The 72,089-nt window shown below is 35.6% G+C and overlaps 1 protein-coding gene across 5 annotated transcripts; it reads left to right on the top strand.

Moving 5' to 3' along the window:
- Positions 1 to 15,244: 15,244 nt before the first annotated feature.
- LOC131148960 (protein CHROMATIN REMODELING 5) lies at positions 15,245 to 67,456 on the top strand. 5 transcript variants are annotated; one of them, XR_009135101.1, is made up of 33 exons: positions 15,245 to 15,668; positions 16,533 to 17,366; positions 17,473 to 17,540; positions 20,130 to 20,570; positions 25,078 to 25,302; positions 25,924 to 26,007; positions 35,788 to 35,847; positions 35,944 to 36,047; positions 36,317 to 36,368; positions 41,356 to 41,419; positions 42,593 to 42,686; positions 42,796 to 42,883; positions 42,968 to 43,102; positions 46,924 to 47,115; positions 47,220 to 47,287; positions 58,120 to 58,213; positions 58,390 to 58,514; positions 58,606 to 58,669; positions 58,925 to 59,128; positions 59,573 to 59,815; positions 59,938 to 60,048; positions 60,296 to 60,382; positions 60,650 to 60,832; positions 60,998 to 61,078; positions 61,220 to 61,456; positions 63,077 to 63,232; positions 63,361 to 63,538; positions 63,678 to 63,859; positions 65,005 to 65,355; positions 65,448 to 65,541; positions 65,709 to 66,406; positions 66,899 to 66,993; positions 67,108 to 67,456. XR_009135101.1 is itself a non-coding variant. In XM_058098949.1 (31 exons), the coding sequence occupies exons 2-31, from the start codon at positions 16,637 to 16,639 to the stop codon at positions 66,191 to 66,193; spliced, it is 5,280 nt and encodes a 1,759-aa protein (XP_057954932.1). In that variant the 5' UTR covers positions 15,245 to 15,668; positions 16,533 to 16,636; the 3' UTR covers positions 66,194 to 66,714. The 5 variants fall into 5 exon arrangements, 2 of the variants coding, with proteins under 2 accessions (XP_057954932.1, XP_057954933.1); XR_009135102.1 differs by having other exon boundaries at positions 66,881 to 66,993; XR_009135100.1 differs by lacking the exon at positions 66,899 to 66,993.
- The last annotated feature ends 4,633 nt before the right edge of the window (positions 67,457 to 72,089 follow it).

The raw sequence follows: 72,089 nt of genomic DNA, 5'->3' as shown, positions 1-72,089 counted from the left end.
CAGAATTAACTACCAAGGACGGTCAACCAAAAGTACACAATGTGTGCATTTCGGTCCTATTTCATCACACATTCACACTATTCAAGTGCTTATCAAATATGAGTGCAAAGGTGAGTGTCCTTGGGTCATTTATAGGTCTTTCTCTTTTTGAAGACACCGAAAAAATCCGGTATCGGTCGACCGAAGGGTAAACCCTAAGGTCATTTTCATTTCGAGCTTACCTATTAAATCATGCAAGTGATGCATGCAATTCTTACAAACCATAGAACCTATTTACTATTATAGACCAATTACACAGATGAATTATATATTACAACACTGAATATAAATTGGTCTTCAATCTTCATTTGCTCTATATGCATTGAGATCTATCAATTTGAGTTCCTGCGTATAATCTCAAACACCCATTAGATATAATGAGTATTTGTTATTATCAAAACCGAGTGTGACTTATAAGGTCAATAGGTTGGTTCTGGTTCTTTATCAAGTTATGATAATCTTTATATGATAAATACAATTGCTTCATTTAATGAATCTCTGCATTTAAGTACATGTGGTACCAAGAGAAAATCAACTGGGGAGAATTCAGCTATGTTGAAAACTAAGGTGTAGTCCCAAGAGGGGGTGAGTTGGGTTTTTAAAAATTTCTTTCAATTTTTTTTACAAATTCACAACCTTTTGTAAGTTTAGCAAACACACAAGAATGATTTTTTAAAGCTTAATTATACCAACTACAATCCACGCTCAATATTAACACAAGCCAATGATTTTTAAATGAGATGCTTTCAACAATATTTATCAATCAACCAATCAATCACAAGATACTTAACCATTATATGAACTGCAGTTCTTCCTTAATTCAGCATTTGTATAACTCAGCGTAGAGTTTGATAAGAGCCCTGTATTTATGGATTTTATGCACTTCCTTTTAACCAAGGTTTCGACAAACGATTAATCAACATACTCTCTTTAAGGTTTCCATAAAAGATTTATCAATGTACTTCCTTAAATTAAAAGTTTTCTCAATCTCAATATTTAACTTCTTCCACTTAGATAGACAACCACGCAATTTATACATGTATATGTAGAAATTTAAAGAGTAAGGGTAGAGAATGAGACCGAGCTTTTACAAGGTTCGGATATACCCGCCTATGTCCTTGCCTTAGGCAAGACCACCTAAGGATTCTACTATAACGCTTCTTTATGGGTGAAGCAAATCGTTACAATCCCTCCTTCAATTAGGGTGGAGCCCCCTTTCCAAGCGATACCCCACGCTCAGTACAACGATTCAACCAACCTTGAACCGTCAAAAACTACAAGAGAAACAAGAAACAATTTGGTGTACAATGACACTCTCAAAAGAGTAGATTAGTACAATTGAAATCGATATACTTCAATCAAAATCACAATATAGAAAGATGAAGCTCAAGAAGATATCACCGGAGTTCTTTCTTAGATTGTAAAACTTAGATAAGAACACAAGAACTATGCCCTTTAAATCAGCAAAATCTTAGCAAGAGTATGAGCAAGAGTATTCAATGAGAGAGCTTTGAAAATATGAGAATTGAGATTGATTTTCTTGTTAGGTTATTTTAATTCTTGAAATCAACATGTATTTATAGAGTTAAAAAGTGTATTTTTGTGTTGCCCAAGTTGCTTGGAGTGTTTCCCAAGTATTAAAAGAGTTTGGAGCCCAAGAAATCTATTTTGGAAACATTCCCTGTTTTAAATTTGAAAAATTGAAGGTCGGTCACCTGAGAGGTTGGGTTAGTCGCCTGAGCCTTTAATTTAGCGTATTTTTGCAACACAGTATAGGGTCAGTCACCTAAGCCTAAGAGGTCAATCGCCTGACCAAGTTATGTTTGCTTGTCAGTCGCTTAAACAAACAAGGGTCAACTGTTTGACAACTTCGACCACCCTTCAGTATGTTGATCATAACTTTTTTCTATACAAGTCCAAATTAGACATTCTTGGTATCAACAGAAAGTCAAAAGAAAATCCCACAACTTTCAAGTTGAACACTTTTTAAGATAAGGAGTGTTTAATAGAGAAAAATGCACATCAATGCGAATATATAAAAATTAACAGAATTTGGAAAATCCTGTTTTGGTGCTTTTCATTCCACAAATAATTTTAACCTTTTTGAAATAACTTTTGATCTTATAAAAATATTTTCCAAGTATTTTAAAAGGTATCTAGGTCCAAGTATTTCACTTAAGAGCTTCCTGCATCCATGCATATTGAAATCGCTTAAAGTACTTACATATAGACTTCTTAAAACTTTGACATTCTAAGTACTTAAGTCTTCATGTTTTTCCATCTCTTGAGTCTATCTTGACTTCCAACTTCAATTCACTTTAAGCTTAATCAAATTATTTGTGAATCCATGCTTTAATAGTATAAGCTTTATGAGATCTTCTTTCTTTGGAGTATAAGCTTTCAATAATCCTTGTGTGCACTTGACCTTATATTCACATACTTGAGTCCTGAAATATCATCACTTAACCAAATATGTCAAGTTTCAATATTCAACAATTCATATCAATTCATTGTAAGCCATATAAATGCTTTAGTATGCAGATTCATGCTCAATTTTTGCCCAAAAATTCCCTCCCTTTTGATATCAATAAAAAAGAGTAAGATATCAAAAAATATATATATATAAATACCAAGGCAATGAGCAACCATAAGCATAAGTATATATCTAGTGAAGACACAAAATAGAATTTTGCATTCATCATGCATAAAAAGATAGACAATAAGTCTCAAAGCAGCATGAGAAAAATACAAAAGATTGTATATCAGAGTTTTCAATAATTTTCAGTAATGAACATAAATCATGACAAGTATAACTCCCCCTGAATGAAATGTATTTCATATTCAATAGATTTATAATTTTATTCTTGAAGTACAAACTATGTTTCCATGTATATCATGAGAAGCTATCATCATTATCAGTTATCATTAGCAATCATCAATGTCAGTCATGCTTTTAAACTTATCATGTCATGCTCATGCTCAGTTTGCTCACATTCAGTTTTTCTAAATTTTCTCCCCCTTTTTATATCAACAAAAGGATAGACTGAAAGAAATATTACGTAAAAGTACTAAGGACCAAAAAAATTTTGTATTTAGATCACAATAAAAAGGTCCATAAGCCATCATATATTTCAATCAAAACATGATCATCCATCATTTAGCAAAAGAAAATTTAACATAATCCATTATTAATATCATATCATGCTCATGGATACAAATATGTTGTCATGCTCAAATATCAATTAACATGCTCATGGACACCAATATATTTCATAGATACCAATACTAATATCATATCATGGCTGCTCATGGATATCAATTTATTTCATACTCAATTTTTTAACTCAAATCTCTCTCCCCTTTTTGACATTAATAAAAGAAAGAAGGTTATCAATAAGCATATGCATTCTAATGCAAGAAGCAGCACAAGACAAATAAGCCTTGGACAATTCATCCATTGATTGTGGCCAACAATGCCTTGTTTTATATTCATGATTTTCACACTAATGTTATCAATATTAATCTTCAAGAAAGATATAGTCCATTTCAGCTTTGTTCAATTTCTATCTTACTAGATTCTTCTAACATGATCAAGGAGTTAAGGCTTTCATCTTGGTACCCATACATTCTTGGGTCTTAATGGTTTAACAGGTGATGGTTCTTTTATTCTCCAAACTTGTCTGATTTTTACACTCTTTCTTTTTAATGGACATTCAAACTTAATGTGTCCTTTCTCCTTACATACAAAACATGTGGTATGTGTGTAAGCATTTGAGGAGGTGCTAGCATAATTTTTGGAGGCTCTTACAAAGTACCCCATGTAGAGGTTCTTTTTCTTTGTGTTCTCAATTCCATTGAATCCTATGCCTTCTTTATTCAAGGACATTTTTTGTGCGCCAATTATTTTATCAAGATTTTATTTTCCTTTAGTGAAGTTGTAGATGATTTTTGGCTTGAACCCCAATTTTTCTCTTAAGATCATAGATTTCTGAATTTTGTATATTTTTACCCTTTTTCTTGATTTTGAGACATTTTGCTGATTTTGTTTTCTAGTTCAAAAATATTTAAATCTTTCTCATTTTCCATAGAGGATTGGGATCGTAGATCTTCTATTTATTTCATCACTTTTTCATTCTTACTTTCTAATCTCTTTATTTTTAAATCTTTTTCTCTTTCAGCAAGATTTTTTTATTATAATTCTTTCATTACAACTTCATTCTTATTTTTCAATGACATATACTGTTTGGTCACTTTAACTATAATCTTATGAACCTTGAATAATTCACTTTGTAATTTTTCATAAGATGACATACTCTCATCATTGGATTCATTAGATGAATCATTGCTGTAATCATTAAATGATTTGGATGAGGAGCTTTGTTCTTCATCATCGTCCCATGTCATAAAGCAAGCAACCTCTTGGTCACTTGATTCACTATCTGAACTGTTGACCCTATGGGTCACACCCGGTTTTGATAATGACAAATACTAGTAATTGATGGCTATCAAGTTTGTGTGCAAGTTTATATTCACAAATACTTTGATGGCACATGAAGTAGAGCATGAAGACCCTGAAGATCATATTTGTTGTAATTCGTTATTATTCATTTGGGTATGTAATAGTAATATAGGAAAGGTCTGTAATATTTAATGCATATCATGCATGTAGGAACTACAAGCTCAAAGGCCTTAGAACGACTTTAGGTCCCTACACATCACTTGAAAATCAAATGACCTTAAACAAGACCTCGGTCAACCAATGCCACATTTTTTGGGTTAATTCTCAAATGCCTTAGATTGACCATAAGACCCCCTATACTACATAAAAATATGTCATATCTTCTTAAATGTAATCATCATATGAATAGGGTTTATATAGAAAGGGATTAGGACTAAAATGCACCTAAAATGCATGTTTGGTTGACTAAACTGGAATGCATGAGGAGCATTCGGTCAACCGAACTGGTTCATGGTCAATAGTTTGACCACACTACGATCGATCGAACCTGGCCAAGATAATATTGCTTGGTCAACCGAACCTCCCTAGGTCAAAAGTTGATCCGAAGGTCGACTGACCCAAAATGAGCTTCAACACTCTAGTTGACTGAACATCCTCGGGAGAAGCCCTAACCGCCCGGTCGACCAAACTTCATAGTTCAAAATGACTTGATTGACCGAGCCGCATGGATTTGGAAAATCGCTCTTGAACCATGCAAGTCCGGTCGACCATCATTTCAGTTCAAATTTTTCTCGGTCGACCGAACCCAGCCACTCGGTTAACCAAACCTTAAGTTAGGTCGACCAATGCTCTCGAGTTTGCGAGAATTACCGAGGTTAAAATGCAGTTAAAGCTTATTAACCTTAGTTAAACTTTTTCCAAAATGACAAGTAGGTCCCTAATGGTTATAATTTTAGGGGATTCTATATATACCTCTTCATTTGTAAGGATTAGAATGAGATTAGAAAAAGTAGTTAGGAAAATTTCTCTCAAATAGTTTATACCCCTTTTGCTATATACTCAACATTCCAAGCAAATTTTTCACACTCTATTTAATTCTTCTTTGCAAAACCATCTTTGATAAAGAGAGTGTTTATTGTACTCTTTTCATTTGCATTATTGTTGCAATTTGAAGAATGAATATATTTATGTGTTTTTATACATTATTTTAAAACTAGTATACTCTCTCATTTATTATTGTTGAAATTATTTTTTAGAGAGTTAGCTTGAGTTGATCCCAGATTATTTCATTGGTAAATATTATCTTGGGACAACTTGTTTGAGCTTGTGAATCTTGCATTATTATTGCAAGTATTCAAAGGCTTGTTCTTGTGCTTTTTGTGAAATAATTTTTTCAAATAAGCTTGATTTCAAATATCTCTTGTGTTAGAATCTTAAAAAAATCATCTTAGAGATATTTTGATTACATTCTCTAAAAATATTTGAAACCCTATTCGTGGTTGATATATATTTATATATTGTTTCAAAGATAGATTGCAAACACACTCTCACACTTGAATTGCCTAGTGACATTACCTTAAGAGTTGTAGTATTATCTGCACTGAGCCTATAGTTCCTATATTATTGATGTGCATTGATTGATTGATTATACTGAGCTTAGTAGTACAAATCTGCTTGTGTAAGAAGCATTTCTGTGTACGCAAAAATTTACATTTGTTGTAATTCTAGGTGTGGCCTGACGAGGTTTGATCAAGCCCTAAAGGATCAGGTTGGGGTTAGCCCTATGAATTTGACCTAGGGCCTTCTCCGCCCGCAAGGAGAATTTGTAAATGTTAAGGTCAGTCCTGTTTTAATTTGACCTGATTGTAACCGGTGCCGCTCCACCCGTTAAGTGAGCATTAGTGGAATCCTCGAGCTTGCAAGCTAGAGGCGAGGACGTAAGCAGTATTGGCCGAATCCCAATAACATATCATGTGTGTATTTTATTTTTTCGTAATTTATTTATCACACGAGTATGTTATATTGTGAATGTTGTGCATGATTTAATTTCTGCACATTTTATTTATCTGCGCATTTGGAACTGTATAGACAGACCCTAGGTTGCGAATATACTGCTGTTTGATTAACTAAACCTAGGAATAAATTTTAAAATTCCAATTCACCCCCCTCCTCTTGGGAATACACCAAAGCTAACATGAACTACTTGTACTAATATTATCCTATGTAGTGGCTTTCATTGCCCTTTTCTTTTTCTTTTTGGAATCTTTCTTAAGTTGTGGACAATTCGGTTTTATGTGTCCAACTTTCTTACAATTATAACATGTTGGAAGTTCAGCCTTTGTTTTCTTCTTACTGATTTCCTTTTCTTCATCTTTCTCTGATTTTGAGTTCCGGATTTTTCTTGTAAATTTATTCTTCTTTCTAAGGATTTTTGCAAGTTTCTTGGTTATGAAAGTTATCTCATTTACATCCATCTCCTCTTCATCTTCATCACTAGAGCTTTCGTTTGAGGTTTTAAATGCAATGGATTTCCGGGCTTTAGATTTTCCACTTCTTTCGTTTATTGTCATCTCATACGTGAGAAGGGATCCAATTAGTTCATTGAGTGAGGTATTCTTAAGGTTTCTTCCTTTCGTAATAGCTGTGGCTTTGGGTTCCCAAATGGGTGGAAGCCCTCTAAGTATTTTTCGGATCATCTCATATATAGAGTAGTTTTTCCCTAGGGCATTAAGGGTGTGATACCCCGTGGAAGAAAGGCTTAAAAAGGATTTGATATTATTACCCATATCAACAAGGTGCACCTTTCTTTTCAGGAGCCTTCCCATAAGGACTCCACCATTAACCGTGTTTGGCTTGGAGTAATCTTGCGTGTTTGACTTGGAGTAATCTTGGGATGGGTGACCTTCTGGGAAGTTTTCTTAGGAAGTATGTGAGTGAAGAAAAAATACACTGAAAAGGACACATGTTGGTCTGTGAGGCCAATCATTAGTCCGATAAGGCCCGCCCCTTGATATCTGGTCCAGGTGGAGGAGGAAAGATGCAGTGCTCCCTGGCAGACCCAGGTTGGGGCGTTACAAAATGGTATCAGAGCAATTACCAAACCGGAAGTGTGATGAGATTCACATCGTCTAGGATTGGAAATATGAGTTCGCAACGAGGACGTTGCGTTCTGTAAATGGGGGAGAATGTGATACCCCGTGGAAGAAAGACTTAAAAATGATTTGATGTTACTACCAATATCAACAAGGTGCACCACTCTTTTCGGGAGCCTTCCCATAAAAACTCTATGATTAAGCGTGTTTGGCTTGGAGTAATCTTGGGATGGGTGACCTTCTAGGAAGTTTTCTCAAGAAGTGTGTGAGGACAAAACACACTGAAAATGACACGTGTTGGTCTGTGGGACATCATTAGTCCGATAAGGTCCAACCCCTGTTGTCTAGTCCAGGTGGAGGAGGAGAGACGTTGTGTTCCTTGGTAGACCTAGGTTGGGGCGTTATAAAGGGAGTTTATGATATGAGTGAACCTAGTGTACATACTTGTAATAGATTCATCTAGGCTCATTCTAAAAGCTTCATATTCGCTAGTAAGCATGTCAATTTTATTATCTCTCACGTCAACGGTACCTTTATAGGTTGCCTCTAGTTTGTCCCATATCTCTTTGGCTGTTTTGCATGCTATGACCCTATTGAATTCATTTATATCAAGGGCACAATATAGTGCATTTATAGCACTTGAGTTAACTTGTAACATCTTATAATCATGTTCAGTCTTATCTTTTTCTTCTTTGGGTACTAATTTGGTAGGGATAAGATCACTATGTGTAACAACCCTCCATGCTTTCTAGTCCATAGTTTGAAGGTAATTTCTCATTCTTTGTTTCCAAAAAGTATAGTTAAGACCACAAAAGATTGGAGGTCTAGTTGATGATTGACCTTCTCCAAAGGGTGCTATGCCTATGTTTGCCATTTAAATCTTTATATAGCTTCTAATTAAGATTTGCTATAACCCTTCTCTGATACCAATTGAAAACTAAGGTGTAGTCCCAAGAGGGGAGTGAATTGGGTTTTTAAAAATTTCTTTTAAATCTTTTTACAAATTCACAACCTTTTGTAAGTTTAGAAAACACACAAGAATGATTTTTTAATGCTTAATTATACCAACTACAATCCACACTTAATATTAACACAAGCCAATGATTCTTAATGAGATGCTTTCAACAATGTTTATCAATCAACCAATCAATCACAAGATACTTAACCAATATATGAGCTGCAATACTTCCTTGATTCAGCGTTTGTATAACTTAGTGTAGAGTTTGATAAGAGCCCAGTATTTATGGATTTTATGCACTTCCTTTTAACCAAGGTTTCTACAAATGATTAATCAACGTACTCCCTTTAAGGTTTCCACAAAAGATTAATCAACGTACTTCCTTAAATTAAAAGTTTTCTCAATCTTAATATTTTAGCATCCTGCACTTAGATACACAACCACACAATTTATATATGTATATGCAGAAATTTAAAGAGTAAGCGTAGAGAATGGGATCAAGCTTTTACGAGTTTGGCTATACCCGCCTACGTCCTCGCCTTAGGCAAGACCACCTGGATTCCACTATAACGCTTCTTTATGGGCGAAGCAAACCGTTACAACCCCTCCTTCAATTAGGGTGGAACCCCCTCTCCAGGCGATACCCCACGCTCGGTACAACGATTCAGAGTATGACCGAGGTTCTTTCCTAGAGGAATGCAGTATTGTCCCTCAGTACATTATGCCGGGTTTGCCCACTATGAATGGTGTTGCTGAGAGATGAAACAGGATGCTTAAGGATATGGTGAGGAGTATGATTAGTCATTCCACCTTGCCAGAAACACTCTGGGGAGAAGCACTTAAAGACTGCAGCATATATACTTAACGAAGTCCTAACCAAAGCGACTACCAAAACCCCTTATGAACTTTGGACAGGTAAAAAACCTAGTCTAAACCACTTTCATATTTGGGGATGTCTAGCTGAGGCAAGACCTTATAGGCCTAATGAAAAGAAACTGGATTCAAGGACAATGAGTTGTTATTTTATTGGGTACTCTAAAAGATCCAGGGGGTACAAATTTTATGATCTCAGAACTAAGTCATTTTTTAAGTCATGAAACGTCTAGTTCTTTGAGGATGTCGAGTTTGTGGGGGGAGATAAAATTAGGGACTTTGTTTTTGAAGAGGAATATGTAGATATTCCCACAGGTGTTGTTGGCATTGATCAGGATTTTATTCCTGACCCTGTTCAAGACACATTAATTCAAGACAATGTTGTAGAACCTCCCACCCAAGAAATTATTCTCGGAGAACAAACTCTTACACCTCAAGAACCCATGCCATTAAGAAGATCCACTAGAGAGAGAAGAAGTGCAATGCCAGATGATTACATTGTATTTCTTCAAGAACATGAGGTAGACATTGGAGTGATGGTAGATGATCCTATTAACTTTTGTCAGGCCATGGAAAGTTCTAATTCTCATAAGTGGATTGATGCTATGAATAAGGAGATTAAGTCCATGAAGGACAATGACATGTGAGATCTTGTCCCATTGCTAGAAGGTACGAAACCCATTGGTTGTAAATGGATATTTAAGATCAAGAGGGATTCAAAAGGCAATGTGAAAAGGTACAAGACTCGTCTTGTTGCAAAGGGCTTTACACAGAAATAAGGCATTGATTATAAAGAAACTTTTTCTCTAGTTTCTTCGAAAGACTCTTTTGAGATTATAATGGCATTAGTAGCGCATTTCAATCTTAAGTTACATCAGATGGATGTAAAGACAACATTTCTCAATGGTAACATTGATGAGACAATCTATATGGTGCAACCAGAAAACTTTGTGTTAGGAGACTCAAAGTATATGGTTTGCAAGCTAAAGAAATCCATCTATGGACTCAAACAAGCATCTCGACAATGGTATATTGAGTTTCATTAGGTAATTATCTCGTTTGGTTTTGAGATGAATTCAGTTGATGACTGTGTATGTCATAAGTTCAGTGGGAGCAAGTATATTTTTTTGGTTTTGCACATTGATGAGACCTTGCTTGCTAGCAATGATATAGACTTATTGCCCGAAACCAAGAGATTTCTAGTTAAGAATTTTGAGATGAAAGATCTTGGTGAAGCCTCTTTTGTGTTAGGGATACAAATACACCGGGACCATTCTCAAGGTACTTTAGGACTATCACAAAATAGCTATATCAAAAACGTTCTTAAAAGATATGGCATGCAAGATTGTAAACCAGGTGATACCCTTGTGGCTAAGGGAGACAAATTTAGTCTCAATCAATGCCCTAAGAATGATCTTAAGGTAAAGGAAATGCAGAAGATTCCCTATGCTTCGGCTATAGGTAGTCTAATGTATGCTTAGGTTTGTACTGGTTCAGATACTGTGTACATTACTGGGATATTGGGCAGATATTTAAGTAATCCAAGAGCAGACCATTGGAAAGCAGCTATGTAACGACCTGCTTAATTTACTTCATAATTAATCACATTAAATACTTTGATACCATTAACTGAAGATATAGCGAAGTCAACCCAAAGTCGTGGGTAATAGGGACACACCAGTCATACATAGTGGACACCTAAGCAGCGGTAAACATAAAATTCCATACATAATATATAGTACCAGAGCTACTCACAATCCATAATAATTCTGTAAATATATATACAATCCCGCAAAAAAAAAAAAAAAAAAAAAACACTAAAAGATAAAAACTAGGATCACACATCAAAAACCAACTGACCCTAGTTCAAAACTCACCCTCCTAGTAGGGTAGTATAAACTACCCCTAATGGCACGGAGCTCGGTCTGCTTATCTGTCTGGGTTTCCTGAAATTTTTTAAGCTTGGGTGAGACACCTCTCAGTAAGGGAAATAAACTAAATATAGTTATGTGACAACATGAATATTTTTACATTATAATAGATAAACAGTAAATGATACATTCCTGGTAAATTTTGGTAGTATAATAACTAAGTAATGGACACATGATCATAAGCATATTAAATCATACTGATTTTATGTAATTATAAAATCATATGCTATAATTAATAATACTAAAATATACCAGGATGGATAGCTAGTTGATGTCATGTATTGCCCCCCATGACGGGTTGTGCAGCCCGAAGGCGGGACCTGACAATGGCTAGCCGACCACTACCAAGTCAAATATATTTGTAAGTATGATGGGCCTGTCCCACCCTAGTTCGGACTGCCAAGGGGACGTCTACAACACTATACTAAAGCCACATCGACTATCCATCTCCCACCCCGTTTACTGGTAGGGGTAGTAGCATAAGTCTAAACTGAACTGAATAGTTACGATACCGTGCTCTGAATACTGATCTAAACTACCATCCGGGTTCTGATAACATATAACACATATACATATATTGGTTTAATATGAAATTAGATTGATAGCATTTCTCTGAATTCTGACATATCATAGTAAACATGGCCTTGCCCCGGATGATGTACATAATTACGACCTTGCACCAGCTATGAATCACGATCTTGTGTCGTACATATCATAACATACTGAGTTGATTATATGTACTGTTATCATGAAATACTGAGACCATACTTTCCTATAAAATTTATGGTTTTTCTGGAAATTGCTGTAAATATATATATTTACTGAAAATCTGACATAACATATTATCTGTAAAAATGATATTCATGCCACACAATTTAAATAATATCAAAATTGAATATCTGAACTGATCACATTTTTTATAAAATATTCTAAAATTGTATTTCTTGTTCAACAACAGTATTTCCTAAATGTAATCATATTATACACATATTTACTAAAATTACTTACTCACAAATACTGAATAATTTGTATGGAAAATACTGCTTTAGTTTCCCTTACCTGACTACTGGAAAGCCCAAAAAATAATTAACCCTGCACCCGTAGGGTTCTGAGTTCAACACCCTAAAAATAACATTTTCCCTAACAGAACTTCAGTATTTCTCCAAATACTACTTTTCTACAACTCCATAAATACCAAATATTCATTAAAAAGCTTAAGATAACCAACTTACCCTAAATATGGGATGGTGTCCAAGTTGGCCTTACCAACGATCTACTCCAGCAGAAATGAAGAGAAACTTCCCAAGAGTAGTGTGGCGACTTCGGATCGTCGAACCGGCGAAGAACTTGCCTAAATTTCTAGAGAGAAGGGGAAGGGAGCCGTATAAGAGAGAGAAAGAGAACTGAGAGAATAAATTTCTCTCGCAGAAACGGTGATCTTGGCCTTATATAGAATGCATAGCCATATGTCTTCGTCAACGAGACACGTCACTTTGTCGACGAGGCCATGAAAGAATTTCATCAACGAACACTTACTCTTCGTCGACAAATTTCAGGTCCGAAAATAGCCTTCTCGGTATCTTCTCGTTGATGAGACACGTGTCCCCGTTGACAAGCCGAAGAAGCCCGTTCTTCGACGAGACCTTGTTGAATTTCCTGTTTCAATTGCTTTTTCTCTTCTCCTCCTATTATTTAATAAGTATAATTTATCGGGTCTCTATAAGCTAAATGGGTCTTGCGGTACTTACAGAGAAAAAAAGAATGCATGCTTATCTATCAGAAGTCAAATTAGCTTGAGATCATTGGGTATACTGAATCTGATTTTGCAGGATGCCGAGATAGTATAAAATCTACATCGGGCTATATTTTTTTGCTTGCTGGAGGTGCCATCTCCTGGAAGAGTGTTAAACAGTCTCTTATAGCCTCTTCCACTATGGCAGCAGAGTATATAGCGTGTCATGAGGCGTCTAATCACGGAGTATGACTACGGAATTTCGTCACAGGGCTGTGCATAATGGATAGTATTGATAGACCACTTAAGTTATTTTGTGACAATAAATCTGTAGTTTTATATTCCAATAACAACAAGAGCTCGTCGAAGTCGAAGCACATAGACATCAAGTTCCTAGTTGTTAAAGAAAGAGTTCAGAGTGGTTAGTAGTCTATAGAGCACCTTGGTACAAACTCTATGGTTGCGGATCCGCTTACTAAGGGATTGCCACCTAGACAATTTCATGAGCACACTACTCAGATGAGTGTCATATTTCTAGATGATGTTCATTTTTAGTGGGAGTTTGTAATTTATGGATTTTTTTTTCGATATAGACATGTTTTTTAATTATTCCAGTTTATGAATTATTTTGAGGTTATTTTTTGTAGAAATAAAGTTTGGTTTTCACATTCTGATTTATGTTATGATTTGATCTCACTAAGGTTTAAGATGGACCAATTGGGAATAGACATGTTAAGATCTCATTACATGAAAATTCCTCGCTACACATCCACGTCATAATCCATGCATTCATTTGTATTGACATATGTGATTATTGATGGGTCAAGTTACGAATATTGTAACAAAGGCCGCTTTGATCCTACGTTAGTATAATTGATGGACCAGATTGGTTATGGATACATTTTGGTATTGCAACAAAGTTGAGCTCATTTGGTTATTTTTTGCAATACATAATTATGAGGTTACACATATAGCCCAAGTGGGAGATTGTTAGATCAAAATTCAATTATGGGCACATATGTGAAACAATTATGTGTTGTGGACTATCTAATAAGGAAATGCCCTATTTAAAAGTGATCGGTTATTTTGAATTATAATGGACTTTAATGTATTCGAAACGGTTGTGGACCTTTAATGTATAGATACTTTAATGGTTATTTCCGTTTATTATGATGGACGAAAATGGAAATACATATATATGACCAACGGTGATATATATAGTGGTTATGGTCCCCGGATCACATTGACGGTTATATAATTTCTCATTTGTTATTCCATCGCCAAAAGAGAATACATAGAATGCAGAAGGAATTCTCTTAACATTACGTGTTGATTTGGAAGGCCATCTGCACGGCTCGACACATCTTAAAACGCTATGGATTGAGGTATGCTTCCGCATTCAGTTTGATGTTCTTAATGATTTGACATAACTGATTCTGACATGATGATTGTTCTCATCAATTAAAGAAATACTTTTTAAGTTTTTACATTAATGTGTCTACATGAAAATATTAGAAACCAAATCGTAACATTAAAACCAAATAAACACAATTTTTTTTTGGAAAACTTTAAATTTCATATAAATCAAGCAGAGAACTATATACATACAAACCCAAAATTTTACAACACTACCACTGTACCCTTGTATCTTCTAATAAACTCAATTCTTACAATATATTATAGTGTAATTTTGTTATAGCTTAATATATAAAAATAAAATGAAATTGAATTAAATACATTACAATTCCTTCAATATTATGTTTATATATATATATATATATATTTTTAACTTCACTTTAAAAGCATAAGGTGCAACAAATGTGGGAACGCAAAGACAAACGCATTTTGAAGGGCATTTTAGTCATTGGGCAAATTTACAATAACCTTGGCAAAATGAACCCCACATTTCAACACCAAAGCCGCGTGATGGGCCAAATGCTCGAATAAGCATCCGCCGTTAGATTCACCGACGGTGACACCTCGGCGGTTTCGTTTCCACGTGGACAGATCGAGCAGCCCCGCTGCGTCGCCGGCGACATGCGGAACGTGCCAGCGGTGAGTGAAATTGTGGGGAAGAGGAAATTACCAAAAAATATTCTAGAGAGAGAAAGCAGAGAGGGAGCGTCACTATAAACACGTCTCTCCAATCAAATTGACTCCCCTGTTGCACCGTCTTATTTTTCCCCTCATAACCTTTCTCTCTCTTAAAAAAACCCTCTCGAGAGGAAATCTTTTTTCTCTCTCCACTCTCTCTCTCTCTCTCTCTCATCCCCTGGACATCGTCGGCCGGTGAATCCAATCCTCGGCCTCGTCCTTTGTTTCCGAAATCGTTTGTAGCCTCACCACCCGGCGCCGATTAGCCTTCGCTGCCGCATCTCCCTTCCTGAAATCGCCACCAAAGCCCCAAAGCTCGAAATTAAATATTAATTTTCCGCCGCCGGTGTGTCACTTCTCGGCGAGCGCAGCCCCCTGAGATTGCGCACGATTGTTAGCCTGCGCACACCTCCTCAATCATAACCTTTAAATCTCTCTCTCTCTCTTTATCCCTTGCCCTCTCAATCTCTCTAGATATATAGATTTCGAGGTAAGCCACTCTCTCTTTCTCTTTCGCGCTTTATTTTCAATAATCAGCTTCTCTTTAGGTCTTGATTGCATCGTTTCACTGAAGTTATCATCGATTTAGGGTTTTGATTGTAGATTAGGCAGTATCTGCTCTAGGCTTTGTTGATCGAAGCTTTTTTTGCGGTTTAAAAGTGACTGGTTTTGTAGAGTTTGTAAGAAAATTCGACGATCCGTTGTTTCCTCTTATTTGATTTGATTTGCTCGTTCGGCTTTGGCATTGACGAGTAATTCGATTATAAAATGAGAATTTACGTGCTATTTGATTGGTTAATGCTCAAATTTGAATGTTTAGGGGACAGTGAGTTTCAAAGTAGTATGATTGGTCTCTTGGTTTAACTTGAACTGTTTCCGTTACTCAATTCCTATGACGTTTTTTTGTCTCGTCTTAGATTTGATTAGTAAATTCCGTTATTGCTCTGATTTTTGGTGTTTGTGCATTGACTTGGAGTACAATTTGGTAGCTAAGAAAACAGTAGAAATTGGAATAATTTTTTTTTTGATTCTGTATTTTACTTTGTTTTGGACTAGAAAAGTGAGTCCAGAAAAGTAAGAAGACTCACCTCAACTGCACGAACTGGCTGTATTAGGCTTCACTGGTTGGGGATTTTTCTTTTTGGGTTTCAGTTATTGAATATTTGGCATTATAACTTCCTTTCTTTTCCATCATTTCTCTCAACTAAGTTGAACGCTTCTGTCACATTCTGCTGTAAATTGTACGCCTAGAATGGGCTTTGTTTACATTGTTTACCTGGTTTATCTTATCATTGACAAGCTTTCAACTAACTAACCTATCTTTTTTCTTTCTGACCTTGTGAGGAGATCTTAGCTTATAGTTGAAGTGGTCAGTGATTGCATATTGGTTTCTATTAGCAACACTTACTTTCTAAAGTGGGGATTTGAAGGAAATTTGTAGAAGTTCTATGAAAGAGAATGGCTTTTTTCAGAAATTATGCAAATGAAACGGTGTCACAGAGTGTCCTGGACGAAAAGGAACAAGGACCAAGTGCCACTGGAGGTCACGGCTCCATAGGAAATGAAGATATAGATAGGACTTCAAGTGAAAAAGAATCTGAATTGAGAATGGATGGACAATATCAAAGTGATGGTGAACAAAATGATACCAGTGGGTATCAAAATGCTGTGGGTGCTGGTGATGGTGTTACTACGAGAATATCAAATTTGCAAATTTCTGGAAGGAGAACAGCTCAAGCAGGGAAATGGGGTTCAACTTTTTGGAGAGACTGTCAACCCCTGTGCCCACGGGATGGGTCTGAATCTGGCCAAGATTTGAAAAGTGGTTCTGATGACAAGAATGAGGATCAATCTGAAGATAATTCATCTGATGGTGAGGAAGATCGACTAGACTCAGAGGATGGTGTTGGCCATAAAGAAGTGAGTAAAGTTCAAAGGGGCCAGACTGATGTCCCTGCAGATGAAATGTTGTCTGATGATTACTATGAGCAGGATGGTGAAGATCAGAGTGACTCTTTGCATTACAGAGGATTAAATAATACCAGTGGTTTGAATTCAAGGCCACAATCGAAGCCTGTTTCTGTGAACAACAATGTTTATAGGAAGTCAAAAAAAACTTCACATGACAATGACAATGACGAAAATGATGATGCAGATTATGAAGATGATGATGATGATGAGGATGATGGTAATTAATTGTTATATTGTTATTGTTTCTTCTATGGTCTCTTCATCTTTTAACAAAAGTGCTCTTTTTTGGTGCAATATTACAAGATCTATTTTGTTTCTTGCAGAAGATGACCCTGATGATGTGGACTTTGAGCCTGATTATGGAGTCACGAGTGGCCGTGCTGGAAACAAGGTTATCAGATTTGCACCATTTTAGTTAGTTTTATTTTTCAATTGGTTACTATTTTGCTATTCATTCTAAAGTATATGGTTGTTTGTCTTCAATGTTTGTGCCTTTGTGCGTGATTCTTTTACTTCACTGCAGACTCTCATGCAGTATTGTTCAATTTGGAAATGAACTTTCTTCCCCTCTCAATAAATAATTTCTTGATTCAGTCAGCTTCAACTTCCTTTTGATCCAAAGAAACTGTGAATGATTGGCTGGAATGCTGGATTTATATGGTGGAAGTGTATAAGCTTTGTGGTTTGAAAGTTTTTGTTATTCTGCTTGCTGATTTCCTTTCACTGGTGGATGAGGTTCAACAGAACTTTGAAATGCCTCTAAAACGCGGCTATTTCACCTCAATGTTCAACCTTGTACTTTTCATCACAACTCTTTGTCAACACTACATAACTATATTCTGTTAGAAGTATAGCCAATTAATTCCTTTTTAATCATTTAGAACCGGTCTCGACATATGATCCCGACCTCTGCATTATAATCTGAAGACTGGTGGGCAATGTAATGAAACCTTTGATGTGAGAAATAAAAACCTTATGCACCTGCATATTTAAAATTGTTTTCTCATCCTCATCGCATTCTGGGTTGGTTGGAAAGAGTTTCATCCTCACATGGCCAAAGAGAGCAACTATGCATTGGTTTTTCAAAGCTATCTATCTAGGTGGGGTTCTTTTCTCCATTTTTTTGTGGGATGTGGAAGTTAAAGAGTTCCCTGGTTCTTTTGTATTAATCTGAGGAGTCTAATAACTCATGGTTTGGTGAGCCAATGATCTACTCTCTCCAAATCGAAGAATTAGTGGACAACAAGGGGTGCGACGAGAAAGAGCTAGGAAAGAAGGCAACATAGGCCTTCATAATCATTTCTTGGATTCCATTTTATGTCATAGGATAATTCAATGAAACTGTTAAGTTTTTTTTTGGAAATGTTTATATAAATGCAGTGATTTCATTAAATTTCTAATGCAATTTTTATTGAATGACCAGACAAATTCTGGTGTTAATGGGAACTTCATTCACTAAAAAGGACTGAAAGTGTTTGCAAAAGATTATTGAACCCACAGTTACTAGAAAATGCTAACACTTAGCGAACTGCGAACTGGTATGAATGTTCCAAAACATGGTATATTTTCATTCCAAAATGCTAAATGTAATGATCCATAGTTTAGTTCAATATTTTTCACATAACATATATATTTTTAATTAGTTAAAGTGGGGAATTCTCACGTTATAGTTCTATTTTCAGCATTATTAATCTATTCCAAAAATTAGAATCTCTTCTAGATTTTGAAGCACCTCTTTATCCTCTCTAAAATATGAGTTCCATTTAATATTTTTCAACATTATATCTGTAGAAAGTATACCCTATGGTTACATTTGGTTCACAAAATGGGGGAAGGTGGGAGTGGGAATAAAATTGTATTGAGATACAACAGTTTACACCAAAAAAAAAAAAAAAAAAAAAAAAAAAAACGTTTTGTTCTATCCAAAGTAGAATGGGATAGAAATGGACATTCCATTTGTGAAATTTTTGTGTTCTCGTTTGCTTTATAATGCCATCTCATTTTCTTTCGTAACCTATTAAATCACTATACAGTAAGTATTTGTATTTGTAGGGATAGATATTTTGCGAACTAAACATTATGTAATATCCACATTTTAGAGCATGTGCAATATCATGATCTTGATCCTGTACTCATTCCATAAACCAGAACGTTCTGCGTTCATGGTAACACTGATTGAACCTCAAATAGTGTGAGCAGAAGGAGTTTTTTAAATATTTAAATATAATCACCAAAAGTGAGTGGTATTTCAGGTTGATAATAATGCGTTACTAATCAAAACAAGCATTGCCTTTCTGTTTATTTTGTAATTGCAAGCTCAAAGAGTTATCTAGTTATTGCTGAAACATCTCGCCTTCTGCATAAAAAGTGCTGTTTTTTTATTTTCTTTAGACTTCCTTTTACAAGGATTCAGGTTACAGTAACCTGAAAAGCTTTATACTGTCTGGCTGAGCTACGTCAGGCAATCCTCATTTTTGGGTTGAACCATGTTAAAGATTGAAGCATGTTCTGATGGGTGGAGTTTGCTGCATATGGAGTTTAATCAGTTCCATGTTTATTCCTTGGGAATTTGTTTAGACATAAAAACTTAAGAATCATTCATAAGTAGTGCTTTCTGTTTTTGGGTTTCTTAAGTACATGTATTTGGTCTTATGACTCTTACTGTAGGAGTGGAATGTTCTGTACCACTTTTTCTTCTCAATTATGTAATTGTATTTTTTTTTCATTTGTTTTAAAACACATGCTTGTGTGAAGGATTAGATTTGATGTATAGAGAGAGAGAGAGAAAGAGAGAGATTTGAAAGTCCTGCTTGTTGCAGACTCCATGACATATATATTCTAGGGAAAACATATTTATTTTCGATGATGTTTGCTTGTTAAATTGAATGCCTTCTTGCTAATTAAATTTATTCACTTCAAAATGAAGGGTGCAAATTGAGCTTTTCAGCTACTAAATTCTTGTGCTCTTTCAATATACCAGGATAAAGACTGGGATGGTGAAGAGTCTGATGAAGAGGATAACAGCGATGATGATCTAGAAATATCGGATGAAGATGATATGTATTATACAAAGAAATCAAATGGTAGACGGCGAGGTAATAGTGGACGTAGTGTGAAGTCAGGCAGAGAACATAAACCATTCCCTGCATTGGCTCGACGAAAAAGGGGGAGAGTATCTTTTGATGAGGAAGACTTTTCAGCAAAGGACTCTGAGAGTGATAGTGATGATGATTTTAAAAGCTTGACAAGAAGGGGTGCGCATCTGAGAAAAAGCAACGGTGTTCGATCCACTGCATTGGCAAGTACATCTGGACGGAACAATGAAGTCCGTACTTCAAGTAGGTCTGTGAGGAAGGTGTCTTATGTTGAAAGTGAAGAAAGTGAAGACTATGATGAAGGCAAGAAGAAAAAGTGCCAAAAGGTGTTTTTATTTTTTGGTTTTAATGACATATCCATATTTCATATTTCGAGGGAACTTTTTTTTATTTTCCTTTTTACAAGTTCGCGTATTTGATGAAGTTTGGTTGAGCATGTTTTGTTTGAGGCATTTGTTGACTTCTTTTTTTTTAAAAGCCATTTATTTAGTTCAGGAGAGTTCAAAGGATGCGATAAGATTTTGGAAATTATTTTTTTCTTTCTTGGAGGATTGCTGAACTCTGTTGACCTGAATATTTTACTGCATTACTCCAACAAACAAAAAATTATGTGAATGGCTTCGTGTAATTCCATTGTTTGATGTATATGACATGATTTATTTTATTTTATTTTTTCCATTTTCCTTTGCTTAAATTTAATACTTGCTCTATCTTGTCTTCAAGTCCTCATAAATGGACAACATTGCACGTACTCATTTCATTGTGATGGTTGCTTAATTGTGGACCAGTCTGATTTCTGTGTGATTAATTTGTGTAAAACTGTTCTGGTGATAGATGGTGCTTATGGCAGCCTTCTTTGGAATTTTAATCATTGTCATGATTTTAAGTCAAAACGGACTAGAGGATGCGAGAAAAAATACGTAGAAGATGGCCATAAATGTATGCGAGACTTTCAGCGGATTGGGTCTGTGGACTTAGGATGTCACCATTTTGATTCGAAAAGTATGGTTTCTGCAGAGGAATTTGGGTGTTCGGATTGGGTTAGGGTGAGGACTTAATTGGCTTCTATGAAGTATTTTGAAGAATTCATTGAAGAATTTTGTGCAATTTGGGACAGGTGTGGGGATCCTCTTGGTATGGTTAATAGTGCAGAAGGCTTTTGCAAGGATGCAATTCCATGGGTTTAATATACTTTGGAAACTTACGATGCTTTGGCAGGAAATGTTATTCATTTGGTTGTTGACGAGACGAACTGGGACTCCTTTTTTTTTTTTTCAAAAATAACTTCATGGAGGCAGTGACATCCTTTTTGAGGAACTTGTTTCAATCTAGATGGTGAATGAATGCATAAGTGGGACATTTTTGTGCATTTTTGTAGCTGTCTAACTGTATGGAAGTTGCTCATTTTCTTTTTATTTTTATTTTTGTGGTTTGTATGGGGAACATACCTTTCTAATGGTGAATGACCATGTGGAGTGAGTTTTTGATGCTTGATCCTTTATCAGCAGCATTTTATGCCCAGGAGATGCACAATAGGAGCTATTTATCTTTTAAGAAGGCTAATGGAAAAGTTTAGGGAAAAGAAGAGGGATTTACACATGGTTTTTATTGACCTAGGAAAGCCTATGATAGAGTACCGAGGGAAGTTTATTTTGTGGGTTTTTGAAAAAGGCAGCATCCGTAGATATACTGATTTCTTCAAAGGATATATATGACGGAGTATCAACTAGCATTAGGACTGCAAGAGCTTGTCTAGGGAATTCCAATCACAATAGGTGTACATCAATGATCTACTTTGAGCCCTTATCTTTTCGCTTTGGTGATTGATGAGCGGACTAGGAAGGGCCAAAACAAGATCCCATGGCATACATTTTTAGCAGATGATATTGTTTTAATTGATGAAAGTAGAAGTGGAGTAGAATCTAAGTTAGAACTTTAGGGAACAACTTTAGAGTCTAGAGGTTTTTGGATAAGTATGAATAAGATAAAATATAGGAAATGTAATTTCAATCATGTAAGGAGAATATTGGGGATAATATTATACTTGGTAATCAAGAAATTAATAGCACTAGTAGATTTTAATACCTTGGATCTATCATGCAGGTTGAAGGAGAAATTAAATAAGATGTAATACATAGAGTTAAAACAGGTTAGGTAAAATGAAAGAGTGTTTCGGGTGTGTTGTGTGACTGTTATAAGACCGGCCATGCGCAATGGGTAAACATCTTGGGCGACTAAGAAACAACATATCGAAAAAGTAAAATTTTTTGAAACATGAATGTTAAGGCGGGTGAGTGGCATGACACTAAAAGATAAATGAAGGAATAAACATATTCACAATAAGTTAGGCATAACACCTGCAGAAAATAAGATAAAGGAGGGGCAGCTTATATTGTTTGGGCATTTGAAATGCAGGCCAAGTAGTGGACTAGTGAGGAGGAGTGAGCTAGTTATTGTCAATGGAAGTAAAAGGAGTAGAGGTAGACCAAATAACTTGGAATGAGATAGTAAGGAAAGATTTAATGGCTCTTAAGCTAGCCAAGGAGAATTTCCTCGATCATCGGAATTAGCAGAAAAGGATTCATGTAGCTGACTCCACCTATTGGGTTTAAGACTTGTTGCTGTTATTGTTGTTGGTGAGTGTAATGTGTATGTATATTTAAAAATTTTTTTTTTTAGAAGTTGAATAAATGGTAGGAAGCTGTTCATTTTCTTGGTAAGACTTTTTTTTTTTTGGTTTTGGTGAGATTGTGATAGTTATATTTCATAGCTTATTTTCAAGGATGGCAAGTTCTTGTCTGGTAGGGAGTCTTCCATTTGTTAATGAGGATGGCCTCGCTTTTATTCATGTGGTGTAGTCTGAAAGAGGCCTTTGGGAGGATTCTCTATGATCTCCCTGCCTCCAGGGTTTTTAAAGATTTTATCTTTGTGGGCTGCAAGTGTGGAAGGTTTAGAGGAACAAAATTCCTTGATTATTTTCATAGTTTTATTTGTTTATTTATCTTTATTTTTTAGTTTACACATTAAGGAGGTGATCTAGTTTGTGGGATTTCTTTTTTTGTTGTTTGGGTAGGTTCCCTTTCTGGCATTCTGGATGATTCGCACATCTTCTTTGAATGTTTTTTATGTAATTTTTACCTTAAAAAATAGTAGTTGGTAGTGCTCAAACACAAGCCATACTGAGTTGTTATTGTTTTGATTAGGATACGGTGCCTGCATATGTTAGATTCAAGCTTTGAAATGGGATACTGATAGTGTTCTTTAAAAGAACTTTGGAGTAACCTTCATAGGTAAATCAAGGGGAATCAACTGAGTTTGGGGTTTCACAAGGGAGTGTGCATATAAATGAAAAGGTACATATCTTTTCTGCTTGTGCTAGTTTCTTGTGAAAATTTGGTTTACTTGTCTTGAGGGTTCTAGAAAGGAAATGTTCATATGGATGAAAAGATTTCTACTTGTTATGTGGTCCAAGTTTCTAAGATTAGGGGTTTTATTTGGTTAGTTGTTCTTAATAGAGTTAGCGTTAATAATCTGTTGCATAGGATAAGGCTTTGTATCTGGATGTATGTTCTTTGTGTTTTGACAGTTTAGAATTTCACTCTCATGTTCCTCAATTTCCCTTTCATGGAGGACGTAGAGTAATTCATTTGGTTTATTTGAAGAGAATTGGATGTGCCGGAGGTGGAGGATCCATTGTCTACCTCATTTTTGGGTTTTGGGAGGAGTAGAAATGGTTTGGTGTTGTGGAGGTTGTGGGATTTTTAGCTGTTTTGTGGTGTATTTGGTTGGAGTTGAACACATGTATATTCACCAGATAGAAGATGTCTTGGGCTATGCATTGGGATAGTATTGGCTGCGTTGTGGGTTTGCAGCATGATTGGCGGGCATTGCTGTTTTGATATTTTCCTCTTTTTTATTCTTATATGTTCCAAGGAGGATCTCTTATGCTCCTTTTTGTACTTCTTCTTCTCTTCAATAAAGTCTCTTCTTTTTTCTATATAAAAAAAAGAATAATAACTCGTGCAATTATGTAAAGTCTGAATTTTTGTTTTTATTTTTATTTTTTTGTAGTCTATCATTAAGCCTTTTCCTGTCAAAGACCTTGCTATTGAGGTGACTTGGACTAGGCAATTAACTGGTTTGAAAGTTAAATAGATGATATAGTGGAAAGATGATGCCCTACTATAGATCTCATGTTATTTTTTCTCATATCCTTTATTCTGCATGATGCATTTTTTTCCCCAGAAAATTTTGTGCCTTTTCTTGTTGTCTTCTTGTGATTCTTAAAAAAGTACGCACACACTATCAATATTTTGTGTAAGATGATCTACAGGATGGTGAAGCATGATTGCTTGACTGGGAACAACTAGGACTGGGCATTTGTACCATTGTGTCTATTTTCTGCCTGCAGTCTGCTGGTCCATCTTGTTAGAAAAATTTCAACAATTCAATTCCAAGGAAAGGCATTATCAAGATTTTGTTTAAGATGATCTACAGGATGGTGATGTGTGATTGCTTGACTGGGAACAACTAGGACTGGGCATTTGTACCATTGTGTCTATTTTCTGCCTGCAGGCTGTGGGTCCATTTTGTTAGCAAAATTCCATCAACTCAATTCCAAGGAAAGTTTTGTGCTCATGCAGACTGTGTACAGATGTGTGTGTGTGTGTGTGTGTGTGTGTATTATGTTAGCTATTTATTTGCTGATTTCTGATTTTCTGAAAAACTGTTATTCCATTCCTTTTTTTTCTATTTGAAATTTAAACACTGTTAATTTATTATTTTATGTACCTGAAGATTAATGTTATTTCATTTTATTTTCATTATTTATAGGAGGAGATTGAAGAGGAAGATGGTGATTCAATTGAAAAGGTTCTGTGGCATCAGGCAAAGGGCAGAGCTGAAGATGCTTTGAGAAACAATAAATCAATAGAGCCTGTTCTTTTAAGCCATTTGTTTGACTCTGAACCTGACTGGAATGAGATGGAATTCTTCATTAAATGGAAAGGCCAGTCACATCTCCATTGTCAATGGAAATCATTTTCCGATTTACAAAATGTAAGTTTTTTCAATTTCTGTGTGCTGCTGCTGCTAAGTGCCATGATCTCACATCGGATGTCACTTGGGAAATCTTGGGCTTATAAGAATGGTTTGGACTCCAACTATGTGAGGCGCCTTTTATAGGACAAACCCGTGAGGCTAGTGTGCCAAAGTGGTGGGCCAAAGCTGACAATTCCTCATGGGAGTTGGGCTAAGACCGTTGCATTTGGTATCAAAGCTACCCTAGGGGTATTATCATGTGGGTGGGTCCTACACAGAGTTGTAAGCTACTCTGATGAGGGCATCCGAGATCGGATGAGAGAATATGTCACAGTCCCACATCGGATGTGCACTAGGGAGATCTTGGGCTTATAAGGATGATTTGGGCTTCAACTATGTGAGGCGCCTTTTATAGGACAAACCCGTGATACCAGTGGGCCGAAACGGACAATACCTCATGGAAGTTGGGTCCTAGATCATTGCACTAAGCTTTTCTATGTCGATAAAGCATACTCATTTAACACTGAACTCCAACTATCATTTGATTCTTCAATCAACACTGAATTCTGCTTATAATTTGTTTCATATTTTTTTCTCTGTTTCAAATTTGATGTGCAATTTGTGTTTTTTGATTTGCAGCTTAGTGGTTTTAAGAAGGTTTTAAATTACACAAAAAAAGTGATGGAGGATGTGAAGTACAGGAAGACAGTCTCACGAGAGGAGGTATTGATTATGCTTTTCTGTAATGTATATGAGCTTTCAAGTCGCCGACTTACAAACGTAGAAAGCTGTGATCATGTCAATAATTGATTGAATAAGAGCATTGTATGTGTAGGTTGCAATTAGAAATTTGTCCTTATTTTCTTCTGTTGATCTGCCTGGAAGTGAGATTACTTCAACATGGCTTCTAAAATTTGAAGATTATCTTAGCAGTGATATTGCATAATGCTTTTTGGCTCTTTTATTCCTTAGATAGTTCCAAATGGTCACCTGTAATTGAATAATTGAGAAAACAAGCTCTCAGTGGTTTTCTGAAGGCAGATTATTACTATTACCAATCTAAGGGAAAGGGAGTGAATGTGATCTAATGTACAAAGAGAATGAGAAAGTGGTAGACACTCACATATTAATTTGAAGAAATTTATGTACAATTTTTTTTTTCCTGAGAAATGGGAAAATATTGATGAATTAACTGCATCAGCATATGCTCTTGGTTAATCCTTTTTCTTTTAATTTCTAAAAAATCATTAGTGTTGGATAGGGTGAGGAAACTTTTGCAAACATTGTCATATAATTGTTGTATAAAAGCTATACGACTGGGTGATTCTTTTGTTATTATCATTTCTGAGCACAAAGGGTCAGAGCAAGGCATTTTCCTGCTCTGGTGATGTGAGGCATGTTGAGGCTATACATTTTAAGTTTCAATTTTTGGTATTTAAACTATGTGAAGCATAATAGTAATTAGTGTGGAAGTAGTGAAAAATGTGACTGAATAAATTTGTAAAAGCATGTCAGCAGTGAAGTGGTTTGTGACAATAGAAGCAATTTGTAGAACTTTAGAAGACTTAAAATTTAGAAGGAAAATTAATTAATATTAAAAACTAACATCTATGATAAAGAAGATATTTATTTTTTCCTTTGAAAATAAAATACGTTCTTGTGTACCTTGATCCATTCTCAATAGCCATGAGATGATCATCTTAGGATGATCCTTTTGTTGACAGATGCTTTTATCACACTTGTAGTCTCCGAAGGATGAGAAACAGCGATGTAGCATCTAAATCGAGAATTCAAGTATTGTACATCACTACAATTCTTGCTAACGTAACTTTTAACTTTAGAAAATTGACTATTGGCAGGCAGAGGAGGGAACCAGCCAGCAAAATGGTAGCTGATAGAGGTTGATTCTAGGACTTGAGGTTCTGAGAAGGAAGTGTCTTGGAGGGAGGTGATGAGATTGAGGATTCTGTTGCATCAGGTTTTTGAAAGGCGATATCACTGGTTCAGGTACAAGGAGAAATCCAAAAGGAATGGTGTTGGAAGTTTTTCAATTGAGGAGAGTTAGCTAGGTACAGAGTGTGGTTCTTCTAGAGAGAAGAAATATGAGGGTGGGGAAAGCTTTGAGGGTAAAAATTGGGGCCATATATTTAATGAGGACAATTAGTTTGATAGTGTTTATAGGTTTGAATTGTGATGATGGGCTATTTGCTTTTCTTGACAGACAGAGAATCGTAATAATGGAAGAAAGGAGTACAATAAAGAGATGAAAAACCAGGGAACTCCCATTACGAAAGGAAAACAGCTAACAAAAAGAAAGTAAATATAAGACAAAACAAAAAATGTAACTTCAATCAGTCCCCTGTTGCTAGTCTTGCTAAGAAACAAGACGAAAGAAGCAATTTGCTGGGCACAAAAGGGACACAAAGAAGACCACTCTTCTCCAAAGCATGCTTACTGCAAAGTGGCAGTACCTTAAAAATTCTAGCACTTGTCCCCAACCAAATGAACCAAATAATTGCCTGTACAGTGCCATGAAACTTTCCTTTCTTTCCTCTTCTCAAAACTCCCGTAATAGTACAAAAGCTCACCAAAGAATCATGTTGGATGCAATTTTATGATGGGTAGTGTTTGATGTTTACATTTATAGTATGGTTCCTATTTGATTATGTCTTATTTCTAATTATCCTAAAACCTCGATTCTAAAGCTTCTCTCTATATTTCTGACTTAAAGTGTACTCTACCCCTAGTTTCATCAATCAAGACAATATCATTTGCAAACAAAATATACCATGAAGCCTCATTCTGGATACTCCTTGTAAGTTCGTTCATCACAAGTGCCAAAAGATAATGACTTAAAGTAGATTCTTGATGTACACTTATTGTGATTGAAAATTCCCTAACCTCACCACTTGTAGTCCGAGCGCTGGTCATTACTCCATTATACATATCGTTAATGACATCAATATACCAATTACACGCTTTTTTTTTTTGTTCCTTAAATCCACCAATGTTTTAAATGCATAGGCATAAGGCGAGGCGTTTTAGCCCTCAAAAGGCGAGGCGTAAGCCTTAAGGCGTTGGGGCATAAGCCTTTTGGGAATTTGTTTTTTAAGATAAAAATTTGTTAAATAAATTATATATATTTAAAATAAAATAAAAATTAAGAAAATCACAAATATAATGTAAAAAAAGAAAAACTAGTCGCAAAATACTTGTTGGCCATTCAAAAATTGCTAACTTGAATACATGACATAAATCATGACAAGAGATAGCTATATCATTACAAAGTTCAAACTATTTTCATGACTGAAGATACAAGTCTAGTTATTTTGGAAAGGTTGAGGTTCAAGAGTTTTAGAAATAAACTCATATTATGACATTCCTTTTGTACAAACATGTAGTTAAAATTTTTTAACACTTTCTAACTTGAGAATCACACACCCAAAATGCGCAAGCCTCAACTAAAAAGGCACAAAAGGACTGCTTTTTGCTAAAATGCGTAAGCCTCGGCATGTAATGCGTAAGCTTTTTTGGAATTTGGTATTTTAGATTGAGCCTCAAGGCGTTTTAAGCATGCCTTGCCTTGAGGCAAGTCTCAAGGCGATCCTCGATTGAGCCTTTTAAAACACTGAAATCCACCATAAAACTTTTTTTGGTACCCTATGATCCCTATCACACGCTTTCCCTAAGTCAATAAAAAAACCATATGCAAGCCTCTCCTCTTTTCCTTGTTAGATTACCACTTTACCTAAAAGCTTAAGCTATTTGGTTGTGGGCCAACAATGTATATCAAGGTTTAACACTCCCCTGCACGTGCAGCCCAACAGCACGTGGAGAGATAAACACATAATAAATTTTTAAATATCACAGAATAAATGCGGGTGACGAAACTAGAACCCATGACCCCTCCTCGTAACCAGCATTGATACCATGTTAGATTACCACTTTACCTAAAAACTTAAGGTATTAGGTTGTGGGCCAACAATGTATATCAAACTTTAAAATTCATTATAACTTCTTCGTTAATCTTCTTAATAGATGTATACCTTTTGTAGTAGATCTTCTCGGCATAAAAGCAAATTGGTTTTTTGAGATCCTTGTTTCTAACCTTAATCTTTGTTCAACTTACCCTTTCCTACAGTTTCATTGTATGATTCATTAGTTTAAGTTTAATTCCCCAATTGTTATCACAATTTTGAATATCTTCTTTATTTTTGAATATAGGTATCCATTCGTCTTACATTTTCTTAGTTTTTATAATTGTGTTAAATAAATTAGTTGACCATAAAATTCTATTATCACCTAGGCATTTTCAAACTTTAATTGGGATATTATCTAGTCCTACAAATTTTCCATTTTTCATCTTTTTTAATGCTAACTTAACTTCAATAATTCCAATATTGTGAATAAATCTTGTACTTTTAGCCATTTCCTCATTTGTCAATCCTAAGTCTAAGCCTTCTACTTGATTTTTATTAAATAGCTTATTAAAGTAACTTTGTTATCATTCTTTTATGTCTTTTTAACCAAAACAATATCATCCTCACTCTCTATGCATTTTACACACCCAATTCCTTGTTCTATCTTTCTTTCTTTAGCTCTGGAAAGTTTAAATATGTCTCTTTCCCTATCTTTTGTATCTAATCTAGTATATAAGTTATTAGATGATCTATGTTTAGCTTTATTAACGACCATTTTTGCATCTTTTCTCACCTCTTTATACTTTTTTAGAAGTTTTTCATGTTTCTATATTTTTGTTATGTTTTATACCAAATTCTTTTTGTCTTTAGGGCTTTTTGAACATCTTGATCCCACCATTAACTTTCTTTATTATCTGAGAATCTTCCTCTTGATTCACCTAAAATCTCTTTTGCTATTTTTTTTTTTTTTTTAATAGAACTAGCTATCCTGCTCCATAGTGTATGTGTATCTACACTATCCCCTATTGCCTGATAACCATATTGATAATTTTATCTTTAAATATTTATTATATTTTCTCCATTTAGGATCCACCACCTAGTTCTCTTGCACTAATTTATATTACCCTTTCTCTTCCAATTTTTTGCATATATCTAATACTAAGACTCTTATGTTTTGTAGTTAAGTTTTCACTTGGGATAATTTTACAATTCTTACATGATGAACGATCTCCACTCCTAGTTAAGGAAAAATATTATTGAATTTTGTTTTGTCCACTTTTGAAGGTTATTAAGTTTGCTCTTCTTAAGGCGAGTATTCATTGTAATAAGGTCATATGACATGGCGAACTCTAAAGATCATATTCCACACTCATTTTTATCTCCATATCCATGTCCTTCATGTATCCTCTTACAACCTTTATTATCCTTCCCAATGTCCATTCAAATAAGCTCCTATGAATATTTTCTCAATCTCTGAAATCCCTTGTATAATACAATCTATCTGCCCTAAATTGTCTCTTAAGGTTTCTTCTATTCCTATTTGAGGAGCATAAGCACTAATGACATTTATTATCTCTTGGCTTAAGACTATTTTGATTTTTATAATTCTATCCCCTACTCTTGACATCTACAATACTATTTTTTAAGTCTTTGTCTACAATAATTCCCATCCCCTTCTTATATATATATATATATATATATATATATATATATATATTTTTTTTTTTTTTTTCAAGTGTACTAAATTTTGAATCTTGATTTTTTAGTTTCTATTGCTTTCTCTCTTTTTCACTTAGTTTCTTGAAGTTAGATCACAATTATTTTTCTTTTAATCATTGTGTCGACTATCTCCATGCTTCTATGTATAAGTGTTCCTATATTTCAAGTTGTTAACCTAATCCTAGACTCCTGGACTAACTTCGTTACCATACCATGTCTATAATGATGTGGAAACCCTCGATGTTTGATAAAGATAAAAAAAAGGCTTGCTAGTAGTAGTATGAGACTCAAAATTGACTTGTCAAGCTACTCAAGTAGATCGAGCTTGATTTGAACTTGAATAGAGTTGAGCTATGGAGGACGTCAAGCTAGAGTAGTTTGTGCACTGAGTTGACTGACCAGATCTAGAGGCTAGGTTCCATAAACCCCTTTTAAACTTGGAGCTGTGCGACATAGAGTTGACCAGCCATGTCATAACCATGGGATATGTTAGCTAATTTCATATCAAACTCCAGAATTTCCCAGATTTTGGGATGTGTGTTAATAGGTGTTTTGTGCTTTCTCCACCTCTTTTGCAAGTGAAGCATCAATTTAATATATGATTGGGGATTATCCCCCATGAGGTTACCTTTCCAAGAAGCTTCCCATGCAAAAATCAGTTCTATTGGGAGCTTTCAGTTTCATATATTCCAAGAGGGGATATGTTTTCCTCTTAAGAGAAATGTTGCAAAAAGTTTTGATTGAAAATCTTGAAGACTTCTTTTTCTCTCACAAAGGACTGCGCCATGGATTTGATGGAAGACAACAAGGGAGGTGTGATCCAAATTGAAGGAAAGTCCTTCAATCTGGAGTTGGACAGAGTTTTTGGGGGGGGTGGGGGGGGGAGGGGCCTTGTCTGTTTGTTCTCAAATACAATCTATCTCGCAGTATTTAAGTGAGATTTCTCGATGTTGTTGCTTTAATTGGTTTCCTGATAGCTTGCTTATCTCTGGTTGGTTGGAAAAGGGTTCTCAAGGCATTCGAATGGGTATGTGCAGTATAGGTTGTCGATTCGTTTAGCTTAGGTGGGGAAGTTTCTAAAGGTTGAGGCTGGGGTGGAAGATGTAAATGAGGTGATCAATCATGAAGCCGGGGTGTGCTGGCAGGGAAAGGTCTGATTCGTAATCTGTGTGCTGGTGAGTTGCAATTGAAGGAACCTGGGCAGTCATTGCTGGAAGCCATGAATTCTTGTTTGGAGAAGATGATTCCTTCAGTTAAGGCTGTTAGGTTTATGGAAGGGGCATTTTTCTTTACTTTAAAAAAGGAGGTTATTTTTTAACTAAGTTGGGCCAGTCACTCAAGTAGGCCTGTATTCAGGATAAAAATGTTTCAGATCTGGAGCATTCTTTGGAAAGAAAGGATGGTTCTTTTTCCTACCAGTTGGGCCAATCTGTTGAACAGGCCCATAATCTGAACATTGCTGACACTGCCCAAGTGCAATATTCCATGGAGCTGATCAGCTTTCAAATAAGGGTCAGGGGGATTCTATTTGTCATATTTCAAGTATAGCAGGGAGTACCAAAAGTCTTCTTATTGCAATATCCAAGTTGTAAGGGATTAGTGCTAGGAGCAGGGATGTTCTCTTTGGGGGAGATGGAATAATAAGAGAGCTTTCATTTGAAGATGTAATGAGGGAAAATTCTCAGGCAGAGCAGAAGTTGCAATCATATGGAGGTCATGATGAGGAAAGGTTTGACAATGGTTCATGCCCAGAGGTGTGGGCATTTATGGGGAAAACAAGGATTGAAAATAATGTAAAAAGGCACTGCGTATGATGGTGTATAAGAATTGATCAGTGAGAAAGGAGGGGAGAGGTAAAAAAAGTTTGCTTGTTAACTATTTTATTAATTGAAACATGCAGAGAGGAAAATTTTTAAAAATAGACGATTCTGGAAAATTTTATGTTAAGGGGGGTTATCTCAGAAGAGGATGATATTGATTTTGAATGTGATAGTGGTATATTGTTGGATGAGATTCGCGAAAAAATGGATTGTGCTTCTGATCTTTCTGATGCACTTGGGGGATATTTCTTATGTGCCTTCTCTGCTTGAAGGTTTGGATGATGTATCTATCTCTGTGAAGTTGGTTTGGATATAGACTTGTGTGTGTCAAATCAATGTGGGGATGGTTTATGACCTACTCCTATGGAGGAGGTTGGTGTGCAGGATGTTGATGCAAAAAGCTTCTGGATGATATGGGATTCTGGCTGGCTGCAGGGAATGAAGTTCAATTTGGTGGGGCTAAAAGAAAAGCAACTATATCGAAACTAGCAAGATTACAGAGCTCTATCAATTGCAAAGGAAAGGGCTTATAGAGGGGGTTTCTTAATTAGGGTTTGTTAGTTTTTGTTTTGTTTTGAGTTCTTTTTTTTTTTCCATTGCTTTCTTTTGTTCTTCTGCCATATGGTATTCTCTCTATTCTCTTTCTTAATGTATATCTTTTGCAGTAAAAAATCTTGAAGATTTCCTACCCAACCAGCTGGTAGTTTTTCCACGTTCTGATTAATTCTAAAGCTGTAAAATTTCAGCACCAGATTCTCGATCTCTTCAAATTTGAAATCCTGGACGTCTCTCCTAAAAAGCCTAGCATTCCATCTTCCATACAGTGCCTTTCTGTTTCTCAAGATACTATATAGATGACGAAACACGTTGGGCATTATCCCCACACCAAGCATCCAAACTTGGAAAAGCTTCTTTGGTTACATAATCCCTTACTCTCAATCTCGTCAATTTCGTAATCGTGGACCTCTCTCCTAAAGAGCATATCATTCCATCTTCCCCATAAGCTGTTACAGTGGATACAAATGCCTCTTTGTTTCTCAAAATATTATGTAAATGAAAAAACATGTCTTTGAGGGTATCATTCCCACACCAAATATCCAAACTTGGAAAAGCCTCCATGCCTAGCATAATCCCTTCTGCAAGCCCCACACAACAAGAGATTTGGGCCTCCTTAGAAATTTCTTAATAATCATCTCTCTCCACATGATATTATTATGCGATGAAAATCTCAATGACCATTTTGCTGGCAAAACCTGGTTGAAGGGGCCTGGTTTGAAGTCTGTCTTAACCCTAGGCCCCTGACATAATCAGGGAGCAGACAGTTTTCCCATCGACTAAATGATGTTCTCTTCCCCCATTATAATTGTGCCATAAGTTCCACCAGGTTTTCTCAAGCGTCCTTGCCACAGTGCAACTGAACCTGAACTTGGAATTGTGTACAAGGACATGATATAAGTCAGGAGGCTGGCAAGAGTGCTTTTTAGTTTGAGTCAAAAACCCTTTGACAAGAATTTCCCTTTTGAGTGAGAAAGCTTTCTTTCATACCTCTCCGACAGGAAATCCTACACTGCACTGGATTTAAAAGTAGCACCAAGGGGCAGCCCAAGATAAGTTGCTGGGAGATTTACTTACTTTGAGCAGGAGATAAGCTTCCAAACTATTTGAATTCTATCTTCCTCCACTGGAGAAACTTACTTCAATTAAAATTCGCTGTGTAAGTCAAGAAAGCTTAACATATGAGAAAAGCACACCCTAAGTTCCAAAATTTTTCATCATTAGATCCAAAATAAGTTATTGTATGATCTGCCAAAAGCAAATGGGATACTTACGGGCTGGAATTGCTTGCTAAACCAAGTTTGAAGCCCTTTGTAAACCCCCTTCAATAGTCATCTTAAGCAGTTGAGAAAAATAAGCGGAAAGAGGTATGGAGAGATTGGGCCTCCCTGTTTGATGGCCTGGAGTTTTGAAAGAGTCCCTTTTGGGTACCCTTTGATAATGATAGAAAAATTAACAGAAGAAACACATGATTCATGTAATCCACCTAGCCCTAAAACCCCATTCTATCCAAAATGTTGCGAAGAAACTCCCAGCACATGTGATCATAAGCCTTTTCCTTATCTGTTGTGCATGTAATTTTAGGCCTTGCCCTTTGAGTTAACACATACATTTTCTAGAGTGCGACATCAAGGATTTGTTTCCCTAAGAACAAGGCATTTTGAGAATCAAGAACAATCTTCACAATGACTTATCAAAATCCAAGAGTAAGCACTTTGGTGATCAATTTGTATGTTTGTCCTAATAAATAAATGAGCCTAAAATCTTTGGTATCTGTTGCCCCACACCCTTTTGAACTCAACTCAATAGAAGTTGTGTTGATGCTCTTCTCAGAACCTGCTACTTGTGTAGCTGGTAGTATCTTCACACCTTTTATAAAATCCCAACATTGTTTAGGAGACTTGCCATGCCATTGAGCCCTGGGGCTTATGCCCTTGACAAGTTTTCAAGACTGCTACCACAGCTTTTGAGAGAGGCCTCTGATGTCAAGTTCTGTCTTAGTTACTAATAGAAGCCAAATAAAGACATGCAGTGTCTTCTACCAATTGATTCTGTATGGTAGTTTCTCTCCTCTCCCCCCTTCCTCCCAACCCAACCCAACCCAACCCCAACCGAGATTAATTTCTCAGGTTCTTACTATTGGAAGTTTTCCATCTAGTGAATGCGGTTCAAAGTTGCTAGAAACATTGGAAAATTTCATGAAGTTTCTGTAAGCTGCTGCAGATTTGGAACGAAAGCTGAGGACTTTGACTCAAGCAATAAATTTCCCTTTCTCGTTTAAAGCCGGGAACTCTGATTTCCATGCACCTGTTTATTATTCCTCTGCTGCCTTAACATGTTTGCCTTATATAATTTTTGAATTATATTTAGTCTTTTGCAGTTGTACGTGAATTATAAATGGATATGCGTTTTGAGTTTCTTTTTTGCAGTCATATCATCCAAATTAATTAATTAATTTGTATTGTCATTTTGTCCAATCAACACCTTAGATTGAGGTCATTGATGTGAGCAAGGAGATGGATTTGGACCTCATCAAGCAAAATTGTCAGGTGTTAATCTTTTGTGCTTTATTTTTTTTGTTTATTTGTTCCCTCTTCTTTGTTTCACTTTTGAATTTTCCATAATCATTTTGTATGCATTGTCAGGTGGAGAGAATAATTGCGGATAGAATTAGTAAAGACGGTTCAGGTGATGTGGCACCGGAGTATTTAGTTAAGTGGCAAGGGCTATCTTATGCTGAAGCAACCTGGTATATAACTATATGGGTGTGGAAGTCATTTTGATGAGTTTCCATAGTGGTTTAAATCCTTTTTTATGTGACCTATAGTCTATAGCTCTTCATATTGACAACTTGCCATAGAATTGTTGTCCATCAAGATCATATGTACAAAAATATGGCCTCCACAAGGAAAATAAATTTCTTTGTTTTTCCTTTTTGTTGTTGTACTGTTTACAATTTTCTCCCATGGTTTTGATGAAAGGTGATTTCTGATACTCGTTTTCTATTTGTTCTTCTAGGGAGAAGGATGTAGACATTGCATTTGCTCAAGATGCTATCGATGAGTACAAGGTAACTTACTAAAACACGACTAGTTGTTTTCTGGCCTTGTCAATTGCACAGATTTGCACGTGTGCTATTTGCTAATGCTTTTGCCCTTAAATTTGTCTGTGCTGTCTGTTAGTGCTTTTAACTTGTGTTTAGGCATGACTGCTTTAGGATTGCATTAAATTAATATGGCGTATATATGCAGCCTCTGTGATGCGTTGATGTCGCAGTTATGGACCAATCTTAATATTCCACAAATTTTTCGAATTTTCTGTCAAATTTTTCGGTTTCTATCATCCTTAAAATCAAAATGGCAGTCGATTTCTATCTTACATAATTTCCATCAAAATTTGAACAAATCATTTGAAATTTATCGAAATCTCGAAATTTTAACAAAACTTGTCGAAATTAAACTATAGAATGACATTTCCTAGGAATTCAAATGAAAAATTTAGGAGCGAAATGAAATTTCTCTCTTAATTTATTTTATTTTTTTATTGAAACAAAAAGATTAATACAAGGGCTTTTGAAATTATATGAAAAAGTAAACTTACAACAACATTTTATCTAATCATTCATGTCTAAATTATCATTATTTGTATAATAAATAATATTTGAACAATTTATGAATTTCATTTGTATGAACTGAATATATTATTATCTTACAAATATGTTTGATACACATTTTATATTACAACTTTTCCACTTCAAACAACATATATGTATTTAACTTGTAATATATTAGTCCTAGAACTTATATTACTATGTCTTGTTAACCATTTCTACAATTCCATAAAAGAATTTCATGCTTTACTACTGATTTCCATTATTTTTTCAAATAAAAATCTAAATTTCTGTACTTCTAGAGCTTCAAATTTTGAGTCGAAATCAAAATTTAATACCTTGGGACTCGTTTATGGTTGTGAACTTTATGCACAAGCTGTCCAACATCTTTAGTTGTGTTTGCCAGTAAGATGCATCTGTCTTTGATATTCTTTTGTCACTTACTAAGAAGGTTTTTACCATTGAAGAATGTAAATGCGACATATGCTACTTATGTTCATGGTGTTATGTTGAAAGCCCATTATCAATTAAAAATATTGGAATAAAACTGCAGAAGATTGTAAAGAATAATAATACCATAAAACATTTATGATTGATATTTGAAGCATCATGCCAATTTCTAAATAACTTCCACACCAACAATGATGATAATGATGGTGGATATGTTTGCTCTTGAAAATAAGGTGGTTTTATGCCTACCAATTTTTCTGATGGATCACAAAAGGTCTGATTTTCTCATATTTGCAATATCCAACAGATCTAATTTCATGGACTTCTTGGTATAGAAGAGAGTATCTTTATTGCATGGAAGAGAACAAATCACTCTGGATGGTATAGGCCTAAAATCTTTAGGTGAATTAGAGATGTGATTACAAATATTCTGTGCTTGAACAATGCATGTGATGACAAATTGCTCACCTATCTAGAAATTAGTATACTTCATGTGATCAACTGCAGGTTCTTTAATCCTCTCCTAATGAAGTCTAGAATATGAATTTTTTTTTTTTTTTTTACTTTTTGGTGTCATCTACTGTATATCTACTATTAAAACTATGTTAGGCTTGTTGATAAAGAGATGTGCACCTTCTAATGGGGAAAAGAAAAGGAACTCTTGGGTTTATTTGGGTATTGTTTATTTTTAGGATTATTATAATCCATGTTTGATATTATAGAATAGGATTGTCTTGTTTGGATATTTTGGTTTTTCTGTTCTAAGTTTTCTCTTCATTGAATTGAGATGTCTTTTTTTTTTGGTTGGCTGAAAAATAAGCATCTATCATTGAGATACCAAGAAAGGCATCTTCAAGAGCTATTTGGCCTAAATGTACAATTTTTTTTTCCAATTAAAAGTGGGAAATATCAACAGCATATGTAAATTTTATAGTAAGGTGGTTGGGAGAAGTGCATGAAGCAGAGGTGAGATGAAGGAGCCATCTGCAATTTTTATAAAAATATTTACTCAGAATCAGCCAACAGTGACCTCTCTAGGAAGATATGGAATTTGAGAAAAGAGGAGGTGAGAAAGCCAAGTAGCTGGGAAGGCCTTTTGAAGATGAGGAGACTATGGTGATCCACAAAGATTATAATATCCCCTCTCAACACCTCTTACTGGATCCATCATACCACAGTCAATTTATTGCAACCTTTGCCCTCCTCCATATGACCAAAACCCTTTCAACAGTTCTGCTTTTCTTCCTTCAGAGAGATTAATGGAACTTGCAAAACACCATACCCAATTCCTCAAGCCTTCCAAACCCAAACCTCCAAAAGGGAAGCCATCTAAAATGATAGGGGGACATCAAAACCCTTTTTTTTCCTCTCCTAAAAAGTTGGAAACACAATCCATTGAAGAACCTGAAGAAACCTTAGAATCTTTTGCCAACTCTGAAAGAATATTCATTGCATGTCCCTATCATAGAACTGTTGGACTTGCAACAAGATCCAATTGTTGGAGATGCAGGCAAAACAGATCAATAAGAGGAATCCCTGTTAGACACACCTCCTATTTCTCACAACCCGACGAATTTAAAATGATCCCTTTCATGGATCCTCCTTTGATAATGTCCCTCCATCTGATTGGAGAGAGGAAACCTATGAGATGTGCTTGCTGCACAGCACAATTGCTACAACCTAAAACTACCATGCCATCTGTGGTTTTTAAATTCGTGGCTAATGGTGGAATACATTGGGCCATACAAAGAAGCAAATTATATGGCAAACACATTATTGGTTATATTCTCTTTGAATTACTTAGGGCTTGTATCACTATACTAACCAAGCAAGAGAAGCGTGTTTTAACATGAAATCTCATTCATAAGGAAGGATCATGAAAAGCATTTTGAGAGGATGCCCAAATGGCTTTATGTTAGAATGACGTGGTGATTTCATTCTCAATTAATTATCCTCAACTCCCTGATAACCTCTTGAAATGAAATGACAAGAATATATAATACAAAACATCACTCTCATCATGTTAATCATGGGGAATTGTAACAAAATACTATTTGCAGCCTTGAGAAAACTTTGCAATCTTTAGGGATTCTTTAGATGATATGAAGACCAAGGGAAAAATCCTTGGTTCAGTGTGTTGCCATCTTAAACTCCAAATTACAGGCAAAGGAGGAAAGTCCAGCCTCTGGTAATCCAAGAATCCAGGCAAAAACATCTCTGTTCTCACCATTCTTGTAGGTGGAAAGGCAAGTGTTCATTGTGAAGAATGCACCAGGACCCAGAGGGTTCACCATGGCTTTTCTACAAGAAATTTGGTGATCAGAAAGAATGATACTTTAAAGTTGTTGAATACCATAAAAGAGGAAATTTTTGTGAATTGTTTAAAAAATGTTTTTTGTGTGGCTTTGATACCAAAGAAAGTAGGTGCTACAGGATTATAGGATTGGCTGATTAGTTTAGTTGTATTTATAAATTAATTGCAACCTGCAAAAGTAAAGATGTAGTGGGTCTTTTCCCTAATCCTTTTGTGGAGGGGGGAAGGTCAGATTTTTGACTCAGTATTATTGCAAATGATGGGTGTGCAATGAATTGAGAGAAACAAGCAAAGGTTTCATTTGCAAATTGGGTATGGAGACAGCATGCAACTCATATTTGCTATAACTTTTTCATTTACATCTTGGAGACGACTGGATTTGGAAATAAGTGGAGGGGGTGGATTAATGGTCTCCATGGGATCCAAAGCGGTACCATAATACCATCGGCTGGCCTGCCAGCAGTGGAGGGAATTCTCCTGGTTTCTTTGTTAGTTCTTTCTCCTCCTACCTACTCCATTCTTATCCATGGTGCACCTTCTGCTTTTTTCCATTTCTATGAGATTAAGGCAAGGGCATCCTCTCTCCCTATTTTTCTTTTCATATTGCTAATGGACATTCTTAGTAAAATGCTTGTTAGGGCAATGGGCCTTGGGGTTGTCACCAGATTTCTGCGGGATGTGGTATGCAAGAAAGGTCATTTCATGCCTCTTGATTGTGTGTGGCATTATTATCTTCTGTGAGTCAGAATTTGATGAAATCTTGAATTTCTTAGGTGTATTTTATTATGTTTATTAAGTTTTGAATCAGTTTCTGGCATGGGGCTCAATTTGGTCAGAGCTTATTCCCGCTAGCGGATGGGTGGAAGGGGAAGCTTCTGGCTTATATTATGGGGACATAAGGTGGGAGATCTCCAGTTATCCTTCTTGGAACTCTCTTTTGGAGCAAAATTGAGGAAGAAATGCAATAGGGAATAAGTGGTAGAAAGGTTTGAAATTAAGTTGGCAGGATGGAATAGAAGCTATCTTTTAAATGGAGAAAAGCTTATCCTCATTTGAGTATGAATACATTCTGAAGTTCTCCATCCTCCTCCCCCAGTTACCAACCCAAAAAAAGGGAACTGGTAAACGTATTCATTTTTTCCTCTTGAAGAACACTAACATTCTTGAAAGAATGTCACTGTCATGCTATCTGCAGTCAATGATTTGTAATAGTTTAGCTCTTTTAAAGGCATAACCACACTTTTCTCTTTGGAATGTCTAGCTTGTCCTAAAAATTACTTAACAATGAAACATTCCTAAGGTTCTACGGACGCTTCTTTCTCTCAATGTTTCCAAGAGCCAAACTGAGGTTTCATATTTTGTCTCCTTTTCAAGTTTTTGCTTGTTAATATCTATTCATTTTGCATGCCAATATTTTTTTTTTCCTTCTGTCTAATATACTTTATATTGCTATCAAAAGAAGTTTTTTTTTTTTTTTCTATTCAATGTTTTGTTTCTTTACTTATTTGTAGTATTTTCCTATGAATATCAATGTGCATAATCACACATGCATCTATCTCTCTCTCTCTCTCTCTCTCTCTCTCTCTCTCTCACACAGACACAGACACACGTGTTCACACCTGCCCAATTAATTTTATGTTGATTTCCATTTTTGAGGTTTTTGATCTGTTATTATGTGAGCAGGCACGCGAGGCTGCTGCAAATGTGCAGGGGAAAATGGTGGATCTGCAGCGTAAGAAGAGCAAAGGTGTGTGTTGTCTCTTGCTTATGTCTAGAATTTTTCAGGTTACTTGTTAGAAAATTCAGTAATTAAACTTTCAGTTAGCTTAATTAAAATACTGAAATGTTTACATGCCTTGCCAATAATCATTTATTAGTTGTGAGCAGAGTTGTTTCTTTGCACTTCTTAAAATTGGCCTCTTATGTGATGATGATTGAGGATGATTGGAACACATGCATCTATTGCTTTGGCTTTCCCTCTTACCTCTTGCTGAATATTTCTATGTTTTTGTTTTTCAGGAGATTTAAGTTAGTTTGTCTGGTTATTTTGGTTGTGGTTATGACAGTATCTTATAGTCTCAGTGATATTTTTGGAGGCTATTTGATGTCTGTTTGTTCCTGTTTTTGAGAAGTTTTAATGTGTAACCTAGTAGCACCTCATACCTTGTGATAAAGACGTGAATTTCAAAATCTGTACCTTTCATCTTACCAGAGGAAGTTTAGATAATATGATTTTTTTCTCAAAGTAAAAAAGAGAGAATAACAACAAAATATTCTTGTTCTGTGACTAATGTCTGTTTTGCAAGCTTGCATTGCCAATAATGAGAGACACTGGATGTAAGAACTAGGTAATGTTTGGTGTATTGTTACATATGCAACCTGGATATGCACTTCAAGCGAATAATGCAATCTGGATCATGCTGATGAGTGGCAGTTCTCAACTGTATGATGACATCATTTTCTCCATCATAGTTTCCATATGCGCGTTCCTATGCATTTGACAGTCCTTAATAAGCATTACGCTCCTTTTCATTTGACAAGTTTTGTACTTCAGTGCATTCATTTGGATTTACATATTCTATCTATTACATTTTAGCCCGTAGCTGTTGTTGCATGATTGCATATTTGCATCTAAATGAAAGCTTGAGCAATTCTTCTGAATGGTTGATTTTGCAGAGAGTTAACATTTTTATTTTATATCATTTCAATAAATTGTGTAATGAGAGAATGTTTTTTCTGCTGAGCGATCTTGTGTAACATATTATATCTATTATATTTTAGCCCATAGCTATTGTTGCATGATTGCATCTAAATAAAAGCATGAGCAGTTTTTCTGAATGGTTGACTTCACAGAGAGTTAACATTTTTATTATAATTATTCCAATAAATTGTGTAATGTGTGAATGTGTTTTCTATTCAGCGAGCTTGCGTAAACTTGATGAACAGCCTGAATGGTTGAAGGGGGGACAACTTCGTGATTATCAGCTTGATGGCCTAAATTTTCTTGTTAATAGGTAGTTGGTCTTGTTTGAACTTTGAAGCAGGTGTTTGATGCTATGTTAATTTTGCTTATTTTTATCTCACTTAGAAACACATATTAATCAATGCCCTTTCATAGGACAGTTGGAGAAATGATACTAATGTCATTTTAGCTGATGAAATGGGTCTTGGAAAAACTGTCCAATCAGCTTCTATGCTTGGCTTTTTACAGGCAAGTATATATATATATTCCTTTCCCCTACAGGCTGTTTGTTTCCCAGTTGCCTATAACTTATGCAGTTTTGTTCTTGTACAGAATGCTCAACAAATTCATGGTCCATTTCTCATTGTTGTTCCATTATCTACTTTGTCAAATTGGGCAAAGGAATTCAGGAAGTGGCTTCCTGAGATGAATGTTATTGTATATGTTGGAACCCGTCCAAGCCGAGAGGTAATTCATACTTTTTAATGCATGTCTTTGAGCTTTATATATTGATTAGGGGCACAGTAGTTGTTGGTTATCTCCAATAATGGCCCTTTTTTACTAGAATGGGCATATGTTTATATTTCATTATGTATATGTGCCTTGTGCATGCTGGATCGGAGTTATATAATCCAATCCAGTGTCTTGGGCTTCAGAATAGGACGGTTGGAGTTGTTTATGTTAATTTGATTTTCTCATGACGAGGTAACAGATGTAGTTTTAATGAGCAATTGGTGAGTGCTTGGTACAGTTTAGTATGTGCTTGAGTAGTAGCTCAAGTAAGCTATAATGCAGTTCTTTTGAAAAACTGCGTGATTCTGTGGTAGTGTGGCAGTGCCATGGGTGTCGGGGTCTAGTTCTTTTGTTCAATATGGCTTGAACTTAGTGGAACCAAAAGTTGGTTCTTAAATCCTAACCTAAAGCCAACCCATGGGCTACAAGAATGAATCCAAACATACTATTTTTGTAAATAAGTACCTCATTTTTTTTTTTTTTTTGTCTTTTCTGGGTTTCAAACCAACTTGCATTTTGCATTTTTTTAACGTTATAGACATGTAATCCTGACAGTTCAATTTGTTAGCTGCTTGTGACAGTGTTAGCTGCTTTATGGTTTTTTAAACATGTTGAAAATTTTATTTTGTCTTTAGGTTGAGTTGAATAGGTAACTTTCAAAATGGCTTGACGTGGTCTCTAAAAATTACCAGGGCTAGTGAGTGACGATGACTTTCCAGAGTGATACTGGTAGAAATCTGATTAATGAAATTAGCAGAGTTAGAGGTGCAGATGATTTTGCAGAGTTAGACTTTAATTAAGCGAGGTGGCATCTTATGTTTGTGTGATTTATCTAATGCTATTTCACTATGTTGTGGATCATAGATTAATTCATTCTGGTTCTTAATCTTTTGGTGTTGACTTGAGCCCTGATCTGTCGGGATTTATTTATTTATTTATTTTTTCCAATTTGGTATAGAAAATTGATTATGATTTGCGGTCTCTGTCTGGTTGTCTGGTGCGTGACAGTGCTCAAGTAATACTTAAAAAGGTAATGAGGTAATTAAGTTAAAGGGATTTAATTGAAATATAAACCCAAACTTACTCTTTATTATTTTCATCATTAAACTTTCAGTTTTATCAAACAGCACATTGTTCATCAAACATAAAAATGCCAACCTGAATTTCTTTATTTAAATCCTATTTGGGTAGTGGGCCCAACGCATTGGTAGATGCTGTGGTAAGATGGCCTATGAACTCTTGCTGCCAAAAGTGTGGTTCAAAATGTTCCTTCCTGGAGTGCGATTCAAAAATATTCCTTCACCGGTTCTTGGTATGCGGCAGGGATGGAGGCTTTTTGATTAACATTAGAAATATGAGTAAATAGATAAATGGCAACTTAGAAACAAGAATACAGACTGAGAGTAGAGGTGTGAAGCCAACCTGTTGGATTTCTAAGACCATAATAATAAACCAAGCTAATAGTCTTTCTATAACTCTGTCTGTTACTTGGTTATTGCAGTGTTCAGTGTTCTTTCTAGGTTTCTAACTTAGGTTTGAACTGTGAAGCAACTTTGTCTTAAAATTTCGACAATGACATCAACAATCAATATGCTAATCATGAAGAAAGCATCATCAACATGTGCCAACTTGGGCTGAGACCATTAATAATGAGGCCATCCACCTCATGGTTTTAAATCGCGGTAGCGGGTAGCGTAACATAACAGTAACGAGTGTAATGGGAAGTAGGAGTAGTGGATGTTACATAACGGGAAGTGGGTGTAACGGCTGTGAGTTTTTTTGAAGCACACACAACCTTGTTTATATTAGCGTATTTGCATGTTTTAAGATTTTAGCCTTTCTTAGAAAAAGTTTTAGTGTATTTTGGATCCTTTAGTTCGAGTAACTAAGTTATTTGGTAAAGGCAACAAGTTTACATTTGTTTTAAACCACCATTGATAGAAAAATTACGTGTGTGCGTGTATTTATACTTCTTATTGTTCTTATTTGTGATAAATTCTTATGTGTGCTAAATTAATTAATAAAACAAAATACATTATACATTCCATTAATCTATTAGACACATAAGACATACGAATAATGCAAATATAAAATAGCTAGAAAAGAAAGAAGGTTGAAGTTGGAAAATATAGAACATAAATATCACATTACTAATATTATCAAAATAAAATATTTTCCTAACAAGTTAGTATGTTCAAATTGTTAATTAATTCATCTATTGTGACTATTTAAAGAAATAGTAAATTTTGTAACATTGTCATCCTCATTATAATATTTTCCCACTTTTGCCACTTAGTATATTGAGAATGATATATGAAAGAGAGGGAAAAAGTGAGAAAAAAAAGGTAAAAAATAAAATAAATTTTTGGTTTAACAATCTTATAGCGGTTACGTAACGGCCGTAACGACCTTTACGTAACAGTCGCGGTTCGTAACGGCCGCTACAGCCGTAATTTTTCTTCTCACCGATTTCGTGGTGTGTAACAGTATCGGTAACCCAAAAAACGCTACGTAACGGTCGCGGCTGTTATTTAAAACCATGATCCACCTCCCTAGAGTGAACTGTGAAAAATTTATCTGGCGAATCTGGCTCAAAAATTTTGAAGAATTCCTCTTGTGGGTGATCGTTGGGGGAGAAGACAAGATTGTGTAGTGAGAGAATAAAAAATGCTGCCTATACAGCTTTTAGGTTTCTTTCATCCTTTCTTGCCAAAAGAAAATGTATCATGCAAGTTTGAAATCTGGCCTATCTGAGTCCAAACTGATTTAAAGTCAAAATTTAAGGTAGGACAGGGCTTGAGTCTATCACTCCCAACTGGGGATGTATTTAAACCAAGTTGAACCAACAAAATGGGATACTCCAACTTGGCTTGACGCAAACTTTTGAGCTTGAAACTTGACACAAACTTGATTGATTTTTAAGTTGTTGAACTTGGAACTGGGCTTGGCTGTGAGTCTTAAAACTCAAGCCCACTTGATTAAGCTTGATTTGGTTGTAAATAATATTAAGTATGACAACGACCACCAAATCTTAGGTCTGAAATAGGTGGGGTTGGTAAAACAATAATAAATGTATGCATAAAAAAATAATATGTTTAATATTAAAGATATGTACATAATTTATATTATGTTACTTTTACTGGATTAAAATAATAAAATGAAGAAATATATATTAAGCTTGATTAGGCTTGTGAATATTATTGTGAAACTCAAACCCAACTCATTAAGATATTCAAGTAGCCTTGAGCGGAACTCAAACTCAAATAGAGCCAAACCCAAGTAGCTCATGAGTTTTACTTACAACCCTATTCCCAATCCTAGAAACTTTGAATTTGACAAAAATTTTGAATCTTTAATTGTACTGAAATTTCGATGGAAGTTTCAATTTGAGCATCTGAGACAACATTTGTGGGAATCCTGCCCGATAACATGCACCAAATGCCCTTTTTGAGTGATGCATTAGATTCTTTGCCATCGTAATTCATGGATAGAGCATTAATAATTACCAAGCTATTAGGTGGGACTTTTATTGTGTTTCTTTGGAAAATTTGTGATGCATATGTGTACATTTTTATGTGGAAATATATTTATTTGAGGTTAGTTAGCATCTTCTCATCATTTAATACTTGTTTATGTTGTGGAGGGGTAATCACCTTGCTTGAGCATGTGACCCTGCTCTGTCATGGTTACTACAATTATGCTGTTTGTTGGTTTAAAACACACTAATCATTTTTGTTTGTTTGTTCATAATTTATTGCTATTTCTTTTGGCTTCAGGTTTGTCAACAATACGAATTTTACACTGACAAGAAAACTGGCAGGACTATAAAATTTAATAGTCTATTGACTACATATGAAGTCGTTCTCAAGGATAAGGTTGTGCTATCCAAGATCAAGTGGAGCTATCTTTTGGTTGATGAAGCTCATAGATTAAAGAATAGTGAGGCACAGTTGTACACAACACTTTCGGTACACCAAACTTCACGTTTAATTCACTCTTTGTGACTTCTTTTTAATTTTCTGTTTGTGAATCTTGTTGGGTTAACGGTGGATTGTATTCTTCTGTTCCACAGGAATTTAGCACCAAGAATAAGTTGCTTATAACTGGTACTCCCTTACAAAACAGTGTCGAAGAGTTGTGGTAATTTCTTTTTCTTCAAATTAGTAAGAGTTTTGTAGAATTGCACACTTCATCTTTCAACTTCATATTTCTGCAATTTTTTTGTTATGATTGATAGTATCTGTTAATAAATGATGATAGTTTGTCAATATCTCTATGTCTTATTTATTCCTAATGATGAGGATAGCTAGTGAACTTACATTTTTCAATTAATTATAATTATCATGTGGACTTGTGGTCCATGAGGGTGATATGCTTAAGTGTCCATGAATTTGTCTTATCGAGGAATTGGCCTGCCTATTCTGATCAGGGATATAACTGTATTGCCATGAGTTCTTTCTTTTTCCTTTTTTTTTGATAAGCCAAAATAGAATTCATAATAAGACACTAAGGTGGTGCCTCCCTTTTTTTCATAACAAAAGAAGAGATTTCATTTATAAGAGAAGAATTTACACAAAGGAGAAAAAGACTTCTCCCTTGAAAATTATGGAATAATCCAGAAAAAATAAATTAATACAACAAAAATCTGGAAGAAGCCAAATCAGAGGAAACCTTTGAAAAATTAACTCCCTTAAAGCAACCGAAGCCAACACACCAAAATGAGGCCAGGTAATGAACCTTCTCTCAAACCAGCCGCTCATTCAATTTTCTCCCTGAAAAAAATTCATGCATTATGCTCCTATCATAATCCCCACAACGCTGCAAAAATGCCGCATTTTGAAAGTGCAGGCCTCCCCTTCCTTCTTTTAAACCCCTCTAAAGAAATAGACAACAATTCGTCCATCAATGCCAGCCGAACCTAAGATTCTCCCATCACACCAAATAATATACTCCAGATTCCCCATGCATAATCAGTGTAAAAACAGGTGAGGTGCTGGTTCAGAATTCAAATAACTGAGCATGTGAACATCTGGAGATAAAGGCCATTAAAAGTTTTCTGATCTGCAACAGGTTATTAGTATTGATTTTGTTAAGCACAATCATCCAAATAAAAGCCATAATTTTTGGAGGGGGCTTTGGCCTTCCTTAGAAATGAATATAGGGAAAAACAAGAATTGCTACAGGTCAAAAACTTGAAAAATGATTTGCAAAAATACACCCTTGTGTGATCCAAAGCCCAAGTATCCCTAGTTGAAGAAAGATGACAATTGTAAATAATGACAAGGTGGAAAGTTTCCAACAGCTCTTATTAAGAGATCTTCTGAATGACAGTTCCCAGAAACCAGAGGGCTACCTGAGGCAACCACCCCATTTACAAACAAGAGGAGAGAGAAACAAAAGAGATCAATCAACAGTAAGACATTATTCCAAGAGGTCAAGAATTAAATGTAAGCATGTGTTGCCCACCAAACCAGCATCATGAAAGAGTAGACAGCCCTTTATCCTTGAGGAATGGGGGAGAAGTAGAAGTTCCTTAATGAGCTTGAGCATTTCTCTCTCCATGTAACCCAGAAAATGCAGTCAACAGTTTCACCATCATCTTTGCAAGGAAACCATCTGTAATCAAAGTGATATTGCTCCTCTGAAGACTATTCAGAGTAAGAATCATCCCCAAAGTTGCCTCCCAAGCAAAAAAAATTGAAAAAACAACTTTGGTTGGCACAAGGGTTCTCCAAATGGCTTTCCAAGGGAAATCAAGTTTGGCCTTGGAGCGGCATTCCAGCTACTTTTAGAAGGAGCTGAAATATCCATTTTAATTTTCTATAAAGGCACATTCGGATTGTTCCTATTGGGAACATTTCTATAAAGACGGCCATGAAAGTCAGCAAAAGATGTGAGCTCCCAATCAATAGCATTTCTGACAAAAGGGATGTTCCAAGCTGCCCCATTGACCGAATGGTCCACATAGATACCAAAGCATCTTTGCTGCAGGTGAGAATGAAGATTGCAGGAAATTGAGAGCTCATAGGAGATGAGCTGAACCAGTTATCGTGCCAAAACAAAACAAGATATTGCTCTCATTTCCAACATGAAAATGGATGAGAGTGAAAAAATCCTCCCACCCATTCCTAATTGATTTCCAATGACTAACCCCATAAGATTGCCTGGGTTCACATTGGTAATCCATCCATTGTGATCACGGCTGTACTTTAAGGATCTTTCCCCAAAGCATCTCCTTTTTCCCGAATCTCCACATCCACTTACCTAGAAGGGCCTTGTTGAGAAAGGAGAGACTTGAATTTGAGATCCAGACCACCTCTTAGGACTTTTTGCTGCATCACATCCCATCTAATGGAATAGAACTTAAAAACCTTTCCCGTACTTGCACAAAGAATTTTTTTTTTTTTTTTTAATGTCTTAAAATATTTGGCCATAGAACAAGGAACAGGGAAGAGAGGGGGGGGGGGCATGAAGCAAACTAGCGAGGTTGGAGAGGGTGCGTTTGATGAGAGTGAGTACCACTTTTTTTTTTAATGTCTTAAAATATTTTGGCCATAGAACAAGGAACAGGGAAGAGGGGGGGGGGGGGTGGCATGAAGTAAACTAGCGAGGTTGGAGAGGGTGCGTTTGATGAGAGTGAGTCTACCACCTTTAGAGAGATAGTTATGCTTCCAACCAGTCAATTTATTTTCAAATCTTTCATTAATAGGCTCCCAAATCCTTTGCTTCTTGATCCTTGCACCAAGAGGGAGATGAGGGTAGTTCACAGGAAAGTACTGTCGTTCTCATTTCCAACGGGAATGAGCTTACTCTTTCCCAAATTGACTTCCAAACCACAAATTGATTCGAAGCAGAGAAGTGAGCATTTGAGATTAAGAATTTGATGAGCTTCTGCCTCACATAAGATCATGGTATTATCTGCAAAGAGGGGGAGAGAACTTTCTGCTCCCGACCATTTTATTCTTCTGTTAGCACTTATAAGAGTATTGATCTAGTGGCAGTGAGGCGTATAACGTTCATGACAATGATGGCAAAGGAAAGAGGCATTTCCTTGTAGTCTTCTGGATTAAGAAAATCTTGAAGGACAGCCATCAGTGAGAATTGAGGAGGATGGAGCTGCAATGCACTTCCCTATTCATTTACACCATATGCTCTCAAATCCAGATTTTTTGATAACATACAGAAGGAAATCCTAGCAAACATGGCCAAAAGAGTTCCATATCGAGTTTGCAGGCCCTCCCTTTCCAGATCTGTAATAATGGCCATCCACAATTTCCAAAGCAATGAGGCTAGCATCAATGATTTGCCTCCCATCAACAAAGACATGTTGGTGCTGCCATATGACTTCCAGGCATGGTCTTAAATTTCCACGTAATTGTTGAAATTTCCCATTTCCGTCACCTTCGAAATCGAAATGGCAGTTGATTTTCGTCTTGCATAATTTCCGTCGAAATCTCAACGAATCATCCGAAATTTATTGAAACCTCAAAATTTTAGCAAAATTTGTCGAAATTTTAACTATACAATGAAATTTTGTCGAAATTCAAATAAGAGATTCAAGAGTGAAGTGAAATTTCTCTTTTAATTTATTTTATTGAAACAAAAGGTTACCACAAGTGCTTTTGAAATTATATGAAAAAATAAACTTGTCGTAATATTTTATTTGACCATTCATGTCTAAATTATCAATATTTGTATAATAAATAATATTTAAATGAATTATGAATTTCATTTGCATTAACTGAATCTGTTTAATGTACATTATCTTACAAACATGTTTGATACACACACTATTTTACAACTTTTCCACCCTATACAAAACATATATGTATTTAATTTGTCATATAATAGTCTTAAAACTTATATTATTATATTTGTTAACCATTTCTAAAGTTTCACAAAGAATTCCATGCTTTACTACTAGTTTTTGTTATTTTTTCAAATCGAAATCGAAATTGACATCGAAATCAAAATTTCCATCAAAATTTCCGTTCTTTTGGAGCTTCGAAATTTGAGTCGAAATCAAAATTTAAGACCTTGCTTCCAGGATTGATTTACTCAGTCCAGTGGTGAAAAACTTGGATAAAAGCTTGTAGACACTGCTCACCAAGCTAATCGGTTGAATATATTTGGGGTCTGCCATCTCAAGGATCAACACAATAAAGGTGGAATTCATGCTGCCTGTAGAATGGAACTTGTCGAAAAACCTTGATAGCATCAGCTTTGAGAACATGTAAGGGTCTGTTTGGTTTCCTTGCTGTTTTCCATTTTGTGTTTCTGTTTTTGCACAGTAAAGAAAAAGATTATCAAAATGCGTTTGTTTATGTTATTAGTTTTCTATTTTTGTTTTCGGTTTTCTGCTATTTGCAAAAAACTTCAAAAATAGATTTAATGATTTCCAGGTTTTTTGGTAACTTCTTGCCAAAAATTTTAATACTCAGAAATAGTTCTTTTGAATAAAATCATTCATTTTATATACTTTTAAATTAAAACGAAAATAAAATGATTATATGAATTTAAATATTATTGAAATAAAAATATACATATATATATTTTTTAAAAAAGTAATAAAGATAATTACAATATATTTATATTATTTTTCAATTTTCATGTCCAATAAAATTTTTGTTGCAAGTAAATTTTGAAAGTATAACAATTTAAGTAAAATAATTATAATAATTTGTATTTTTGTTATAGAATCTTTTTTAATGTGCATTATTTTGTAATTTATTATTTTAATCATTTTTTTTATAATATTATTTGATTTAAAAGTGAAAATGAGACTTTTTTAATTAAATATTTAATTTATTTTAGTTTTATAAATATTAACCAAATAGGTTGCTGGTTTCTTGTTTTTAGTTTTTGCTTATTTATTTATTTTTTTTTCCTATAATTTTTGACAGTGATACCAAACGGCCCTTCAATTTTCCCGGGAAAAAGTCATTGGCAAGTTGGAGCTTTATGGCCATATAGTTTGAAGTGCACAAAGAATTTCTTCCTCGCTAAAAGAGTGTTCTCGCCACCTAGAGTTACAAATTTTGTTGAAGCTTAACCCCTCAACTTGAGGCCTCCATGTATGGGGCTTGGAGTAAATGGTTTTATAGAAATTGTTAATGCCTTCTTTGGCTTTCCCCCGTTTATTTAAAGTTTCAACATTTATAAGGGCTTTTTTCAAGGTGTTGTAGCTCCTATGGGCATTCGCTATGTGATGGAAGAATTTCATTTTTTTTGTCCCCTTCTTTAAGCCATAAGGTCCATGACCTTTCTCTCCAAGCAATTTCCTCCTTATTTATGATCTTGGATAATTCTTTTCTCAAAAATGTCCTCTTTGTTTTAATCTTTATTGTGAATGCCTTGAGTAAGTTCTTCAGCATCAAGATCCTGGATTGTCCTCAAGATGGTTTCTTTCTTCGCACGGATATCATCGTGTTTTTATTCCATCATTTGAATTTTCATTTTGCTTGTTTGGCTCATGGGATAGTTATTCTTTGGAACAAGATGGATATAGTGAAGATTTTGGGAATGTAGGTAATAGGTTTTCCCTATATATATTCCTTATCATGTTATTCAACATGTACCAAGAAAGAAAGACATTTCCATGGTGAAATATGGGAATAGTTATTCCTTGTCTACTCCTTGTTATGGACTCATAAAATGTTTGACATTGTTATTTGCTATATGGTATCAACGTAATTTTTTGTATAAGTAATTGTCACTAACATATTATAACTAACTTAATTCTAGGAATTGCCATTCTGCAAACCAAACGTAGGCTTAATCTCTTTTATCTTGGACAAAAGAACAAAGCTTGCAAAGCCCTCAAAGTGGGAAGTAGACCACCACTACTTGATGAGCTTTCAAAACCTTCTTGTTTAACCACATGTTCTCAAAGCATAAAGGAGCTGGTCCCCACTTTATTCTTGTGGCGTCTAACAAGAGGAGAAAGTGTTTGGAGATAGGACTATGGAGGATCTTTTGGATAACCTTGGGAAAATACTCCTCCCAGCCTGTAATATTAAAAAACCCATGATTTCTTGAGGAGGAGGTATCTCTTGAATTGGACCAAGTAAAATCTTCCCTAATAAGAGGGAGATTAATAAGAGCATTCAGGGGAAGGAAGTACCTAAATTCTTTTCGAATATTGTATTCTCCGAACCCAGTTCATTTCATGCGGGAACAGCTCCATGCTAAAATCCCCTCCTGTAACCCATGGAGCATTCCATTTTGTTCTAGCTTCATTAAGCCCATTCCACAGTAAATGTCTGTATGGACCTTTGCCTAGTTCTGCATACTCCCATGGAAAGCCAGGAGAAATTGTCATTCAACTTCCAAAGTGACAGGAGACTGAAAAGACGCCGACTGTGTGGCCAGCCAGCTCAACAATGTTTTTTCCTTCCAATGACTGGTTCCCTCCAGCACCGCCATCAGCCCTTATATGAATTCACCTGTTATTGTTGTGTCCCAGATACTTTTAAGGAGACTCCTGTCGATAGTATCCAACTTAGTTTCCTACAGACAGACATATCACATTCCTTGCAGTTTTTTAAAAAAACACTTCACTGCATACCTTTTGGTTTTATCATTGAGGCTACTGACATTCCAAACGATGAGGGTATATAATGTTTTAGAGTCTTGACTCCAGAAAATATCCCCTGCGGCTGACAGCACCTAGGATCTGAAGAACTCCCATTTCTATGACAATTATTGGAAAATTCTTGTCATTTAAATTCCTTGCTTTTAAAATCAGGTCATAGCTTTGTCCAAAATACCATCAAAAGGGATCCCAATTGCCTTGTTCACCATCATAACCTTCTAAGAACCCATTTAGACACATGAACTGATTGCTGTTACTACCTGTGCATCTGAAATCCTCGCAGTTTGGTGCGAGTCCACTGGATTGAAGTCCAAGAGTGCTTTGTCACTTACTGTGATCAAGGCTAGATTTGTGTTGGGTTGCTGTGAAATGGGTAATTTACAAAGCACTTCTGAACCTCATGATCGTCAGCCAGACCGCTTGGCGAGGCATCAGAGTTGGTCCATTCTCAGATCATGTTGCTGTCTATGAGGAGTGATGAGTGCAAGCGAAGAGAGTCCAAACTTCTTACGGGAACAAAAGGTATGATAAGCGCTGGGTTAAGTGGGTAGTCAAAGTCTCGCCCTTTGCTTTTAACGAACAAAGCAAAAGGCCTTGGTTTGGGGCTTGTAGGGGGAGAAGAAGCATTTGCACCTGAAGAGAGCTGCCTATTGGAAAATTCTTTAAAGCATTTGAATTCATTGGTCCTGGAATAGCATGGCCCACCATTTTCAAAAATGTACCCTGAGGGATCCGGCTGTCTGCCAGTCTTTGAGTCTCCTATGACCATTCGAGCAAAATAGTGTATGGGAACACTTGCTGTCTTCCCTGGTTGCATATGATTTTCCTGTGGGAGATGCTGATGCAGTGGCCATAGCAAGTGCAGGAGTTCACAAAATTCCTAGCTGCTTCGATGAATGGATTGTCCCTCTTCAATGTGGAAGGGAACAGAGTGATTGGAGGTCTTCTCTGAAAACCAACATCACTTACACTTTCTCAGGCATAGTAAGGATATGTTGACCGAGCTCCTCTGCAGCAGTTGAGATCCTACCCCTTTAGTCAAATCTGTTTGGGAAAGTGATGTGCCTCTGTCCTCCTCTGTTGATTTCTGACAGAGCAAGGAACCTGCTGAAGTAGTTTTTTTTGAGTTGGAGCATTAGGGTTTCTCCCCATTCCTCTTCCTTTGAAGCCGAGATAGGAGTCTGTTGCTGGCCCAGAAGGCAGCCAAGAAGAAAGAAGCCATTCCACCTCTTCCACCTCTAAGAAGACGTAATCCCTTCTGGCTGAACATTATTCAGTCATCCTGATTGAGTCAATTTGTTCTCCATCAAGAACCAGGACCAGGTTGACTGTGGTGTCAGAGAACCCTGCAGACCTTTGACTGTGAGTTTGTTGTTGGAACTGGCATTATCCAACATATTTCAACTATTAAGTGGTGCCTAAGTATCTTTACCGTCCTGTGCATGGCAGGCTTGGCATGCCTGGACTCATCTTGATTTAATAAAAACCACAAAAGAGGTATCTAGATAAGAATGGCAACTTCTAAACTTACATAACAATAGTATTGAGCTAGCCAAGGAAAATGCCATCTATAATTTTTTCTTCTTTTTTCTTTTTCTTTTATTTTTTTAAGGGGGGTGGGGGTGGTGGTCTAGCATCATTATATTTTTGCACCCTCTTTTTGGTAAAATGTTTCTTATGTCTTCCTCTTGTAGTTAGGACCAAATCATTCCTAAGTGTTGCCTAAATCCTAAATATTCTTTCTATTACTCTCTTATGTCAAGCATGTTTCTTACTTCTTGTGCCATAATTTGGTTGGCCATGTTGCCTTTCTTTTTTTTTGGAATCAGAATTTCCTTTCAACATGCTAGGCAATTGAGGACTACAGAAAATGCTAGCATCACTTCATACAGCCATCTTTTACCTTAAGCGCAATGTTGTCTCTGATCTCCCTAATGATGGGAGATATAACATGAAGAACTGGTGTCTATTTTCTCCTTGTTTTCATCAATTTTCATAACACATTCATGCTTATTTTTGTTTATGTTGTAGTTCATGCACTTTTTATGAGCCTTGTTCATCTTAAATATCTTCAGATTCCAGGCATCTATCTATGTATATTTTTACTGAAGACACAATCTGTACTCAAATAGTGTTAGATTTTTTATAAGTTGCATTGTATTCAAAGGGGTCCCAAGGGGGATGTTGACCACTCGAAAGATAAAAATTAGCAAAATCAGTGATGCCTTTATGTGGTGTTCACTATCAGCACTGCACCAAAAGTATAAACAGTTCACCCATCTGACAGTGATTTCCCTACAAGATAATACTACTCTCAACGACTCCTATTTCTTTTCCTCCGCATTCTAAGATACGGATAGAGGTATAAGACTGACTGTTTTTTTCCCCCCTTTGTTAATCTTGGTTCCTGCACAGGCCCGAAGTTCTTTAGAGATGTGGTAAATTACGCTGCTGTCTAATCAAACTCAGTGCCACATCCTTCAGCTATTTTCCCCACTGGCAGAGAAAGAAATGTGCTGAACAGTTTCCAAATCCTTCTTGCACTAGTAGCTTCTATTCATCAGAATCCAACCTCTTTTCTGCTGGCTACTTGAAGTTAAAAACTCCTCCTATATTGCTTTCCATGCAGGAAAGCCACCTTGGATTCATTGTCATCCATATCATGCTCCAGGGGAAGTCTGCTACTGTCCTGCACTTCCCTTCACCCTAAATATTTTTTTACAATATGATTTAACTATGAATTTGCCCCCACTGTTCAGCATCTAGTAGTCTGTTCTGCTTGGCTCAAAAGGCATAGCCATGGAAGAAATAAAAAATCTTTTAGAAACATTTCAGCCCTGACACTATGTTTCCTTCAAAAAATATAACCTTTCTCTGTTACTGATAATACGTTCTGTGTGAAAGAAAACATCATCTTGGCCCCTTGTCCATTTCCGCACCTCACCTTGAACCTTGTATGGTTCTTTATTTTCCCTAGTAGCGTGATTCCCTACCAACTCCATAAATTGAATGATTTCTTGATAGCTCCTGCTTGAATCATCAATTCCACTTCTGAAGAAGGGCTTTGTTTATTTCTTGAAAGAAATCAGATCTTCTAAGCCCCACCCTGCTTGGTCAATGGGTTGTTCAACAATGTCACAATTAACTCAATGGTATTTGAAGCCCTCCTCCATATTGTGGCAAAGGTATCTTCTTTGAATACTGCATTGTGCCAGTTACTCAAATTTTGTTAGTTAAGACTGTATTGTTGGTAAACAATGTACACAATGGGTTGCATTCCTAAATATGGTGAGCAAGTTCATTGATGACCACTGCAAAACAGTGAAGGGATTAATATTGGCTGTTGGTTTGAGTATGTTATGATTGGAATTTTAGTTTCTTTTGTATCCTGTTTTCAACTCCAATGTGTGTTTTAGATCAGTTTGGCCTTAATTACCAGGTTATCTTGGTTACTCATTTCATGTCTGAACTCTGAAATAGTGAAATACCACAAACTATATACAGGGCCTTAGCTGCCTATCATAGTTTGATACCACATGGTGTTACTTTCTGAACTTTCCAAGTAATGTTTGTTTAATACATCGTTAGAGTCTCAAATATATTCTTAAAGGCTATCGTTATCAGTATTACCAGTCAAATGGATGCCCTTTGAGCTTTTTATTTTTTAAATCTAGCCAAAATACCACAATTTATAATGAGAAAAATTATAATAGCATGTGAATGTGGGAGAAATGTTATGTTTAAAAATACATGTGACAAGTTGTAATTAGAGAAATTATCAAGTGGGTGGTTAAAAGAGTTTATTGAATTCCTAAAGTAAATACTATGATATATTAATTGTTTTAGATAATAGTGGGTATTTTGGTATTTCACTTAACTATCCACCCATGGGCGTTTTTTTTTTTTTTTTTTTTTCGATGGAGTACCGTAGATTTTCTATGTGTCAGCATAGTATGATGTCAAGGTGTCCACAGGTGGACCTAGATATAGTTGCGCAGACAAGTTCACTTAACTATCCACCCATGGGCGTGTTTTTTTTTTTTTTTTGATGGAGTACCATAGATTTTCTATGTGTCAGCATAGTATGATGTCAAGGTGTCCGCAGGTGGACCTAGATGTAGTTGCGCAGTCAAGTGTTGCTTTGACTTCAGAAGGAAGTTTCTACTTGAACAATGAAAATTTTTAAAGCAGCAATTTTTCTGATTGATTTCTCTATTTATTTATTTATTTATTTTTTGTCTTTTTTCTGTTTTGCTACTATTGGTGGTGCACTCATCTCATTGGTGCAGATTATTACTCTCCCTATTGCTTTCTTACTTTTATCATTATCATCGTCATCATTATTGTTAACATTTTTATTTCTATTTTCGAATGACAGGGCTCTCCTTCACTTTCTTGATCCTGATAAGTTCAAGAGTAAAGATGATTTTGTCCAAAATTACAAGAATCTAAGCTCATTCAATGAAAATGAGGTAACTTTTTTTTGCACCAAATTTCATAATTCTTGTCTTGTTTATTCTTTGATTTACATTATACATTAGTTCCATTCAATGGAGTACTGCCTATGCTTAATATTAAAGTGCATTAGTTCCATTCAATGGAGTACTGCCTATGCTTAATATTAAAGTGCTGATTGGTTCTGGTGTAGCTTGCTAATTTGCATATGGAATTAAGGCCTCACATTCTTCGAAGAGTTATCAAGGATGTTGAGAAGTCTTTGCCCCCCAAAATTGAACGTATTCTTCGGGTTGAAATGTCGCCACTTCAGAAACAGTATGTATCTTAACAAGCTTGTGATGATGCAGCACTCTTTTGTCATGCCAGTTGAATTTTTGTTTGCTTGGTGCTCGTTACATTTATGCAGATACTACAAGTGGATTTTGGAACGTAACTTTCGTGACTTGAACAAAGGTGTTCGCGGCAATCAAGTGAGCATCTATTTTTCCATATTCCCATTTAACATTTGTAGGCTTAAATAATTATATATATTATGATGGTGAAAGCTCAATAGTACATTATCTTTGTGTTTCATCAAATATCCTTTATGATGTCTAACTTGGACGCGTTGTGTGAACTTGAACAGATCAAAACTGTATTTTGCAGTGTTTTTTGTCACATCATGACTAATCCTTCCTCATGATAATAATTGAATTTAACACTTGTCTGTACTACAAAATATGCAGGTTTCTCTGTTGAATATTATGGTAGAGTTGAAGAAATGCTGCAATCATCCCTTCCTCTTTGAAAGTGCAGATCATGGTTATGGTGGGGACTTTGATAGTAGTAAGCTGGAGAGAATAATCTTAAGCAGTGGGAAGCTAGTTATACTTGATAAACTGCTTGTGCGATTGCATGAAACCAATCATCGTGTTCTGATATTCTCTCAGGTTTGTCTCCGAGACTGCTGTGATGTGCCACACTACTAGCACAAAGAAGTCAAGAGGGGTTGACATCTATAGCTGATGATATTTATTTATTTATCCTTTTGACATCTATAGCTGATGATATGTATTTATTTATTTATTTTTTCAGTTGCACCTTGCTTCTAATTAATAATTGCATTGTTGACTTTTTGGTGTAATTCTGTCTCATTTTATCTATTAGTGATTACTTGGATTGTCTGTAATGGGCTTGAGCTCCCTAGATGATCTTTGTGTTCAAAAGTTGTTAATTTATACTTTGGTGCATCTATTTTATATTTATTTAAAGAATTTGGATATTGTTAACAAGTATTATTTATTGTTTTCTAATATATGTTTTAATGGTCTTCATTTGTGGATGGAATTATATTTAGGTTTGTTAACTCATACTGCTCTATTAACATTGTTTAGATGGTTAGAATGTTGGATATACTAGCAGAGTATATGTCACTTAGAGGATTCCAGTATCAGAGGCTTGATGGTAGTACAAAAGCTGAGCTGCGGCAGCAGGCTATGGATCATTTTAATGCACCTAGCAGTGACGATTTCTGCTTTCTTCTTTCGACTCGTGCTGGTGGCCTTGGCATCAACCTAGCAACTGCGGACACTGTTATAATTTTTGATTCAGATTGGAATCCCCAAAATGACCTGCAGGTTTTATGAGAATCCTTTGCATACTTACCTTATTGATTCAATTTCATGCTATTGCTGTTCATGAAATGAGATGCTATTTTGGTTTCTTGTGCTTAAAGTTCTTATTGAAATATTTCTATTAGGCAATGAGTAGAGCTCATAGGATTGGGCAAAGAGAAGTTGTTAACATATACCGATTTGTTACGAGCAAAAGTGTTGAAGAAGATATCTTGGAGCGAGCTAAGAAAAAGATGGTAAACTAAACATGATTGGCTCATTTCTTTTGTCCATGCTTTGTCATATTGATTTCTGTTGCGTATGTACACATACAAAGGCAGGGCCGCACAGATATAAATGTGTTTGTGCATGCATGCATGTGATGGACATAAGTATTAACCCCTTTCTGACACTTGCATACTTTTCTTATGTTTCTATTTGTTCTTCTTAGGTTAATTTAAGACTTTTGCATGCTTTCCTTATGTTTCTATTTGTTCTTGATAGGTTCTTGACCACTTGGTGATTCAAAAACTAAATGCTGAGGGTAGACTGGAGAAGAAAGAAGCAAAAAAAGGGAGTTACTTTGACAAAGTAAGGAAATGTTGTAGCATAATTGTTTAGTGTAGCTTTTCCATTGCGGAGAAAAGTCTGTTTTTAATTTTGAGCACGTAGGCATATTTTTGTTATTCAAAGGCATTGTCATTTCCATCCTCTTTTCAATTCCCATTCTCTCTTCAGCTTTCAGATATGACTAAATCATTACAGCATTTTCACTTCATATCAACTCTGCTACATTGCTGTTTTATTTTGATCTTACAGTAGAATTACTTAATGCAATACTATTTTTCATGAATGCAGAACGAGTTATCAGCAATCTTGAGGTTTGGAGCAGAGGAGCTTTTTAAAGAAGACAAAAGTGAAGAAGAAAGCAAGAAGAGGCTCTTAAGTATGGATATTGATGAAATTCTTGAGAGAGCGGAGAAAGTTGAGGAAAAAGAAGTTGAAGAAGAAGAAGGGCATGAATTGTTGAGTGCTTTCAAGGTATAAGCAAAAGAGCTATTTCTTGGCCTTTAAATATATATCTATGTCTATATATTAGTTTTAGGTGGTGCTCTGGGTTGTCTTCCATGTTATTTGTCTTTGCACTCAAGCAAATAGATCTCTTTCTGTTTCCCTCACACGACCTATTTTCACGATTATATTCAGGTTGCCAATTTCTGTAGTGCTGAAGATGATGGGAGTTTCTGGAGCCGTTTGATAAAACCTGATGCTATAGATCAAGCTGAAGTATAAATCTATGCTGAAACTTACAGTGAAATGAATGTTCTACCCTAATAGTATATGTTTTAATTAAAAATTCAAGTTTTACATTCCATTAGATTAGAGGAGCCATATTCTGAGCAATTTTTTTATTTTTTGGCACTTTAGGATGCCTTAGCTCCTCGTGCTGCAAGAAAGACCAAGAGTTATGCAGAGGATACCCAACCTGCTAGAAGTAGCAAAAGGAAAAAGAAGGATTTCGAGGCTCCAGAAAGAGTCCAGAAGCGCCGGAAAGCAGAATATGCAGTGCATTCTGTACCCATGATTGAAGGCGCTGTAGCTCAAGTAAGAGGATGGTCTAATGGTAACGTGTCAAAGAGGGACGCGCTACGTTTTGTCCGTGCAGTAAGATTCAGCTCATCCTTGTTTTGTACTTTGGAATTATTGTGTGTTTTTCACTTTCTCCTTTTTGTAAATAAAAAAGTAGAGTTGTTTCTACTAATTTTACTGCTCTCTTTAACCTAGTTTATAGCCATTTATTCTTTTTTAATTTCTATATTCTTCTTTAATCTCCTTTTTTTTCCTTTTGGATGAGCCTGAGCTTTACATAGTTGTATTTTAATTGTTAGATTACTACTTTACCTAAAAGCTTAAGTTGTTAGGTTGTGGGCCAACAAGTATATCAAGCTTTAACATTAATATTATAAAAAATGATTTTTTTTGTTTTTTATTTAAAATCCAGCCTTGCATGGAATCTATTTTCTTAATCAAACATGTTTTTTTGTCCTTTATTTTCAAGTCCTTCAACTGTAATCCTTAAAATATGTCTTTTGTTCTTGAAACAGAGTCAGCCACATTCATCATGCTGATTTGATTAAAAAATGGGTATTGTAAGTTGGTTAATTAGAATAGTATGCCTTTCTAACCTAGGTTTTGTATTTCAATTTTGATCAAAATTTCAAGACTACAAAAATATAGAAATTTGGGTGGAAATTTTTATGCCAATTTCATGTTTAATTTTGATTTTAAAATAATGATGGAAATTGGTACTAAAGCATTGGATTTCTCTATGAAACTTTGAAAATTTTAATTGACATAATAATGCAAGATTTAGAACTAAAATATTGTAAATGACTAGTATCTGGTGTATAGGGCACAATAATTATAGTACATTAACCATCTTAAATACATTCAATTAATATTATGTGAAATTCATAAATTACGTGAATATTAGTTATAATGAAAATACGAATAACTTAGACATAGAAGGACAAACAAAATGTGAAAGTTAATATCCAAGTTCAGTTTTGCATTATTTTTTCAAGTATTAATCTCTAATTTCAATAAACGAGGAGATTTATAGACACAAAATTTTAATTGGGATGGTTTTGAATCTCAAATTTCAGTTTTGATTAAATTTTGTTCCATAGTGATATTTTTCTACAAATTTAGTTGGAATTTTTAGATTTTGGCAAATTATGATGATTTGTGGAAATTTATATGAGGACAGAAATTGGCCGCTGTTTCGAATTCAAGGGTAGGTGGAAAGTGATTTTTGATGGAAATTTTGACATTTATATGAAACTTTTAGACTCTGCTTCTGACTAGTTCCGTTGAATTCTTAATTGAGAGGAGAGGAAATTGAATCAAGTAGATTGTGACCACGTGAAAACCGGGTGAAGTGGTAATTTTGATCTAGTTATCCTACCAACTGTTAATATGTGAGGTCTCGCCTCTGTTGCATCTAGAGCCAAGTTGGATCTTGCAATTATCTTATTTTTAATCATTTTGCATAAAATTATGACACGATGTTGCCTTTTTCTTAAGGAAAATAATTTCAACTTAGCAGTTGCAAAATTTTCAAGCATTGTTGTTGATGTCAGATGCTCATGGCATGGTAAACATGATTCTTTTCACCTGTCATGATGAATGCTTAACACTGAAAATTTTATCAAAATTCCTTCTGTCCTGTTTTCTTTAAGCATTAGTTCAGTTTCTTAATGTTTATCTTCCAATTTAATTTAGGTTAAAAAATTTGGGAACCCAAGTCAAATCAGGTCAATAGTTGCGGAGGTTGGTGGTGCAGTAGAAGCTGCTCCATATGAAGCACAGATTGAACTTTTCAATGCTTTAGTGGATGGATGTAAGGAAGCAGTTAAAGGAGGAAGCCTAGACTCTAAGGTTGGTTTCAAAAGTATCACAATTTTTGCATAGTTACTTGCATGCTACACCTGCAGAGAGTTTGTGCTATGAGCACTTCAAGGCATTTGTATTGAACATTTCCATGTGGTTGCGGTATTGGCCTCTAGGGTCCTGTGCTGGATTTTTTTGGTGTACCTGTGAAAGCTAATGATTTGATCAGCCGTGTTCACGAACTTCAACTCCTGGAAAAGCGCATTAATCGCTATGACGATCCTATTGCTCAATTCAGGGTGTTGATGTACCTTAAACCTTCAAACTGGTCCAAAGGTTGTGGGTGGAACCAAAGTAAGTGTTGCTTTTCCTTTTGTATGGCTATATGTTCATGTGTGTGTTTGTGTGCTCATGTGTGTGTAGAAAAAAGACTGAAATTCCTGTGGCTAAATATGGAGTTATTATATGTCTTCCTTGTTCATATTGTCATTAGTCGATGATGCAAGATTGCTTCTGGGTATACATTATTATGGATTTGGCAATTGGGAAAAGATGAGGTTGGATGAGAGGCTTGGTTTGACGAAGAAGATTGCTCCAGTGGAACTTCAGCACCATGAAACGTTTCTCCCACGTGCTCCAAACTTGAATGAACGTGCTTCTGCACTACTGCAAATGGTAGGCAATCAGTTACATCTTAAATTTTGTGTGCAGGAGAGTTGCTCATTCTCAGTTTAAACTTGCTCATTTTTTTCTCAGCACCTACTACTGCAATGTACTTGGTTGAAAAGTTTAACAATATTCCCACCCTTAAACTTGTTTTCCTGCCCCCTCGCAGGATGTTTCATTTGCAATGAGTAGGTAGGTCAGTCTATTCATTTGCTGATTCTAATAACTCGACAAGTACTTTACCTTGATGTGCTGTGAGCAGCTGGGGCCCCAATTCTTAATAGCCTGTTTTTGTTTGCAATGGCATATATGAACTGCTGAAATGGTTGTGTTTTATGAATTTTCTTGGAGCAAGCTTCTATTGGAAGGGTTAGTGTTGTTTAGCATTTGTGTCAGTGAGTTGCAAATTGGCATGAACATTCTGGAGCATGATACTGTTCTGTTCTGAAAGAATTGAGGGAGGGAGGGAGAGAGAGAGGGAGATCCTTTACCAACCACCTACTTCTACAACCTTGATTAAGTCTTTCAGAGAAAAGATAGATTTAGGGAAGAGGCTGCAGAGTGCTTTCAAAACCTTTTAGCGGTGTTTTTTTTTTTTAAAATCTTAGAAGGATAGAGAGAGGGTAGCAAAATCTTTTGGTGGTTTTCTTTTAATCTTTTTCAGTTGTTAATTTAACTATTGTTGGACAATTGAGGCCATTTATGTCAGGGGTCTAGGCTTTGGTTCTGATTGCACACTGCAGTGTGAGTGCTAACAAAACTTTTCAGGGGGCAGCTTTCAGTTTTTTCTTGAACTTATGTTAGATGGTTGAGATTTTGTTGTGTCCAGGTTTTAGGCTTTTGTTCTGACCAGGGTACCTGAGGGCTGTAAGTGAACTATTATTTACATTTTGATGTTGTTCAATAAAGTAGGTTATTCCACCTCTTACATTTTTATGCATTCATGCATTTCTTATTAATATATTATGTAATTTAAAGTATTAGTCTTTAAGCCTTGCCTTCATTCGTTGATTTGTGTCTGAAGATGCTAATGCTCGCACTTCATGCCATTTTGTTGCATGACTTTACATGCTTGTTTGCAGTTGTTTCTCCTATGCAAGTGATTTCTATTTTGTCATTTCTAGCATGGATTGACCATAGAGATAAATTACCAGGAATGTGCTGCTGTTGGTGGGAAGACTTCAAATACTAAGGTAGGTCGTAAAGGTAATAAGAAGAAGGAAAGTCCTCTGAATAACCCAATATCTCGCATCAAGGATCGAAAACGGAAACCAGCTTCCCCTACAGTTAATATTCAAATGAACAGGGAGAGACCTCTGAAACCCCAGAAAGTTGAACCTTTAGTTAAAGAAGAGGGTGAAATGTCAGATACTGAAGAAGTATATGAGCAGTTTAAGGAAGTGAAATGGATGGAATGGTGTGAAGATGTTATGGGTGGTGAGGATAGAACTCTTAAACGCCTTCACAGGTTGCAAACTACCAGTGCTGATCTTCCAAAGGAAAAGGTTTATTTTAGATATTGTTTTCCTGTTCTTCCATTGCTATATATTTGGTTGTATGTTTGGTTCATAAAGCTTTGGACTATCTTTTCTATCAGGTTCTATCCAAAATTCGGAAGTATTTGCAGCTTCTTGGCCGAAAAATAGACCAAATTGTTGTGCAACATGAGGAGGAACGCTACAAGCAAGATAGTACGTCTTTTTGCTGTCTAATTTCTCATGCATCTTGATTGAAAATTGTTCAGTTTCAAAGAAAGTTCAAACTACTTAAAAGAGAAAGTTTAGATTCATCCATTTGCATTTTTCTGAAAGTGAGAAATATAACTGAACTAGCTTCCCCCCCTCTCCCCCCGGTACAGGGATGACAATGAGATTGTGGAACTATGTCTCAACGTTTTCAAATTTGTCTGGTGATCGGCTTCATCAAATTTATTCCAAACTTAAACAGGAGCAGGAAGATGAAGCAGGGGTTGGACCCTCCCACCTCAATGGCTCTGAAGTGGGCCCCACTGGAAGAGACGGTGACTTCCCTCGCTATGTTGAGAGGAGAGGTTACAAAAATATGAATATCTATAAACAATCAGAACCAGTTCACAAGGGCCATGATACTGGAAAATTTGAGGCATGGAAGCGACGAAGAAGAGCAGAAGTTGATATCCATTCCCAAGTTCAACCTCCTCCTCAAGGACCCTCAAATAACGGTAGCCGTTTACCTGATCCGAACTCTTTGGGGATTCTTGGGTCAGGACCATCTGACAACAGGCGCTTTGGCAACGAGAGGCCCTTTAGGTTACGCCAGACAAGTTTTCCCATGAGGCAGGGATTCTCATCAGGTGTCAAGTAGTCTTTTGCATTATGGGATGGGAGCCAGCTGATCGAGTGTGAAGCCAAGTAGCTTTCACCCAGTGGCATTTACAGCTTCAACCATCAAAGATTTCTGGAATTTTTTTCAACCATGGGAATAAATGTTGTTCACCATTACCTCTGGTATTCTGTCTGATCTGAAGCCATACTCATCAGATGGAAGTTCTTCTACCCATGGAAAATGCTGGCTGAGGTAAAATGCCAAGGATCCTTCAATACATTGCCATTGCCAGACTACCGAAAGAACAAGGCAAATGAAGTCTTGCCACAATTTTCTCATGCTTTTTTTTTTAATGCCTTCTGTTATTTCTCCTTTCAAAAAGTGAGATCAGCAATTTGTTTACGTAAATAGAGAAAAAGTAGAAAAGAATTTACTTCACTCAAAATGAGGGTGACATTTTATATGTATTATTTCTTGGAAGAAGTGTACATTGGGCAGTTTTGCGTCATTGAATTTCTTACGCCGTTGATTTCATATAGATGCAAACTCAGTTAGCAGCAGTTTGGTACTTTTTTTTTTTTTTGGTGGTTGTCACCCAACAAATATTGCAGTATCATTGTTTATTTGTTTAGTTAATTATTTATTAAAATATTTATATATTTATCCAAATTTGATTATAGAAAGTCTAAGAATATAATGATGCAACTTTGGACCTTAGAAGTGTAGTTTTTCTTCCTGCTATAGGTATATTTGACTTCATCATGGTGTTAATAACGAGTATTGCCACCACTTTTGACTACGGGATTGCTCATGACACTTTCTTTAAAAGGCTGAAACAAGTAACAAAGATCTCTTTATTTTAATTGTGTACTTTCTTATGTTATATCTTGTTTTATACTGTGCACCATATTATATATCAGGATACGGAACCGGTTGGCTTTTTGTGGTTGCAGGCTTTTGTTTGCTCGGGCAGATTCTTTGAGCCCTAGCCTGTCGAAGATACTCGTATGCATGTTTTACGAGCTGAATGAGCTTGAGCTTTTCTGGATTAGAAGCAACTGAAGATCTCGGGGGAAAAATACAAATGGGTGAGCAAGAAAATTGATTGAAGGTAGCTAAATAGCCCTTCCTGCCAACAGAAATTTAAGTTAGAATGGCTGTTTGCTTTGTGTTATTTGTTCTTCAGTTCTCATTTGGCTTCTTGAAGTATTCTTTTTGTCGTTGAGACGGCAATGTTTGTATAATTTTGGACTTCGATTGACAGTCTGCTTTTACATGAAATGCCATAAGCTTCTTGTTTTAGGTTGTGTTCCCTTTGATACACACATCTGTAGCACTGAAACATGGATATGACTAGTCCCAATATGGAGCTGGTTCGCATTTAATTGCACAACCGCATCGTAGTTGCCCTATTTAAAGAATGACGAGACCTTTAGTGCACATGCTTTCTGCTTTCTGCTGTCAGTGCCTGGGAGCCTTCGCATATTTCCAGAGCAGCATGGATCCATATCATCTTTGGTGTCTTTTCTTTTTTCGTCTGTTGATCAACAGAGAAGGGTCTTAACAGCTCAGAGATCTGAAGCAAATCCTCGTGGCATTTCTTTCTTGCTCAAACTCGTTCCTTGACGTGCAATTGGATTTGGATACTTTCTAGTTTCTATCTACAATCTAAAGCTTGGCAGGTATTTCAAATTGTTCAACCTCTAAAGAGGACCCAATGATTTGCATCATAAAAGCATTATCTCTTCAACCAAGGGGGTTTAAGCATGTATTAGTTTTTCACTTTTCCAAGTTTGATGGGCAGACAATGTAGTTAAATTTATTTATTTATTTATCCCTAAAATGGGTGTCCAAGGACTCGTTTTTATTTATTTATTTATTTTATGAAATGATGGTGCTGAGGCTCTTTGTGATTAATTATTTTTTAGAAATTAAGAAAGATTGAGCTATAAATGAAAACTATTCAAAATTCACAAGAACACAACTGTAGATGGTTGAATTAACCTTGGAAAGGAAGTGATGGTTAAGAACAAAGTTAAAACTTGCAATTTCTTTTTGGATGTTAAACAATAAATACCTTGTGCATATATTGGGAGTATGAATTTTGAGTTTTGGATTTGAATTGATGCGAATTTGAATGAAATTTAATATAATTTTATGTTTTATTTTATTTAAATTTATATAAATCTAAATTTAAATTTGAAGTATAAGGTTTCAAACTCATTTGAAGATTCTCCATCTTTTCGAGATGATGTCAATAGCTTCTCTCATGTAAGAAATATTGGGTTATGAGAAATTTAATCTATGAGAAATTTCAAAGGTCATCAATCTTTAAACCGTGGGAGTCATGTACAAAATCGCAACACATCTGGACTATGTTCGTATTTGGGACCAATGTTATACATTATATGATTGTAGAAGAGTCATCTTTTGTGATGGTAACATATGTGATCACTAAAATTGAAATTGCATGTTTAATATAATGTATATTGACTTGAGTTTTACAAATCAAATTATTCTTAAAGTATAAGGGACTTGTTGGTATTAAAATTTGTTCAGGAGAATTTGGATCAATTATGATTTCAATTACTTGACAAGAATTAAAGAAAAATAACTTGGAGTGATAATGTGTACTTTGAGAGATCACTTTAATGCGTAAGTCAAAAAATCAGTAAGAAAATTGAGAGCTTGAAAATTAGATTGTTATCTCAAGGAGGTCGTCTAATTTTGTTGAGACATGTGCGTGCTTATGAGTATGTCATTACGTCTGTTAGCTATTCTAAATTTTTCGAAACCAGTGATAAAAAAGATACAAAGTATGTTTGCCTTTTTTTTTGGAGATTTAAGGATGAGAAAAAAAAATGAAATGGAGGGTTTGGAAGATATTGTGTGTTTAGAAGTGCAACAGTCGTTATTTATGAAGTTTGGTTGGGAATTATTAACACAAAATTCTTTATGGGTCAGATTTTTTTAAGTTAAATGTGTTAAAAGGATGACATATTGCTCTTTGCAGGCCACATGGATCGAATTCTTCTTTTTGGAAGAAAATTATGCAATATATGTCTGAGTTGTTAAGTAAATCTAAGTGGAATGTTAGATAAGGAGATGTAAAAGTGTGGTATGATAAGTTTCTGAATTCGAAACCTTTGTTTTCAGAATTTTCAGATGGTGCACATTCACATATTAGATTAAAAGATTTGGTTATTAATAATGTGTGCCATGTGAAAAATTTACAAAGGATTCTGAATTTTAATAAAGCAGAAGAAGTGATGGAAAGAGTTGGGAAACTTAGAAACTCTTCGGACATCCTGCTATGACTCCCAAAAAAGAATGGTTGCTTTAATACAAAGTTGGCATGAGATGCTCTTAGAGTTAAAGTTCCAAAGTTTGATCAAGTAAAAGTGGGTTTGGAACAAATGGTTACCGAAAAAAATTGCTATCTGTATGTAGAAGACTGCTTTTGAGTGCTTAAGCATTGATGAAAAGGTGAGAATGGTGGGATATCACTTGTTTTGGCATGTGATTTTTGTGAGATGAGACAATCAGAAGATGTGAAACATGTTTTGAATAAGAGAGATCTTGCTACTGATGTATGAAGGAAGGTTTTGGTGGAGGTAGGTATACCGTTCCTTAAGCACCAAAGATGGAAAGAAAAAGTCCAAATGTGGTTTAATGGGGCTTCCAGATACTCTTAATTGGGAACATTGATGAGTTTGATTTCTTATTTAGTAGATTGGAGGTTGTGAAGAAGGTGATGTGTGTCTAAAATGGAAGGGAAATTGGAGAGTAGTACATATGTGTGGCTGTCCATTAAGAATTGGGTGGGGGTTTTGAGTGAGAACATGACATTTATGACTCATTTAAATGATGCTGATGTTCGAATCTTGTAGAACCTGGAGGTGCAGATTGTGAATAAAAATAATAAAGTTATGCAAGTTGTAAGATGGCTAAAACTGAGGCAAAGGAGGTTGAAACTAAATTTCAATGGGAGCAACTTGGGGAACCCAGGGCCGGCGGGTGGGTGTGGCATCCTTAGAGACAGTACAGGTTTTTTTATTTTTAGTTTTTCAAAATATTTTGATTTTTATTCTAATAATGAAGCTAAATTGAGAGCAGTGATGGAAGAAATAAAGTTTTACAAACAATTGGGCCATATCAGTATTGACATTGAATGTGATTTAAATATTGTAGTAAATTAGATAAGATCCAGTAAATGCTCTGTATGATATTTGTGGGATTTTTGGGAATAACTTATTGGTGTATTGGAGGGAGTAAATTTTTCTATAAATCATTTCTATAGAAAAGGGAATAAAGTGGCAGATGCGTTGGCTCGACAATGTGCCATGGGGAGGAACAATTTGTTTACAAATAGTAGTCAACTTCCTAGAGTTATCAAAAGTTTATATAGATTGGATAAGATAGGTATGACTTATATGAGGTATGTTTAGTTGGTTTCCTTTTGGTATTGGTATAAGTTTGTTTTCTTCTTTTGTTTGATTTGATGCATGAAGTGTTTTTTATTTAGTTATTATGTAAGTCCCAAGTATCCTTTTATTTCTACGGTATTCCTCTGCCATAAGTGAAGGTTATTAATAAAATTAAGAAAGGAGGTGCCGCCCTTTTTTACTAAAAAAATAAAAATAAAAAAAAAGTCAAAAAATTTAGAAAGATTATATGATCACAACAGTAAAGGAGTATAAATGAGATTAGATGTTTACCTTCTTTAGAAGGTCATTTTTATAGGCATTCAGGATACCTTACTATTGATATCCCTATTAATGGATCGTAGGGGTTGCTTTTCATAAATGTTATTAGGGAGTAAAGATTGGTGTGACAACCCCTTACTTTAATTAAGGGATGTACCTTCTTTCCATTGATCCTTTAATGTCTTTTCATTTTTTGGTCTTACATAAGTTATTGTCGAGTTTAATGTTATGGTCTCTTTTAAGTTATATCAATTGCCCCATATTCTCGAGTCCTAGAGTTAACCCTTTTTTTTTTTTGAGAGTATATTGCATTTACTATAAGTCATTTTATTATCACGAGGCTCAGATTAAGTCATCATATGGTCATCTTTGGGCCTCATGAGCGGTGCTCATAAGGTAGGTCAATATTTTGTCAAGTGTATGTCTCTTGTTGCATATGAACGGTGCTCATCAAATGGACCAGTTTTTTTTTGTCAAGCAATGCTTGTTTCTAGTTACTTCTTGAGTGGTGCTCATCAAATGGAGCCTTGTGAATGATGCTAATCAAACGGACTAATATTTTATTAAGTAGTATTTGTTCCTTGTTGTCTCATGAGTGATGTTCATTAAATGGACATTTTTTGGGCCTTATGAGTGATGCTCATAAGGTGAACCAATATTTTGTCAAGCAATGCTCGTTTCTCATTGCCTCATAAGGAGTGCTTATCTTATTAGTCTAGCACTGTTTGTTTCTTAATGCCTCATGAGAGGTGCTAATTAAATAGACATTTTTGGGTTTCATGAGTAGTGCTCATCAAATGGGTCAATTTTTTGCCAAATAGAACTTGAAGAAGGATAAGAAGATCTTGTTGAGGTTTCTCCTATTAAGGGTTGGTTGCGAACTTCTTTTATCAACTTTTCCCGTTGATCAATTTTCTTGAGTTTTTCTTGAAATTTGTGAGACCATTGCTCATCAATGCGAACATTGTTGGTCCCTTCTACTTTCTTTGTCTAATTTTAAATTTTCAAGGTTACTTCATGCAGTACCAATGTTTTATCCTTAGGTGTCATTTCTACTTAAATAGCCCCTAGACCATATTTTATGGGATTTTTTTTTTTTTGGTTGTAAGATCATGTTAAACATGTCATTCGCCCTCCTTTGGAAGGCTAGAATTTAGTTTAAAGGTACAATTTGCAACAAATTGTCTAGTGGTGTGAAGTGAATTGACTAGGGCGATTGATACCCAACA

The sequence above is a fragment of the Malania oleifera genome, chromosome 2 (genome assembly GCF_029873635.1).
Source record: "Malania oleifera isolate guangnan ecotype guangnan chromosome 2, ASM2987363v1, whole genome shotgun sequence".
Lineage (NCBI taxonomy): Eukaryota > Viridiplantae > Streptophyta > Magnoliopsida > Santalales > Ximeniaceae > Malania > Malania oleifera.
The sequence above is the reverse complement of the archived record's forward strand: the minus strand, read 5'-3'. Positions and strand labels throughout refer to the sequence as shown.

Coding starts and splice junctions, on each gene's coding strand:
- LOC131148960 (XM_058098949.1), top strand. CDS start 16,637: ATGGCTTTTTTCAGAAATTATGCAAATGAAACGGTGTCACAGAGTGTC. Junction 41,420..42,592: donor GCAGCGTAAGAAGAGCAAAG/GTGTGTGTTGTC, acceptor TTTTCTATTCAG/CGAGCTTGCGTAAACTTGAT. Junction 58,214..58,389: donor GCTCATTCAATGAAAATGAG/GTAACTTTTTTT, acceptor GTTCTGGTGTAG/CTTGCTAATTTGCATATGGA.